We start from the raw sequence: 69,696 nt of genomic DNA on the forward strand, positions 1-69,696 counted from the left end.
GTTTCACACCCTGCAGCTTCACAGGGTATTTCCAATTATCCATGGGAGCAGGAGGCACTGAGACCAGGCTGCTGTGTGGGGAAGCAGGACTGGAGACATTTGTCCCCAAAGCCAGGATGAAAAAATGAGGGACAGATGGGCAGGGTCCCTCCCAATGGTTTCTGACCCAGTGATGGGGAAATGCCAAATGCCATGAGGGTGTTTGGCCTGGTAAAACAACATGCTTGAAACACAGGGCATCACTCAGGGACACACACAGCCTGTGTCCCATCCTGGGGCAGGGCACAGAGAGGACAAGAAACAGCTTCTGCATTTCCACAGCAGCATTTCCCAATCACTGTTTATGCCACCTGGGTCACTCCTCTGATCACCTGGATTGCTGCTTTCCAAACCCCACCTTCTTGGAGCCCTGGTACCTCACTCTGACAACAACTGCACCCACCTACATTTTTTCTAACTCCCTGCTTCCTTTGAAAGACACCTGGGACAGTCCAAGCCTTTGAAAGCCAGGGAGATGTGGCACTATTGCTAGGAGGGAATCAGCAGACACACTCTTGGCTTCCTTCTGCTCTTCCAAGATATAAACTTTTTACTTCTTGATGCTGCAAGATTGGGTAAGAAGGCAAAACAAAGGGATTTACAAACTCTCTCAATATTGCAGAGGTGCAATTAAGAGTAAGACCTGGCCCATGTGGTGTGATCCGTGGCTTTGGTTTGGGACTGGAGTGCCAGAGCTCTCCAGCTGTATGTGGAAAGCAGTGCAATCATGGGTCACATTTCTAGTTCCTTCTCGTGCTGCTGACTGAGGGCAGGAGGCTTGAACACAAGGCTTGAAGCACTGGGAATGCTGGTGCTGCTCCCAGACTGGCTCTGGGATTTTCCACAAGCCATGCACGTGGCCAGAAATGTTTTCCTTAAGCTCAAGAGCTTTGTGTGCCTCACCCATGCATTCCAAATGCCCCTTCCCTCCTGCACCAGAAGCTGCTTCTGAAGTTGACTCTTCTCATTGCAGTCAATTCTTAGGGGACCCTTGCACTCAAGAGTCGATGGAAAATTATTTCCAGTGCATTTGTCCTCCCAATTAGGCATTGGATATATTTATGCCTCTCGAGTCTTCAGTTTTACTTTGCTGCTCAGCAGCAGGACCCGCAAGGTGTGTGCAAGGAGCTCAGGGCCTTGGCTCCTGGCTGGTGGCAGACACTGCTCCCGTGTGGAATTGGGGCTGGATTAACCTTGCGCTGATGCTTTGGGCTTAGTGGAGCCCACAGCCCTGCCAGCCCAGCAGGTCCAGCACAGCTGCTCCCTCAGCCTCAGGGCTGTTTTGCAGCCCCCTCACAGAGAGCAGGGCTGCATCCAAATCACTCCAGCACTGCCCTGGCACACAGCAAGAGGGAGAGAAGCACTCCTGGTGGCTTTGGGAGCATTTTGCCTGAAGGTGTTGGGGAGATTTCTGTGTATATCAGGAGAGGCATGTCCAAGTTGTTATTGGCTGTGCTGGCCACTTGCCTCTCTCTTGCCCAGCTCTCAGCGCTGCTTTTCCCACCAGCAGCTTCCCAGTGTCTCACCCAGCAGCAAAGCTTAGAAGGTTTTGCATTTCTACATGGATAACCAGCAAATCCCTGCATTTGTCAGATGTTTTTCCCCAGTCTTTCCTTCTTTATCAACCTCTTTCTCTACTGAAACTTCAGCCATCTGGAGGCAGGTGAAACCATCAGTTGTTGCTTGGACTCTGTATTTTTACCCTTCTGTAAGCAAACAAAAATTGTGAAACCAGGAAAACTAACTGGGTTTAGATTTCTTTAGTAATCCAGCCACCTTCTCCACTCCATGTGATGGGGTTTGGCAACCTGTTGCAAATGGGGCAAGAGTGTTTTGAGCAGCAGCTTGCAAGACTCTTTTGTGCCCGGGAATATTTGAGAATTCCTACTGCCCAAGGGGCTGGAATTTTGTGCTGGAACTCCAGGGTATCACTGAAGCAGTTTACCACTTTGGGAAGCAGCTTTTCCCTCACGAAGGCTCAGTCCTGGGGAGCATCAGACCCCTGGGCTGCACCCCCAACACATCAGTGTGACATGTGGCTGTCCCCATCGCCTGGGGCTGACAGTGCTCACCTCAGGCACGCTGGATTGCAGTAATCTTATTTTAATGAACATTAGGACATCACATCATCCACTTCTGCCCACTGCTGCTGTTTCACTGCTCCTTTGGCCCAGAGGGATATAAGACAGTGAGAGTGTGGTTGGAAAGAGAGCAACAGCTGAGCGCTGCCTGGCTCTGGACAACCCACTAAAGCTGTTGGGCAGCTCTTTCCTTGTTGTTGGGGTGCTTGGAGTTAGCAGAGATGCTGAAAATAAGTGGTAAAGAGGGAAGACCTTACTCTATACTGTTTAGAGGATGTAGTTCCATGATTGTATACCAAGCTGGAGTGTTATCTGCTTTGCGGGACTTGTCTCCTGACATAATGAAATCTGCACACAGGATCTATGGAGCTTCTTCAGGATCTGTTGTAGCTACAGCTGGATTGTGTGGATGTGATGTGGGTAAGGGCTACAGATTTCTGTTTATTTTGTGTCTAAAGAGATGGAATACCTGGGAATATTGGAGTTCCAAATATTTTTGTTTCATTATCAGTGGTTAAATCCTCAGATTTTTAAACCTTATTGGCTTCTAGAATGTTGAAAAGAACGGGTGAACTAAGCAGCAAAGATAAAAGAGTGTCAATATACTCATTGCATCTTATTAACAGGAATTCATGGCAAGCATATCTAGAAAAAGAAGCAGATATGCACTCCCTGATAAGGCACTGGGGATGGTTGATAGATTCCCAAAGCAACAATGGGATGAAATCACATTAGCAGGGCATAGATGCAGAACTAACAGGAGGAAATGTTCTACAAAGGCTTCCTGTCCATTTTCTACCATATGTCCAAAAAGTTTTAAGGTGTCTTATGCAGAAAATGAGGAGAAATGTGAAAAAAAAAAAAACAGAATACTTCTGTCTTCTACACTATTGAATGTCCTTGGAAAGGTTGGGTCCAAACATGAGACCTTCTGCCCTGTTGAAAAAAACACAATGGCACTAAATAAGCATTTAGCAGCTGGATAAAATAACCCATTCTCATGTGGAAGTGCAGCTCAGAATGCAAATAAATAACATTATAAGGGATGAAGAATGATTGCTTTGTTTTACTTTGCTTCAGATGAGGTGATTGAGTACTTCTTCAGCCGCTTCAAAATCTCTCTCTGGGGGATGGTCCCTGGAGGACGGGTACTTAGAGCCTTAAGGGAGACCCTAGAGAAATTCCTGCCTCCAAATGCCCACGAGCTGGTGTCTGGAAAGCTGCACATTATCCTCACCCGCCTGCACGACTGGAGATGTGTGACAGTGTCCGAGTTTGCCTCGAAGGAGGAGCTGATTCAGGTGGGAGCAGCCGCAGCCGCCCATGAGGGAGGAGCTGGGAGACATTTGCTGCCTGGCCATGTCCCACAGCACAAAAGCACAGAATGGTTTGGGTTGGATGGGACCTTAAAGCTCATCAAGATCCACCCTGTCATGGGCAGGGACACCTTCCACTGTCCCAGGCTGGTCTCAAGCCCCATCCTACCTGGCCTTGCATGCTTCCAGGATGCCCAGCTTCTCTGGGCAACCTGTGCAGGGCCTCAACAACCTCAAGGTAAAAAATATCTTCCCTATATCTCAATCTCCCCCCGTGTAGTTACAAACCATCAGCCCTTGTCTCATCCTAACAAGGCCTGGTCCATTCTAGTCCATGCCATGATTTCTGTCCTTGCCACCCTCTGCATCCTGACAAGCTGAAATAATTTTCAAAAATCAGCCCTTTTGATTACCGCCTCAATTATGCTGAACATGAAGAGAGCAATTTGAGGCATTTCACAGGTTCCCTTCCGTCTTCTCTGCCCTGGCTGTGGGCATCTGACATGGTCTGGTGCCCATTAGTCCGTGGTGCCCAATAACCCAGCTGGGGGACCGTGTTCTGGCACTCACAGATGAGCCACCCCTCCCAAAGGTAACAATTTTTGGGGATCTTCACTCATTTCTGTCCTTCCTGTCTCACCCACAGGCTGTGATGTGCAGTGGCTATGTTCCACTGTATTTTGGGATTTTCCCTCCAACGTTCCGTGGGGTGGTGAGTAGCTTTGTGGTCTGGAGACCCTGTCCCAGCTCAGGCCCAGGGCCCCTCCAGCCTCTCTCCTTTCTCCAGTGGTGGCATTCAGGACCTTTCTATCTGGGTTTGCCACCAACGTAGCTCAAGGCTGGGTTCCCCCAGTGTCTGCAGAGGGAAGAACAGGGCCCCACAATCTGACCTCACTGCAGACAGGACTGAGCTTCCTACAGGATTGTCCATCTACTCCTGCCCCCGGGGTTACCCCACATCTGTTCTGCTGCACTTTCCTCCCAGGTTCATTGCAGATTTCAGGGGGAAGGGAGTAGGGCAGGTTTGGACCTGGAGCATGGGAGCAGCAGGTGGGGCAGTTCCCTGGAAGAGGATCTGTGGAGCCCCAGAACCTTGGTCTGCTGTGGGCCTGGCTGGGGAACAAGGCCCACGTTTGCCCATGTGAGCAGCACTGCTCTCCCTGCGAGGGGAAGGCTCAGGGCTCCCTGTTCTGTCTCCCAGCGCTACGTGGACGGGGAGCTGGCCATGTGGAGAGCCGACTTCGTGTCCCGCACCACCATCACCATCTCTGCCTTCGCCGGAGAATACGACATCTGCCCCAGGGATGGCCCCGCTGCCTTCTTGACCTTCCAGCTCTCTGACTGTACCTTACAGATCTCAAAAAAGAACATCTGCCGCTTACAGCACATTTTTCAGGTTCCCACACATCAGGTGAGCAGCTCCTCCAGGTAGCCAGAGCTGTGAGGCCCCTGCAGCAGCCCAGCTGCACTGACTGCTGCCTCCCCTCACAGGTCATGGACCGCTTTTTTGTCCAGGGCTACCAGGACACGGTCTCCTTCCTAAAAAGACTGAGTAAGTGACTGGAAGTGTGGACACGTAGGTTGGGTGCTTCCCCTACATCCTTGGTTTGCTGACACGGTAAGAGATGCTGCCCCAGAGTGACTGGGGCAGAGAAATGCCTGTATTCCTGGCACTGCCAGGATTCCTTGAGTCCTGGCCTCTCCTGAAGCTGCCTCCAGAGCCACACTCCCCTTTTCTCTGCCACACTGGGCATGACAGAGCTTTCCCCAGGGAACACAGGTCCCAGGACCCCTAGGCACAAGCGCAGGCTCACGTGCCCTGCGTGGTGTTTGATAAGCCCCTGATGCACAGAGCAGCAATGTTTGGTGATTCCCGAGCCCTGGGCTCATCAGTATCCCTGATTTGCCCTCAGCCCAGGTCTCGCCTCACACTGCTGCAGACCTGGCAGTTGAGCAACAAGCACTGAGAGCTGGAATCTCTTCCCACCAGGGGATTTCCAGGTGAATTACTTTGAGGGCTTCACACTTTCCTTGGCCAATGAATCAAATCAGAAAGGTGACGAGACCCTGCACCTGAAGCCACGACTGAGGCTTTTTCACTCCAGAGCCACCAATCATGAGGATGACAACAAAGAGAATCCAGGAATCCTCCAGGCAGCAGATAAGGAAGAATAGGAAGCCCCACAACACCTTCTCCACCCCCAGGAAGGTAAAGAACCAGCTCTTCCTTTACCCCATCCATTTTCAAGTGACACTTGCCCAGGGCTGTCAGTGCCCAAACAGGCTCTGGGGCCGGTGAGAATGGACAGGGATGGGAGAAACTTCCCTCTCACCTCAGGGGTTACAAGTGAGGCCTCACACTGAGCCCTGCTCACTCTGGATTGGGGTGAGCACTGAGGACTTCATTGGTGGCTGGGTCAGAAGGGCTCCATGGACAAGGAGCTCCTTCCATGGAGAAGGCCATGTATTCACTCACCCAGTGAGGTAAGAACAGGTTCTGCCCACACATCCCTTCTTTAGGGGTGTCTCAAGGGTTCCAGCTGCCTTTGCTGTGCCAGCCAAATCCAAACTTCTCCTTAGGAACTCTGGCTGCAGCCACACAAACACAAAGTGCAAGGAAAGCATATTACAGCTGCAGGTAAACTTCTAGCTGCATCATTTTCAAGGAACACAAGGCAGGTTTAAATGCTAAACTTATAGTTTTCTGCAATTCTGTGCAAAATAATGCCTGCTCCCATTTTAGTTTTGCATGGAAAACCAGACAATCCATACAGTATTTCTATTTCCAGTTTGTTGTTAGTAAAAACTAGCAAGAATCATCTGATGAAATGCAATATTTATTTCCATTTTACTCTCTATTTTCTCTTTCCTTCTGAGTCTTTCAACAATTCAGAATTCATCAAATTACTAGAAATCACTCTGCTTTTTCAACATGGTGATTATTTAAAATGCAGCCACATAAATTAGATGAAAACTGAAAAATTATACAATCAGGTATATCTGGAAGGACTAGAAGAAATGAGGAATATAAATGGGAAAGACTAGGACCATTACCATTCCAGATCAAAAAACAAGAGTTTGGAAAACATAAAGTGGAACCAAGAAAGAGATTTCCTTTGAAAACAAGCCAACTCTCAACCCACTAAGCAGTGCAGGACACAGTGTTAGGCTGTAGAAGTTGCTTCCCTGGTTGCTTTTATAAAGGCACCATCAGTCTGACCTATGTGGAGCTTTTGGAAGCAACAGGGTGGGAATGAGGTTTCTTTGGAAGTTGGGCAGCTCTGGGCTGTCAGGAATCGCTGCCTCTGCTTTGCAGCTGGGCTGCAAGGTTTTTAACCAGCCTGAGGTGAAAAATTCCTCCTATGGAAGGAAACAAGACTCATTTGATAGGCCAGAGAGCAATCAAGGAGAGAGTCCAGGCTCTCCACCTCCAGAGCAGAAGCACATCACATTCTCCAGTTCTGGGAAGGAAATGCCCTACTGATCAAGGTCAGGAAAAGGCTCTTTCACTGTTTCTCTGTGCAATGCCAGAACAGCAGTGATGCTACCAAAGCAGCAGGGGGATAAACTTGTGAACAACTTCTACTTGATTCCTTGGACAAGTGTCTGCAGCCTGCAATCCCACGAGGCTCAGGCTGCACTAGCAGGTTATCCAGTAGCCACTTATCTGTGTGCCCAGCAGAACAACTGCACAAGGAATTGCACCCTCCTTCGTGCCCAGACTGGAAACCCAGTCTGGCATAGAGCACCTGCAGCCAACAGCCAGAGCCACAGGCAGGACTGGGCACGTGCTTGGCTTTGTTGGGCTCAGTTTCAAGGATCGGACTCAAGCACTCTTCCCTCTAGAGCTGCAGCGGGCTCCAGCTCCAGAGGGAGCTCTGCTGCCTTGGCTTGTCTCCAGACTCTCATCCCATCCACCTCAGGCTTCACATTCCTGCTGAGTTCAAAGCAGAAGGAGACAAGCAACACGATGGGGGTACAAAGGGTAATATTTTGAGGATACCAAAACGGGCTGCCCTTCAGACATCGGGAGGAAGGGAAGCAGCTCTCACCAGGCACTTTCTCCCACGGCATCCACTTTGTCCCACAGGAACTGCCAGAGGTGTCTGTCAGACCGACCAACGTGGTTTTATTCCCTTTAGGACCAGCTCGGCTACAGAAGAGCATTTCTGAGCCTTCTGCTGCTTTTGGCCCCAGTTTCTGCTTTAAAAACCCAATGAGCAACTTGGAACCCAGCCTGAAGGCTGAGCCTGACCTGCCCTGAGGAGCACATGGGCGCTGCCAGCAATGCCACAGCACAGGCAGGGCCTCAGCCCCGGATGATTCCCATGATCCACCCCCAGAGGAGGCATTCCAGGCTGGTTCTAACCCCACTGGGTGCAGCTGGGCTTCCCACTTTGCTTCCTTGCGGTGAAACAAGCTCCTGCACAAGATGATTCCAATCAATGCCAAACTTTGCCTCTATCCATTGCCTCTGTCAGTCTCCATTGCCATTAGCTCCAAGCTCGTGTCTCCAAGAGGAGACAGCACCAGCTCTGCTTGCTTGAAAAGATGAGAGATTAATAAAGCAAAACCCAAAACCATTTTAGTTTGGGGATTCCTTGTAGATGGATTTTTTTTTTAACTTTACAAAGCTTTTCTCATTGCTTATGATCAAGCACCAGATGGGGCAGGGGAGACATGCTGGGCATTTCAAACTGTGCTCCTGTTTGTGTCTAAGGTTTGCAGATGCATCTAATGGATTTGGAAGTCCAATTCCTAGATGAGAATTTGCTCTGGTAGATTTTAATGCTCATTTCAATAGGGTAGCTGCCTCAGGCTCACTGAATGGTAATATCCTGCCTGGAGGTGGGGATGGTGCTTGCAGCAACCTGGAGAAGGAGCTGTTGGATAAGTGGGAGGGAGCAGAGGTGCAAAAGCAAATGATGGACTGATTGTTCCTGCCTGGGGAGGCCTGGGTGTCTCTGAGCCTTTCACTTTGCCCTGTGGCAGGAACAGCTGGATTGGAGCAGCCTGCCTTTGGCTGCAGTGCTTGAGAAGTGAAATCCATCCAGGATGGATGCAAGACAGGAGCAGACAGGATCCAATGCAAACGGGATGCATCAGAATGGGCCAGAACGTTATAGGGGGACTGGAGCACCTCCCCTATGGAGACAGGCTGAGCGAGTTGGGGCTGTTCAGCCAGGAGAAGAGAAGGTTGTGTGGAGACCTCACAGCCTGTGCAGGGAGCTGAAGGGGCTACAGGGAAGCTGGAGAGGGACCCCTCATCAGGAACTGCCAGCACAGGACAAGGTCACTGGCTACCCGCTTGGAGCATCCTGGGATAGTGAAGGTGTTCCTGCCATAGCAGGGGTTGAGACAGGATGAGCTTTGAGGTCTCTTCCAACCCAAACCATTCTGGGATTCTGTGATCTACTTTTCAAGTGTCTTTCTGGTATCACTGGGTGATCCTAAGGGCTCACAGAGACTAAGGAATCTCTTCTAGGCTGAAATTCAGTTGAGCCAGCCCAAACACCTTCCAGCTGATGATGATCTGCTGAAACATCTCCATGTCCTCACCCTATGGAATGAAGTGAAAGGAGATGAGCTTTGAGGCCCCTTCCCACCTAAACCAGTGTGGGATTCTCAAAATCCTCCTTGATTTGGGAGCACCAGCACACAGTGGGTGTTGGTGACAACAGGCCCAGCTTCATCATCAGTGTCAGACATGGTCTGGGCTGTGCAGAGAGAATGGAACATCTGGCAAAAAAAATATTTATTCATAGCAATCACCACAAATTAACAAGCCTTACCTGCGTTACTAAATACTCCCACGATGTATGCAAAGGGACGAGGCTTGCTGCAGCCGCCAAGTTGTCAAAGGGCAGCAGTGAGGGCAGAAGGATCGGCCGAGCCCTCAGAGCACCAGGGGCAGGAACAGCCGAGCCCTTGGAGCAACGGGAACAGTAATGGGAATGGGAACAGCTGAGCCCTCAGAGCAACGGGAACGGGAACGGCCGAGCCCTCAGAGCAACGGGAACGGGAACGGGAACGTGAACGGCCAAGCCCTTAGAGCAATGGGAACGGGAATGGGAACAGGAACAGCCGAGCCCTTGGAGCAATGGGAACGTGAACGGCCAAGCCCTTAGAGCAATGGGAACGGGAATGGGAACTGGAACAGCCGAGCCCTCAGAGCAGTGGGAACAGGAACAGCCGAGCCCTCAGGGCAATGGGAATGGGAACAGCCGAACCCTCAGAGCAAAGGGAACGGGAATGGCCGAGCCCTTAGAGCAACGGGAACAGGAACATCTGAGCCCTCAGGGCAATGGGAATGGGAACAGCCGAACCCTCAGAGCAAAGGGAACGGGAATGGCCGAGCCCTTAGAGCAACGGGAACGGGAACATCTGAGCCCTCAGGGCAATGGGAATGGGAACAGCCGAACCCTCAGAGCAAAGGGAATGGGAACGGCCGAGCCCTCACAACAATGGAAAGGTGAACAGCCAAGGCATCAGAGCAACGGGAATGGGAACGGCCGAGCCCTCAGAGCAATGGGAACGGGAATGGGAACAGCCGAACCCTCAGAGCGCCAGGGGCGGAAACGGGAACGGCCGAGCCTTCAGACCAAAGGGAACAGCCGAGCTCTCAGGGCCCTTGGAGGAACGGGAATGGGAACAGCCGAGCCCTCAGGGCCCTTGGAGGAACGGGAATGGGAACAGCCGAGCCCTCAGGGCCCTTGGAGGAACGGGAACCACCGAGCCCTCAGAGCACCAGGGGCGGGAGCTGCCGAGCCCTCAGAGCAACGGGAAAAGCAGGCCCGGAGCGGGGGCAACTGAACCCAGGAAAAAAGGGTTAATCCAGGGAATACGGATTCACCGAGGAGCACCTGAAGCAAGGCCAGGCTGGACAGGGCTTGAAGAAATCTGCTCTAATGGAAGTTGTCCCTGCCCGTGCCAGGGGGTGGAATGAGATGAGCATGAAGGTCTCTTCCTGCCCAAACCATTCCATGAGTCAATGATTCCACGGTTCTGTAGGAACATCATCCTCCTGCTGCTGAGCAGCAGCCCCTGCACCAGAGCCTCCCAGGCTGTCATTTGGCCGGAAATCCATCTAGGCTGAGCTTTTCCTTTTACCTTTAAGCCAGCAGTCTAGCTGTGCCTACATCGTGCAGGACTCCCCCTTGGGCTCTGGTGTGTCATTATTTCAAGGCCAGGTTGGACAGGGCTTGGAGCAATCTGGGTTACTGAAGGTGTCCCTGCCATGGCAGAGGTGGAACTGGATATGGTTTAAAGTGTCTTCCAGGCCAAACCATTCTCTTAGTGAATGTCTTAGTGGTAATCCTAAGGCTCAGGCAAGGCTAAGGAATCTCTTCTGGCCTGACATGAAGCTGTGCCTGCCAGAACTCCTTCCAGCTAGAGGTGATCTGCTCCAACATTTCCTGGTGCTCTGTGCCCAGGGTGCAGCTGAGCAGGAAGGTCTGTCCTGCAGAGGCCTGCCCTTGGCTGGGAGCACCAGGCGCTGCTCCAGAGCTGGGTGAAGTCACCGTGCCAAAGTCACCATTTCATCTCTGTCAGCGCAGCTCTCATAACTGCCCTGGGCACTGACATCATCTCCTCGTGTGCCCAGATGAGGTGTTTGTCACAGCAGCAGGGAAAAGGTTCCTCTGCTTAATGCCGAACAGAAGATAGGCTGGAGGTTCCTGTGCCACACTCTCGGTAGAAGGAAAGGTAAGTGTGCTGGGGCACGTTCTGGGAGCTGTCAAAGCCACAGAAATACCAATTAGTGAGGCAAGGACCAGGGTGCATCATTTCCACTCTTTTCTTTCCCACCTCGAAGAAAGGTTGCCTGCGACATCAGTGGCAAAAACATCACTCGTGTTGTCAACTCTGCTAAAATCTGTGTCCTGGTGGGAGGGCAGGGATGGGAATGTGCTCCCTAGGCCAGTGTCAGCCCTGCCTGCTGAGGAGGCAGCCACTGGCATGTGAGGAAACACGGAGCAGCCAAGAGGCAACTGAGGGGCCCAGGTGAGCACACACAGGTGAGCAAGGCCCCAGCATGGCAAAGTTCAGACCCCTGCCAGAGCCACTCCTTTATTCTGCTCCTGTTCCAGTGCACTCAGCTGGGGAGCTGCCGTGGAAATGCCTTGATTCATCACAGACTGTTTAAACACAAATAATAAAATCCAGCTTTCATGAAGGAGAGAAACCCAGACTGGGGTTTGCTAAGATGAGATTCTTACATGGGAAGATTTCAACCCAACACAGAACTGCATTTTTGCCTTTCTGCATTGGTGTCTTTCTGCTCCTCAGTTCTTTCTTCTCGCCCTGCTGTAGCTGTAGAGAATGGTCAGATTCCCTGTTTCAGACCCTGCAGCATCACAGGGTATTTCCAATTATCCATGGGAGCAGGAGGCATTGAGACCAGGCTGCTGTGTGGGGAAGCAGGACTGGAGACATTTGTCCCCAAAGCCAGGATGAAAAAATGAGGGACAGATGGGCAGGGTCCCTCCCAGTGGTTTCTGACCCAGTGATGGGGAAATGCCAAATGCCATGAGGGTGTTTGGCCTGGTAAAACAACATGCTTGAAACACAGGGCATCACTCAGGGACACACACAGCCTGTGTCCCATCCTGGGGCAGGGCAGAGAGAGGACAAGAAACAACTTCTGCATTTCCACAGCAGCATTTCCCAATCACTGTTTATGCCACCTGGGTCACTCCTTCTCTGATCACCTGGATTGCTGCTTTCCAAACCCCACCTATTTGGAGCCCTGGTGCCTCACTCTGACAACAACTGCACCCACCTACATTTTTTCTAACTCCCTGCTCCCTTTGGAAGACACCTGGGACAGTCCAAGCCTTTGAAAGCCAGGGAGACGTGGCACTAATGCTAGGAGGGAATCAGCAGGCACACTCTTGGCTTCCTTCTGCTCTTCCAAGATATACACTTTTTACTTCTTGATGCTGCAAGATTGGGTAAGAAGGCAAAACAAAGGGATTTACAAACTCTCTCAATATTGCAGAGGTGCAATTAAGAGTAAGACCTGGCCCATGTGGTGTGATCCGTGGCTTTGGTTTGGGACTGGAGTGCCAGAGCTCTCCAGCTGTATGTGGAAAGCAGTGCAATCATGGGTCACATTTCTAGTTCCTTCTCGTGCTGCTGACTGAGGGCAGGAGGCTTGAACACAAGGCTTGAAGCACTGGGAATGCTGGTGCTGCTCCCAGACTGGCTCTGGGATTTTCCACAAGCCATGCACGTGGCCAGAAAGTTTTTCCTTAAGCTCAAGAGCTTTGTGTGCCTCACCCATGCATTCCAAATGCCCCTTCCCTCCTGCACCAGAAGCTGCTTCTGAAGTTGACTCTTCTCATTGCAGTCAATTCTTAGGGGACCCTTGCACTCAAGAGTCAATGGAAAATTATTTCCAGTGCATTTGTCCTCCTGATTAGGCATGGGATATATTTATGCCTCTCGAGTCTTCAGTTTTACTTTGCTGCTCAGCAGCAGGACCTGCAAGGTGTGTGCAAGGAGCTCAGGGCCTTGGCTCCTGGCTGGTGGCAGACACTGCTCCCGTGTGGAATTGGGGCTGGATTAACCTTGCGCTGATGCTTTGGGCTTAGTGGAGCCCACAGCCCTGCCAGCCCAGCAGGTCCAGCACAGCTGCTCCCTCAGCCTCAGGGCTGTTTTGCAGCCCCCTCACAGAGAGCAGGGCTGCATCCAAATCACTCCAGCACTGCCCTGGCACACAGCAAGAGGGAGAGAAGCACTCCTGGTGGCCTTGGGAGCATTTTGCCTGAAGGTGTTGGGGAGATTTCTGTGTATATCAGGAGAGGCATGTCCAAGTTGTTATTGGCTGTGCTGGCCACTTGCCTCTCTCTTGCCCAGCTCTCAGCGCTGCTTTTCCCACCAGCAGCTTCCCAGTGTCTCACCCAGCAGCAAAGCTTAGAAGGTTTTGCATTTCTACATGGATAACCAACAAATCCCTGTGTTTGTCAGATGTTTTTCCCCAGTCTTTCCTTCTTTATCAACCTCTTTCTCTACTGAAACTTCAGCCATCTAGGAAGCAGGTGAAACCATCAGTTGTTGCTTGGACTCTGTATTTTTACCCTTCTGTAAGCAAACAAAAATTGTGAAACAAGGAAAACTAACTGGTTTTAGATTTCTTTAGTAATCCAGCCACCTTCTCCATTCCATGTGATGAGGTTTGGCAACCTGTTGCAAATGGGGCAAGAGTGTTTTGAGCAGCAGCTTGCAAGACTCTTTTGTGCCCGGGAATATTTGAGAATTCCTACTGCCCAAGGGGCTGGAATTTTGTGCTGGAACTCCAGGGTATCACTGAAGCAGTTTACCACTTTGGGAAGCAGCTTTTCCCTCATGAAGGCTCAGTCCTGGGGAGCATCAGACCCCTGGGCTGCTCCCCCAACACATCAGTGTGACATGTGGCTGTCCCCATCGCCTGGGGCTGCCAGTGCTCACCTCAGGCACCCTGCAATGCAGTAATCTTATTTTAATGAGCATTAGGACATCACATCATCCACTTCTGCCCACTGCTGCTGTTTCACTGCACCTTTGGCCCAGAGGGATATAAGACAGTGAGAGTGTGGTTGGAAAGAGAGCAACAGCTGAGCGCTGCCTGGCTCTGGACAACCCACTAAAGCTGTTGGGCAGCTCTTTCCTTGTTGTTGGGGTGCTTGGAGTTAGCAGAGATGCTGAAAATAAGTGGTAAAGAGGGAAGACCTTACTCTATCCTGTTTAGAGGATGTGGTTTCATGGGTGTATACCAAGCTGGAGTGTTATCTGCTTTGCGGGACTTGTCTCCTGACATAATGAAATCTGCACACAGGATCTATGGAGCATCTTCAGGATCTGTTGTAGCTACAGCTGGATTGTGTGGATGTGATGTGGGTAAGGGCTACAGATTTCATTTTATTTTGTGTCCAAAGAGATGGAGTACCTGGGAATATTGGAGTTCCAAACATTTTTGTTTCATTATCAATGGTTAATTCCTCAGATTTTTAAACTTTATTTCCTTCTTGAATAGCGGAAAATGTGTAAATTATGCAGCACATGGAAAACAGTCATTGCACTTTCTTAATGGGAATTTATGGCAAGCATATTAATAAAAGAAAGAGAGGTGCTCTCCTTGATAAGGCATTTGAGACTGTTGCTAGATTCCCAAAAAAATGAGGAGAAAGAAGATACATTAGTAGGGCATAGATGCAGAGCTTACAGGAGTAAATATTCTACAAAGGCTTCCTGTCCACTTTCTACCATATGTCCAAAATATTTTACGATGTCATGTGCAGAAAATGGGGAGAAAGTGGGAAAAAAAAACCAAAATACTTCTGCCTCATTCAATATTAAAAGTCCTTGGAAAAGTTGGGTCCACACATGGGACCTTCAGCCATAATGAAAAAGCACAATAGCTCTAAGCAATCATTTAGCAGCTAGATAAAATACCACACTCTCATGTGGAAGTGCAGCTCAAAATGCAAATAAATAACATTATAAGGGATGAAGAATGATTGCTTTGCTTTGCTTTGCTTCAGATGAGGTGAAGGATTATGTCGTAAATCGCTTGAAAATCATTCTCTGGGGCCTGCCCCCTGGCGTAGAGGTACTTAGACTCTTAAGGGAGGCCCTAGAGAAATTCCTGCCTCCAAATGCCCACGAGCTGGTGTCTGGAAAGCTGCACATTATCCTCACCCGCCTGCACGACTGGAGATGTGTGACAGTGTCCGAGTTTGCCTCGAAGGAGGAGCTGATTCAGGTGGGAGCAGCCGCAGCCGCCCGTGAGGGAGGAGCTGGGAGACATTTGCTGCCTGGCCATGTCCCACAGCACAAAAGCACAGAATGGTTTGGGTTGGATGGGACCTTAAAGCTCATCAAGATCCACCCTGTCATGGGCAGGGACACCTTCCACTGTCCCAGGCTGGTCTCAAGCCCCATCCTACCTGGCCTTGCATGCTTCCAGGATGCCCAGCTTCTCTGGGCAACCTGTGCAGGGCCTCAACAACCTCAAGGTAAAAAATATCTTCCCTATATCTCAATCTCCCCCCGTGTAGTTACAAACCATCAGCCCTTGTCTCATCCTAACAGGCCCTGGTCCATTCTAGTCCATGCCATGATTTCTGTCCTTGACACCCTCTGCATCCTGACAAGCTGAAATAATTTTCAAAAATCAGCCCTTTTGATTACCGCCTCAATTATGCTGAACATGAAGAGAGCAATTTGAGGCATTTCACAGGTTCCCTTCCATCTACTCTGCCCTGGCTGTGGGCATATGACATGGCATGGTGCCAATTTGTCCGTGGTGCCCAATAACCCAGCTGTTCTGGCACTCACAGATGAACCACCCCTCCCAAAGGTAACAATTTTTGGGGATCTTCACTCATTTCTGTCCTTCCTATCTCACCCACAGGCTGTGATTTGCAGTTGCTTCCTCCTACCCTATTTTGGGATTATCCCTCCAACGTTCCGTGGGGTGGTGAGTAGCTTTGTGATCTGGAGACCCTGTCCCAGCTCAGGCCCAGGGCCTCTCCAGCCTCTCTCCTTTCTCCAGTGGTGGCATTCAGGACCTTTCTATCTGGGTTTGCCACCAACGTAGCTCAAGGCTGGGTTCCCCCAGTGTCTGCAGAGGGAAGAACAGGGCCCCACAATCTGACCTCACTGCAGACAGGACTGAGCTTCCTACAGGATTGTCCATCTACTCCTGCCCCCGGGGTTACCCCACATCTGTTCTGCTGCACTTTCCTCCCAGGTTCATTGCAGATTTCAGGGGGAAGGGAGTAGGGCAGGTGTGGACCTGGAGCATGGGAGCAGCAGGTGGGGCAGTTCCCTGGAAGAGGATCTGTGGAGCCCCAGAACCTTGGTCTGCTGTGGGCCTGGCTGGGGAACAAGGCCCACGTTTGCCCATGTGAGCAGCACTGCTCTCCCTGCGAGGGGAGGGCTTAGGGCTCCCTGTTCTGTCTCCCAGCGCTACGTGGACGGGGAGCTGGCCATGTGGAGAGCCGACTTTGTGTCCCGCACCACCATCACCATCTCTGCCTTCGCCGGCGAATACGACATCTGCCCCAGGGATGGCCCCGCTGCCTTCCTGACCTTCCAGCTCTCTGACTGTACCTTACAGATCTCAAAAATGAACATCTGCCGCTTACAGCACATTTTTCAGGTTCCCACACATCAGGTGAGCAGCTCCTCCAGGTAGCCAGAGCTGTGAGGCCCCTGCAGCAGCCCAGCTGCACTGACTGCTGCCTCCCCTCACAGGTCATGGACCGCTTTTTTGTCCAGGGCTACCAGGACACGGTCTCCTTCCTAAAAAGACTGAGTAAGTGACTGGAAGTGTGGACACGTAGGTTGGGTGCTTCCCCTACATCCTTGGTTTGCTGACACGGTAAGAGATGCTGCCCCAGAGTGACTGGGGCAGAGAAATGCCTGTATTCCTGGCACTGCCAGGATTCCTTGAGTCCTGGCCTCTCCTGAAGCTGCCTCCAGAGCCACACTCCCCTTTTCTCTGCCACACTGGGCATGACAGAGCTTTCCCCAGGGAACACAGGTCCCAGGACCCCTAGGCACAAGCGCAGGCTCACGTGCCCTGCGTGGTGTTTGATAAGCCCCTGACGCACAGAGCACCAATGTTTGGTGATTCCCGAGCCCTGGGCTCATCAGTATCCCTGATTTGCCCTCAGCCCAGGTCTCGCCTCACACTGCTGCAGACCTGGCAGTTGAGCAACAAGCACTGAGAGCTGGAATCTCTTCCCACCAGGGGATTTCCAGGTGAATTACTTTGAGGGCTTCACACTTTCCTTGGCCAATGAATCAAATCAGAAAGGTGATGAGACCCTGCACCTGAAGCCACGACTGAGGCTTTTTCACTCCAGAGCCACCGATCATGAGGATGACAACAAAGAGAATCCAGGAATCCTCCAAGCAGCATATAAGGAAGAATAGGAAGCCCCACAACACCTTCTCCACCCCCAGGAAGGTAAAGAACCAGCTCTTCCTTTACCCCATCCATTTTCAAGTGACACTTGCCCAGGGCTGTCAGTGCCCAAAGAGGCTCTGGGGCCGGTGAGAATGGACAGGGATGGGAGAAACTTCCCTCTCACCTCAGGGGTTACAAGTGAGGCTTCACACTGAGCCCTGCTCACTCTGGATTGGGGTGAGCACTGAGGACTTCATTGGTGGCTGGGTCAGAAGGGCTCCATGGACAAGGAGCTCCTTCCATGGAGAAGGCCATGTATTCACTCACCCAGTGAGGTAAGAACAGGTTCTGCCCACACATCCCTTCTTTAGGGGTGTCTCAAGGGTTCCAGCTGCCTTTGCTGTGCCAGCCAAATCCAAACTTCTCCTTAGGAACTCTGGCTGCAGCCACACAAACACAAAGTGCAAGGAAAGCATATTACAGCTGCAGGTAAACTTCTAGCTGCATCATTTTCAAGGAACACAAGGCAGGTTTAAATCCTAAACTTATAGTTTTCTGCAGTTCTGTGAAAAATAATGCCTGCTCCCATTTTAGTTTTGCATGGAAAACCAGACAATCCACACAGCATTTCCATTTCCAGTTTGTTGTTAGTAAAATATATCAAGAATCATCTGATGAAATGCAATATTTATTTCCATTTTACTCTCTATTTTCTCTTTCTTTCCTTCTGAGTCTTTCAACAATTCAGAATTCATCAGATTACTAGAAATCACTCTGCTTTTTCAACATGGTGATTATTTAAAATGCAGCCACATAAATTAGATGAAAACTGAAAAATTATACAGTCAGGTATATCTGGAAGGACTAGAAGAAACGAGGAATATAAATGGGAAAGACTAGGACCATTACCATTCCAGATCAAAAAACAAGAGTTTGGAAAACATAAAGTGGAATCAAGAAAGAGATTTCCTTTGAAAACAAGCCAACTCTCAACCCACTAAGCAGTGCAGGACACAGTGTTAGGCTGTAGAAGTTGCTTCCCTGGTTGCTTTTATAAAGGCACCATCAGTCTGACCTATGTGGAGCTTTTGGAAGCAACAGGGTGGGAATGAGGTTTCTTTGGAAGTTGGGCAGCTCTGGGCTGTCAGGAATCACTGCCTCTGCTTTGCAGCTGGGCTGCAAGGTTTTTAACCAGCCTGAGGTGAAAAATTCCTCCTGTGGGAGGAAACAAGACCCATTTGCTAGGCCAGAGAGCAATCAAGGAGAGAGTCCACGCTCTCCACCTCCAGAGCAGAAGCACATCACATTCTCCAGTTCTGGGAAGGAAAAGCCCTACTGATCAAGGTCAGGAAAAGGCTCTTTCACTGTTTCTCTGTGCAATGCCAGAAAAGCAGTGATGCTACCAAAGCAGCAGGGGGATAAACTTGTGAACAACTTCTACTTGATTCCTTGGACAAGTGTCTGCAGCCTGCAATCCCACGAGGCTCAGGCTGCACTAGCAGGTTATCCAGTAGCCACTTATCTGTGTGCCCAGCAGAACAACTGCACAAGGAATTGCACCCTCCTTAGTGCCCAGACTGGAAACCCAGTCTGGCATAGAGCACCTGCAGCCAACAGCCAGAGCCACAGGCAGGACTGGGCACGTGCTTGGCTTTGTTGGGCTCAGTTTCAAGGATCGGACTCAAGCACTCTTCCCTCTAGAGCTGCAGCGGGCTCCAGCTCCAGAGGGAGCTCTGCTGCCTTGGCTTGTCTCCAGACTCTCATCCCATCCACCTCAGGCTTCACATTCCTGCTGAGTTCAAAGCAGAAGGAGACAAGCAACACGATGGGGGTACAAAGGGTAATATTTTGAGGATACCAAAACGGGCTGCCCTTCAGACATCGGGAGGAAGGGAAGCAGCTCTCACCAGGCACTTTCTCCCACGGCATCCACTTTGTCCCACAGGAACTGCCAGAGGTGTCTGTCAGACCGACCAACGTGGTTTTATTCCCTTTAGGACCAGCTCGGCTACAGAAGAGCATTTCTGAGCCTGCTGCTGCTTTTGGCCCCAGTTTCTGCTTTAAAAACCCAATGAGCAACTTGGAACCCAGCCTGAAGGCTGAGCCTGACCTGCCCTGAGGAGCACATGGGCGCTGCCAGCAATGCCACAGCACAGGCAGGGCCTCAGCCCTGGATGATTCCCATGATCCACCCCCAGAGGAGGCATTCCAGGCTGGTTCTAACCCCACTGGGTGCAGCTGGGCTTCCCACTTTGCTTCCTTGCGGTGAAACAAGCTCCTGCACAAGATGATTCCAAACAATGCCAAACTTTGCCTCTATCCATTGCCTCTGTCAAAGTCTCCATTGCCATTAGCTCCAAGCTCGTGTCTCCAAGAGGAGACAGCACCAGCTCTGCTTGCTTGAAAAGATGAGGGATTAATAAAGCAAAACCCAGCTGACTGGAATACAGAATTGTTAAATACTTATTTCTTCCTCATTCCTGCAGATTTGGAGCAGGAGGAGTCTCTGCTGATACCATTTCAGTTTGGGGATTCCTTGTAGATGGATTTTTTTTTTTAACTTCACAAAGCTTTTCTCATTGCTTATGATCAAGCACCAGATGGGGCAGGGGAGACATGCTGGGCATTTCAAACTGTGCTCCTGTTTGTGTCTAAGGTTTGCAGATGCATCTAATGGATTTGGAAGTCCAATTCCTAGATGAGAATTTTCTCTGGTAGATTTTAATGCTCATTTCAATAGGGTAGCTGCCTCAGGCTCACTGAATGGTAATATCCTGCCTGGAGGTGGGGATGGTGCTTGCAGCAACCTGGAGAAGGAGCTGTTGGATAAGTGGGAGGGAGCAGAGGTGCAAAAGCAAATGATGGACTGATTGTTCCTGCCTGGGGAGGCCTGGGTGTCTCTGAGCCTTCCACTTTGCCCTGTGCAGGAACAGCTGGATTGGAGCAGCCTGCCTTTGGCTGCAGTGCTTGAGAAGTGAAATCCATCCAGGATGGATGCAAGACAGGAGCAGACAGGATCCAATGCAAACGGGATGCATCAGAATGGGCCAGAACGTTATAGGGGGACTGGAGCACCTCCCCTATGGAGACAGGCTGAGCGAGTTGGGGCTGTTCAGCCAGGAGAAGAGAAGGTTGTGTGGAGACCTCACAGCCTGTTCAGGGAGCTGAAGGGGCTACAGGGAAGCTGGAGAGGGACCCCTCATCAGGAACTGCCAGCACAGGACAAGGTCACTGGCTACGCGCTTGGAGCATCCTGGGATAGTGAAGGTGTTCCTGCCATAGCAGGGGTTGAGACAGGATGAGCTTTGAGGTCTCTTCCAACCCAAACCATTCTGGGATTCTGTGATCTACTTTTCAAGTGTCTTTCTGGTATCACTGGGTGATCCTAAGGGCTCACAGAGACTAAGGAATCTCTTCTAGGCTGAAATTCAGTTGAGCCAGCCCAAACACCTTCCAGCTGATGATGATCAGCTGAAACATCTCCATGTCCTCAACCTATGGAATGAAGTGAAAGGAGATGAGCTTTGAGGCCCCTTCCCACCTAAACCAGTCTAGGATTCTCAAAATCCTCCTTGATTTGGGAGCACCAGCACACAGTGGGTGTTGGTGACAACAGGCCCAGCTTCATCATCATTGTCGGACATGGTCTGGGCTGTGCAGAGAGAATGGAACATCAGGCAAAAAAAATATCTATTCATAGCAATCACCACAAATTAACAAGCCTTACCTGCGTTTCTAAAGACTCCCACGATGCATGTGAAGGGACGAGGCTTGCTGCAGCCGCCAAGTTGTCAAAGGGCAGCAGTGAGGGCAGAAGGATCGGCCGAGCCCTCAGAGCACCAGGGGCAGGAACGGCCGAGCCCTTGGAGCAACGGGAACAGGAACGGGAACGTGAACGGCCAAGCCCTTAGAGCAATGGGAACGGGAATGGGAACAGGAACAGCCGAGCCCTCGGAGCAACGGGAACGGGAACAGCTGAGCCCTCAGAGCAACGGGAACGGGAACGGCCAAGCCCTCGAAGCAACGAGAAAAGCAGACCGTGTGCAAGGTGTGTGCAAGGAGCTCAGGGCCTTGGCTCCTGGCTGGTGGCAGACACTGCTCCCATGTGGAATTGGGGCTGGATTAACCTTGCGCTGATGCTTTGGGCTTAGTGGAGCCCACAGCCCTGCCAGCCCAGCAGGTCCAGCACAGCTGCTCCCTCAGCCTCAGGGCTGTTTTGCAGCCCCCTCACAGAGAGCAGGGCTGCATCCAAATCACTCCAGCACTGCCCTGGCACACAGCAAGAGGGAGAGAAGCACTCCTGGTGGCCTTGGGAGCATTTTGCCTGAAGGTGTTGGGGAGATTTCTGTGTATATCAGAAGAGGCATGTCCAAGTTGTTATTGGCTGTGCTGGCCACTTGCCTCTGTCTTGCCCAGCTCTCAGCGCTGCTTTTCCCACCAGCAGCTTCCCAATGTCTCACCCAGCAGCAAAGCTTAGAAGGCTTTGCATTTCTACATGGATAACCAACAAATCCCTGTGTTTGTCAGATGTTTCTCCCCAGTCTTTCCTTCTTTATCAACCTCTTTCTCTACTGAAACTTCAGCCATCTAGGAAGCAGGTGAAACCATCAGTTGTTACTTGGACTCTGTATTTTTACCCTTCTGTAAGCAAACGAAAATTGTGAAACCAGGAAAACTAACTGGGTTTAGATTTCTTTAGTAATCCAGCCACCTTCTCCACTCCCCGTGATGGGGTTTGGCAACCTGTTGCAAATGGGGCAAGAGTGTTTTAAGCAGCAGCTTGCAAGACTCTTTTGTGCCAGGGAATATTTGAGAATTCCTACTGCCCAAGGGGCTGGAATTTTGTGCTGGAACTCCAGGGTATCACTGAAGCAGTTTACCACTTTGGGAAGCAGCTTTTCCCTCACGAAGGCTCAGTCCTGGGGAGCATCAGACCCCTGGGCTGCTCCCCCAACACATCAGTGTGACATGTGGCTGTCCCCATCGCCTGGGGCTGCCAGTGCTCACCTCAGGCACCCTGCAATGCAGTAATCTTATTTTAATGAACATTAGGACATCACATCATCCATTTCTGCCCACTGCTGCTGTTTCACTGCACCTTTGGCCCAGAGGGATATAAGACAGTGAGAGTGTGGTTGGAAAGAGAGCCACAGCTGAGCGCTGCCTGGCTCTGGACAACCCACTAAAGCTGTTGGGCAGCTCTTTCCTTGTTGTTGGGGTGCTTGGAGTTAGCAGAGATGCTGAAAATAAGTGGTAAAGAGGGAAGACCTTACTCTATACTGTTTAGAGGATGTAGTTTCATGATTGTATACCAAGCTGGAGTGTTATCTGCTTTGCGGGACTTGTCTCCTGACATAATGAAATCTGCACACAGGATCTATGGAGCATCTTCAGGATCTATTGTAGCTACAGCTGGATTGTGTGGATGTGATGTGGGTAAGGGATACAGATTTCTTTTTATTTTGTATCCATAGAGATGGAATACCTGGGAATATTGGAGTTCCAAATACTTTTGTTTCATTATCAATGGTTAATTCCTCAAATTTTTAAACTTTATTTCCTTCTTGAATAGCAGAAAATGTGTAAATTATGCAGCACATGGAAAACAGTCATTGCATCTTCTTAACGGGAATTCATGGCAAGCTTATTAATAAAAGAAAGAGAGGTGCTCTCCTTGATAAGGCATTTGAGACTGTTGCTAGATTCCCAAAAAAACAAGGAGAAAGAAGATACATTAGTAGGGCATAGATGCAGAACTAACAGGAGGAAATGTTCTACAAAGGCTTCCTGTCCATTTTCTACCATATGTCCAAAAAGTTTTAAGGTGTCTTATGCAGAAAATGGGGAGAAATGCAAAAAGAAAACAGAATACTTCTGCCTCATTCAATATTGAAAGTCCTTGGAAAGGTTGGGTCCACACCTGGGACCTTCAGCCATAATGAAAAAAACAAAATGGCACTAAATAAGCATTTAGCAGCTGGATAAAATACCCCATTCTCATGTGGAAGTGCAGCTCAAAATGGAAATAAATAACATTATAAGGGATGTAGAATGATTGCTTTGCTTTGCTTTGCTTTGCAGATGATGTGACTGAGTACTTCTTCAGCCGCTTCGAAATCTCTCTCTGGGGGCTTGTCCCTGGAGGACGGGTACTTAGAGCCTTAAGGGAGACCCTAGAGAAATTCCTGCCTCCAAATGCCCACGAGCTGGTGTCTGGAAAGCTGCACATTATCCTCACCCGCCTGCACGACTGGAGATGTGTGACAGTGTCCGAGTTTGCCTCGAAGGAGGAGCTGATTCAGGTGGGAGCAGCCGCAGCCACCCGTGAGGGAGGAGCTGGGAGACATTTGCTGCCTGGCCATGTCCCACAGCACAAAAGCACAGAATGGTTTGGGTTGGATGGGACCTTAAAGCTCATCAAGATCCACCCTGTCATGGGCAGGGACACCTTCCACTGTCCCAGGCTGGTCTCAAGCCCCATCCTACCTGGCCTTGCATGCTTCCAGGATGCCCAGCTTCTCTGGGCAACCTGTGCAGGGCCTCAACAACCTCAAGGTAAAAAATATCTTCCCTATATCTCAATCTCCCCCCGTGTAGTTACAAACCATCAGCCCTTGTCTCATCCTAACAGGCCCTGGTCCATTCTAGTCCATGCCATGATTTCTGTCCTTGCCACCCTCTGCATCCTGACAAGCTGAAATAATTTTCAAAAATCAGCCCTTTTGATTACCGCCTCAATTATGCTGAACATGAAGAGAGCAATTTGAGGCATTTCACAGGTTCCCTTCCATCTTCTCTGCCCTGGCTGTGGGCAGCTGACATGGTCTGGTGCCCATTAGTCCGTGGTGCCCAATAACCCAGCTGGGGGACCCTGTTCTGGCACTCACAGATGAACCACCCCTCCCAAAGGTAACAGTTTTTGGGGATCTTCACTCATTTCTGTCCATCCTATCTCACCCACAGGCTGTGATTTGCAGTGTCTTCATTCCACTGTATTTTGGGATTTTCCCTCCAACGTTCCGTGGGGTGGTGAGTAGCTTTGTGATCTGGAGACCCTGTCCCAGCTCAGGCCCAGGGCCCCTCCAGCCTCTCTCCTTTCTCCAGTGGTGGCATTCAGGACCTTTCTATCTGGGTTTGCCACCAATGTAGCTCAAGGCTGGGTTCCCCCAGTGTCTGCAGAGGGAAGAATAGGGCCCCACAATCTGATCTCACTGCAGACAGGACTGAGCTTCCTACAGGATTGTCCATCTACTCCTGCCCCCGGGGTTACCCCACATCTGTTCTGCTGCACTTTCCTCCCAGGTTCATTGCAGATTTCAGGGGGAAGGGAGTAGGGCAGGTTTGGACCTGGAGCATGGGAACAGCAGGTGGGGCAGTTCCCTGGAAGAGGATCTGTGGAGCCCCAGAACCTTGGTCTGCTGTGGGCCTGGCTGGGGAACAAGGCCCACGTTTGCCCATGTGAGCAGCACTGCTCTCCCTGCGAGGGGAAGGCTCAGGGCTCCCTGTTCTGTCTCCCAGCGCTACGTGGACGGGGAGCTGGCCATGTGGAGAGCCGACTTCGTGTCCCGCACCACCATCACCATCTCTGCCTTCGCCGGAGAATACGACATCTGCCCCAGGGATGGCCCCGCTGCCTTCCTGACCTTCCAGCTCTCTGACTGTATCTTACAGATCTCAAAAATGAACATCTGCCGCTTACAGCACATTTTTCAGGTTCCCACACATCAGGTGAGCAGCTCCTCCAGGTAGCCAGAGCTGTGAGGCCCCTGCAGCAGCCCAGCTGCACTGACTGCTGCCTCCCCTCACAGGTCATGGACCGCTTTTTTGTCCAGGGCTACCAGGACACGGTCTCCTTCCTAAAAAGACTGAGTAAGTGACTGGAAGTGTGGACACGTAGGTTGGGTGCTTCCCCTACATCCTTGGTTTGCTGACACGGTAAGAGATGCTGCCCCAGAGTGACTGGGGCAGAGAAATGCCTGTATTCCTGGCACTGCCAGGATTCCTTGAGTCCTGGCCTCTCCTGAAGCTGCCTCCAGAGCCACACTCCCCTTTTCTCTGCCACACTGGGCATGACAGAGCTTTCCCCAGGGAACACAGGTCCCAGGACCCCTAGGCACAAGCGCAGGCTCACGTGCCCTGCGTGGTGTTTGATAAGCCCCTGATGCACAGAGCAGCAATGTTTGGTGATTCCCGAGCCCTGGGCTCATCAGTATCCCTGATTTGCCCTCAGCCCAGGTCTCGCCTCACACTGCTGCAGACCTGGCAGTTGAGCAACAAGCACTGAGAGCTGGAATCTCTTCCCACCAGGGGATTTCCAGGTGAATTACTTTGAGGGCTTCACACTTTCCTTGGCCAATGAATCAAATCAGAAAGGTGACGAGACCCTGCACCTGAAGCCACGACTGAGGCTTTTTCACTCCAGAGCCACCAATCATGAGGATGACAACAAAGAGAATCCAGGAATCGTCCAGGCAGCAGATAAGGAAGAATAGGAAGCCCCAAACCACCTTCTCCACCCCCAGGAAGGTAAAGAACCAGCTCTTCCTTTACCCCATCCATTTTCAAGTGACACTTGCCCAGGGCTGTCAGTGCCCAAAGAGGCTCTGGGGCCGGTGAGAATGGACAGGGATGGGAGAAACTTCCCTCTCACCTCAGGGGTTACAAGTGAGGCCTCACACTGAGCCCTGCTCACTCTGGATTGGGGTGAGCACTGAGGACTTCATTGGTGGCTGGGTCAGAAGGGCTCCATGGACAAGGAGCTCCTTCCATGGAGAAGGCCATGTATTCACTCACCCAGTGAGGTAAGAACAGGTTCTGCCCACACATCCCTTCTTTAGGGGTGTCTCAAGGGTTCAAGCTGCCTTTGCTGTGCCAGCCAAATCCAAACTTCTCCTTAGGAACTCTGGCTGCAGCCACGCAAACACAAAGTGCAAGGAAAGCATATTACAGCTGCAGGTAAACTTCTAGCTGCATCATTTTCAAGGAACACAAGGCAGGTTTAAATGCTAAACTTATAGTTTTCTGCAGTTCTGTGAAAAATAATGCCTGCTCCCATTTTAGTTTTGCATGGAAAACCAGACAATCCACACAGTCTTTCTGTTTCCAGTTTGCTGTTAGTAAAAAACTAGCAAGAATCATCTGATGAAATGCAATATTTATTTCCATTTTACTCTCTATTTTCTCTTTCCTTCTGAGTCTTTCAACAATTCAGAATTCATCAGATTACTAGAAGTCTCTCTGCTTTTTTAACATGGTGATTATCTAAAATGCAGCCACATAAATTAGATGAAAACTGAAAAATTATACAATCAGGTATATCTGGAAGGACTAGAAGAAATGAGGAATATAAATGGGAAGGACTAGGACCATTACCATTCCAGATCAAAAAACAAGAGTTTGGAAAACAAAGTGGAACCAAGAAAGAGATTTCCTTTGAAAACAAGCCAACTCTCAACCCACTAAGCAGTGCAGGACACAGTGTTAGGCTGTAGAAGTTGCTTCCCTGGTTGCTTTTATAAAGGCACCATCAGTCTGACCTATGTGGAGCTTTTGGAAGCAACAGGGTGGGAATGAGGTTTCTTTGGAAGTTGGGCAGCTCTGGGCTGTCAGGAATCACTGCCTCTGCTTTGCAGCTGGGCTGCAAGGTTTTTAACCAGCCTGAGGTGAAAAATTCCTCCTATGGGAGGAAACAAGACTCATTTGCTAGGCCAGAGAGCAATCAAGGAGAGAGTCCAGGCTCTCCACCTCCAGAGCAGAAGCACATCACATTCTCCAGTTCTGGGAAGGAAAAGCCCTACTGATCAAGGTCAGGAAAAGGCTCTTTCACTGTTTCTCTGTGCAATGCCAGAACAGCAGTGATGCTACCAAAGCAGCAGGGGGATAAACTTGTGAACAACTTCTACTTGATTCCTTGGACAAGTGTCTGCAGCCTGCAATCCCACGAGGCTCAGGCTGCACTAGCAGGTTATCCAGTAGCCACTTATCTGTGTGCCCAGCAGAACAACTGCACAAGGAATTGCACCCTCCTTCGTGCCCAGACTGGAAACCCAGTCTGGCATAGAGCACCTGCAGCCAACAGCCAGAGCCACAGGCAGGACTGGGCACGTGCTTGGCTTTGTTGGGCTCAGTTTCAAGGATCGGACTCAAGCACTCTTCCCTCTAGAGCTGCAGCGGGCTCCAGCTCCAGAGGGAGCTCTGCTGCCTTGGCTTGTCTCCAGACTCTCATCCCATCCACCTCAGGCTTCACATTCCTGCTGAGTTCAAAGCAGAAGGAGACAAGCAACACGATGGGGGTACAAAGGGTAATATTTTGAGGATACCAAAACGGGCTGCCCTTCAGACATCGGGAGGAAGGGAAGCAGCTCTCACCAGGCGCTTTGTCCCACGGCATCCACTTTGTCCCACAGGAACTGCCAGAGGTGTCTGTCAGACTGACCAACGTGGTTTTATTCCCTTGAGGACCAGCTCGGCTACAGAAGAGCATTTCTGAGCCTGCTGCTGCTTTTGGCCCCAGTTTCTGCTTTAAAAACCCAATGAGCAACTTGGAACCCAGCCTGAAGGCTGAGCCTGACCTGCCCTGAGGAGCACATGGGCGCTGCCAGCAATGCCACAGCACAGGCAGGGCCTCAGCCCTGGATGATTCCCATGATTCACCCCCAGAGGAGGCATTCCAGGCTGGTTCTAACCCCACTGGGTGCAGCTGGGCTTCCCACTTTGCTTCCTTGCAGTGAAACAAGCTCCTGTACAAGATGATTCCAATCAATGCCAAACTTTGCCTCTATGCCTCTGTCAAAGTCTCCATTGCCATTAGCTCCAAGCTCGTGTCTCCAAGAGGAGACAGCACCAGCTCTGCTTGCTTGAAAAGATGAGGGATTAATAAAGCAAAACCCAGCTGACTGGAATACAGAATTGTTAAATACTTATTTCTTCCTCATTCCTGCAGGTTTGGAGCAGGAGGAGTCTGTGCTGATACCATTTCAGTTTGGGGATTCCTTGTAGATGGATTTTTTTTTTAACTTCACAAAGCTTTTCTCATTGCTTATGATCAAGCACCAGATGGGGCAGGGGAGACATGCTGGGCATTTCAAACTGTGCTCCTGTTTGTGTCTAAGGTTTGCAGATGCATCTAATGGATTTGGAAGTCCAATTCCTAGATGAGAATTTTCTCTGGTAGATTTTAATGCTCATTTCAATAGGGTAGCTGCCTCAGGCTCACTGAATGGTAATATCCTCCCTGGAGGTGGGGATGGTGCTTGCAGCAACCTGGAGAAGGAGCTGTTGGATAAGTGGGAGGGAGCAGAGGTGCAAAAGCAAATGATGGACTGATTGTTCCTGCCTGGGGAGGCCTGGGTGTCTCTGAGCCTTCCACTTTGCCCTGTGCAGGAACAGCTGGATTGGAGCAGCCTGCCTTTGGCTGCAGTGCTTGAGAAGTGAAATCCATCCAGGATGGATGCAAGACAGGAGCAGACAGGATCCAATGCAAACGGGATGCATCAGAATGGGCCAGAACGTTATAGGGGGACTGGAGCACCTCCCCTATGGAGACAGGCTGAGCGAGTTGGGGCTGTTCAGCCAGGAGAAGAGAAGGTTGTGTGGAGACCTCACAGCCTGTTCAGGGAGCTGAAGGGGCTACAGGGAAGCTGGAGAGGGACCCCTCATCAGGAAATACCAGCACAGGACAAGGGTCACTGGCTACCCATGCTAGAGGGCAGGGTTTGGTGGAATACTAGGAAGGAATTTTTCCCTCTGGGGATGGGGAGGTCCTGGCACAGGGTGCCCTGAGGAGCTGTGGCTGCCTATGGATCCCTGGAAGTGTCCAAGACCAGGCTGGATTGCACGTGGAGCAGCCTGGGATAGTGATGATGTCCCTGCCCATAGCAGGGGTTGCAACTGTGTGATCTTTAAGGTCCCTTTTAACCCAAACCATTTCATGAATCTATAAAATAAGCATCCATGTTTCTATATCAAACTCATTCCACAGAATGTATTCCCAGGTCACTGATTTCAAACAAAGATGGCAGAACACAGGTTATTGTTCTTTCACACAGCACTCCTAGTTAACTTTCAGTCTGGTTACATCAGGGCTGCCTTCAGCTACTCCCTGCATTCATCCTGCAGTCTCCACAACCCTTAGGATGAAATTTCCCTCTGTTCCCTTTTCCTTTGTGCAATTAAACAGGCTATTTGCTCTAATAAACAGCTGCTGCTGTTGGGATCCATTTGTTGCCTGTTGGGAACAAACAAACAGGGGAGACACAGATTGGGGCAAAGACAATCCACAGCCTCTGATATGTAGCACGGTTTTGGGAGAATTAACAGTGCTGCTAATTAATTCTGTGTGCTGCCCAGTGACACAGGGTGCGTTTGCCTGGGCCATTCTCTGTGTGACCATGAGTTACAGAAAATTGCAGGAGAAGAACTCGTATATTTGTGAAATGTCAGGAGATTCAGCCTGCGGGACTCCATAGTAGGGGGAAGTTAATCTTTAGGTTACTCCATCCTTCTCCACATCTGAAAGTTCCAGGGGATCCAAATGCATTCCCACTTCCACAGGCAGCAGAAGAAGGGCTATGGGCAGGTGTGAAGCTCAAGAATTGATACTTGGTAAAAAAACTTCAGGGAACTGTAGAAAAATTAGTTCCTGCCCAGTATGATGCTCCCTAAGTCTTCTCTCTCTCTCTGAGGTATGTCTCTTGAAGTTTTTGAGTGGGAAGAAAACACTTAAAACTTGGCATTTCCTGGCAACTGCCCACCCTGTAATCTGTATTAAAGCAGGGAAGGGATGCTGCTGGTGGGGAGGAGATGGAGTGGGCAGGAAAAGGACTGGGCTATGAGGTCTGCAGGTAAAGCTGCCCCGTGGCCCCTGCAGCCAGGGATGGGTCCCAGGAGCAGCACCAGAGCTTTGCCTCAGCCATCATGGAAAAGCAGGTGAGGCCTTAGCAGGGGCACTGCAATGGCAGCACTGCAGACAGAACCAGATAGGGTCTGAAGAAAAAAATACTCCCCAAATATTCCCTCGAGAACCAGCAGCCATGCTGGTGTGTGCTGGTGCTGCCCACCACATTCCAAGGCAGCGCTGGAGACCCCCAGGGCCCCGCTGGGACAATCCTTGTTACCTTGCTACCTGTGGGAACAAAGGGAGAGCTGAGGCAGGGTCGAGGTACTGACAGGGATGAGCAGTCCCAGGAATGCTTGCTTCCAAAGGACTTTCTCACAGCTGAGGAGTTTGCAGCTGCCTCAGGGTGAAGTCAATCCGAGACTCTTGGGCAGCTGCACAGGAGGGAACTTGGAAGCAGATTTTAGGGGGATATGCCTTAAATCCCTGAGAGCTTAGTGCCAGAACATCTTTCAAGGTGTTGGTGAGTGTGCCTGGTGTCCTGCCAGGACAGAGCCCAGCAGATAAATATCTGGAACACAAATGTATTGCACTAGGGAGGTGGCACTAAGATGGACTGTAGCTTGAGATATCAAAATAATATCACAGGGATAAAACAATAGCTACTTTTAATGTGGGCTGCTCCAGATTTGGAGTTTTTAGCCACACTCAGCATCAGTGACCCAGTGGGTGAGGTTCCCAAAGTCTCCCAGCTCTGCACCCTTCTCTCTTTATGCTGAGGGTCTGCAGCCCTCCAGCCCCTCACCTCCTCCTGTCCACGGCTGTCTTAGGCAAACCAGGCACCAAGGTTTGGAGGAGCTTGTGGAGTCGTACCAGGGACCTGACACCTTCCAGCAGCCCCCACACCTTCTTCACCCTGCAAAAGCAAAGTACACAGGCTGAGTTTAATGATGGCAGAAGGCAGCAAAAGGGGTGGATGTTCATGGTAAATGCACACTGTAATAACCTTTTCCATAACCAAGAGGTGCTGTGGCATTCCCACCAGCCATACCTGCTCTCCCTTGGATCTTGCCTTCAGGGAACACCGAATCCCTGCATGTGTCCCTTCAGCTGCCCCACCACTGCTAAAGGGACAGCCCTGGTTTGTGTATCATGCCTTAATGCCTCTGTTGGGATGTTCTTACCCCTTCCTGAATAAGGCTGGGAGCCTGTATGGCTGCAGCAGGACCTTTGCAAGTGGGTCCTGTAGTCCATTCACCTGCTCCTTCTTCCACAAGCCTGCACTCAAGGAATGACAGCAGAGAAGGAAATAAAGACCAGTAATTACAAATAATGAAATAAATTCAATAGCTCCTCTTGCCCAGCTCTGGTAGGTACTGAAGCCCAGGCAGAGTCCACCTGGAGCCACTCTTACAAAGTCTTTTTGCAATAGAAATATTTACTCTAATAAACAACTCAGTAATGTCTGAAATATAACACTGCTGCTCTTGAAGGCTGCAGCAGCCCTAAACCCAAGCTGATCACCCCAAATCCTCTACCTGGCAGGAAGTAAGGGGTCAGGCACTGAGGGACCCTTTTGTGCAGGCCGGGGTGTGTCCCATTGGATTTTCCAGAGTCATTTTTCCCACAGGTGCTGCCAAAGCGGAAATTGCCATCGAAGTAATTAAAGCCAAAGGCATCTGGGAGACACAGAGAGAAAGGGATGATGCTTGTCTGTGTCACACTGAGGTGTCCCTCAGGCACTGGGGCGTCACTTACTGTTCCTGTACAGGAAAAGGGCAGTGTCCTGGTATCCCTGAGAGAAAATGTCATTCAAGACCTGCAAGGAGAAACACTCGAGGTCATTAGAGAGCCCTGACCCCAGTACTACAGGATCTGTCTGTGGAGGGTTGGGATGGCCCATTTGGGAAGGCACTGGTTGGTTTCCAACCACCACAGCACCGGTCAGAGAAACACAGAATGGTTTGGGTCAGAAGGGACCTTAGAGATCACCTGTTTTTTTCTGGTCCTTTGCAGGTTGTGGACCCCATCCCAAGCTAGCACCCATCAGCAGTGTCCCTTCCCCAGAATGTACTGCAAAAATAGTGAGTGCTGCCCCCTCCCTTTGAAATCCCATTAATTAACAGTGGAGATTGAGCTGAACCTTAAATCTTGAGAAGGCAGGAGCAGCATTAATCTTTTCACCAAAACTAAGCTGGGAGAAGTCCTGGTGGGCTCACCATGGTGCTGGGTGGAAAGAGAGCGTAGCTGATCCTGCACAGGTTCTCTATGGAGATCTGGATGCTGCCATTGAAGATCTGGAAGCAGAAGAAGATGGCAGGGCAGTCGCGGGGGCAGATGTCCAGCTCGCCGGTGAACGGGGACACGGTGATCACAGGTTCCTCCAGGCTGGACACAGGCTGCAGGCCCGTGAAACCTCCATCCACGTAGCGCTGGGGGAGGAGCAGAGCAAGGGTTTGCTTTGGGGGTCTTGGCAGTGTCACTGAGTTGGGAGCCAGCAGCTGCACAGATGACATTCCTGTCATGAGTCCATCCCCACTTCCAACAGCGTCTTGTCCCACCTGTGCTCCTTACTCCTTCACCAGCTCCTTCCCCTGCCCTGGCCCTGGCACCCAACCAGCTCCTCAACCTGGTCTGTAATCCACAGCAGTTGTTAAATTGGAAATACAATTCTTTCATTCACAAAGCTTTGTACAACAATTTTTGGCAGTCAAGAGACAATTCAGACATCACCGAATGCACAGTGTTGTGTAACTTTCAAGTCCTGAGCTTGAGCAGTAAGAGCCCCCACGTTTAATAATTGCCTGCAGATTCATGGGGGATTACTCACTGGGCAGGGAAAATGTCAATTGCTCTATTCCAAAAGAAATCTGGATTTTCCACCCACCTCAATGGGATTGGAAGTCGCAGCTGATGAAATTAAATGTTGCTGAAATAACAGTGCAGAGAGGCCTCACAGAGCAATCACACACCTGGGGATGGGTTGGGTTGGAAGGGATCTTAAAGCTCATCGCATTCTACCCCCTGCCATGGGCAGAGAAACCTTCCACTATCCAAGGTTGGTTCAAGTCACATCCAACCTGGCCTTGAACATTTCCAGGGACCTTGGAGACCCTGAAGGGGCTCCAAGAGAGTTGAAGATGGAGTGATAGAGAGTTGAAGGGATAAAGTGACAGGACAAGGGGCAATGGCTTCCCACTGCCATTAGGGTTAGATGGAATACTGGGAAGGAATCCTTCCCTGTGAGGATGGTGAGGCCCTGCACAGATTGCCCAGAAAACACTGCCAGTGGAAAACACTGCCAAGCTCCTCCTTCCCCTCCCTCAGACAAGCAGAGCATGGAAATGCTCAGGGCTGGAGGAGGATCCTCCCACGAACTCTCCATGCCTCAGCTGTGCAAGTCAGCACCTGAGCCGAGGGATGAACCTGCCCAGGATAACTGGATTGTGTCTCCAGGTCCCCACCGTGGGCATCCTCTTATCTCACTCAGAGATCTGCAAGGTCATCCACACTCTGTCCATGGGCAAAGCAGGAGAGGACTCTCCACATGGCAATTCCACCCGGCCGTCATCTTAGGATGTGGTGAAGAATAAGCTGATGGGCTTTATCATCTTCCATCAGCTAAAGGAAAAGCCTGGAAACACCTATCCCTCCCTGGTCTGTACATTCCTCCTTTACAGAGGAATGTAAAGTTCAAACCAAGAACCCCCTGCTGGGAGCGTGTGTTTTAGTGGAAATATCACTCACCACTCCTCGGTAGGATGGAGGGATGAATCCACAGTAAATTGGAAGAAAGCAGCTGCAGAGGAGAGCCTGGGGAGGAGAGGGATTGCAGAAGTCAATGTTCCTGTCAAAGCTGCTGTCTTGGTGCCTGAAAATTCAGCCTTAACAAAGTCTGGAACCAGGCTGTTGGTGCCACCTGGACTTTGCTAGAGACTGTGGCAAGAAAGGCTTCAAGAAAGGGAAAACATCTGATTTCATTGAAGTGGAAACACTTCTCTGAAGGAGGGCACAACACTGAATTTTTTAATTTTATACCTGACAGAATAGTTGTAAATCTACATGTCCGTGTCCAACGCTGTCCTTTGATGGTGGCAAGCTGAAGCTTTGGGGCTAATTTCCATCTTTGCAGGATTTTGGACAAAATCAAGACAGCCTCACAAGGCAACCTCACCCTGCTGGGATTTGTCAGCAATTTGCAACCATTTCCCACCAATCTCATCAGCTGAGAATAAACACCCTGGTCTCCTGGGCTACCTAGAGGAGGCACCATGGGGTGAACTCCAATACCTCCATGGAGTTGCCATCCTCACTGTCTCCCTGAGACAAGGGACCCAGGACTTCACAGTCAGCTCTGTTAGGATTTTACCCTGGGATTCTCCCCCCAGCAGATAATTTACTGGTTAATGAGCTGCTTGTTGTTCAGCAACAGCTTTGTCCAGCTCTTTCCTCCCAGGAAAGTGCTGAGGCAACAAGGAAAAGCATTGCCAGATGCCTGAGGAAAGACCTGTAGGGACAGCTGAGAGGTCACATCAGCACTGACAGGGCTCTTTGAAAAAGTCACTATTAGAGCCCCAACATCAGCTTTATGAAGCTGGAAACAAACCTGCTGCTTTTTCTAGCATGATTTGTTCCATCTGATCCTGGAACTCAGACCTTCCTCCCTGCCACCAAGCTCGTGGAGCCCATTGGTGTAGGACCACAGCTCTGGCAGAGCCTCTTGCCTCTCTCCCCATCTCAAGCAGAAAAAGTGCAGCTGAAGCCACCAGCACTTGCAGTATGTCCATCCCAGGCAGCCAGTGAAGCCCTTCCTAAGGCACCAGAGGAAGGTCTCTACCTGAATGAGCTCCTCCTTGGAGCTGAACTCCGAGGCCATGACGTTCTGGCCGTCCACCACCCGCGTCAGCGAGATGTGCAGCCGCCCCGAGGCCAGCAGGTAGGAATCCTCCGGCAGCATCCGCTGCAGGACAGCCTTGAGATTGGCCAGCAAGCTGCACTTGGGAGAGAGGGGGCCCAGGATGGTTTTCCTGACTTCTGTTGCCAGCGCAAAGAAAAACTCCTTGAGGTCATCTGAAAGAGGTGAGGGAAAGATGGAGAGAAAGTCAATATGCCTGCTGCACTAACAGTTATATTTTAAATCCTATTTTTAACACTCCTCACAAATAAAGCTTCTTGCAGCCCCTCTGTGTTACCCCAGGATGATATTGCTGCTACAGTGGGGGATGTTGAGGCAGGGCAGAAAGGGGGGCATGACCCCCATAATGTCCTCAAAGGACATCATGTCTTTGTGTGACCCCACTGGTGAAATTCCCCACCTGCACCAGAGATGGGGCCTCAAGATGTTCCTGGTCGGGATTAGGGAAAGGCTCCAGAGAGCCCCAGGAAGGGGCACACTGAGTTGTCCATGACAATGAGACTTGCACAACACATTCCTGCCTTCCTCCTCCAGTTTTCCATGTGGGCAGCCCCAGGCTTTACAGGGAGCTGGGCTGGCTCCCGAGTGAGGATGAGGGTACAAGAGGCACCTCTTCTGCTCAGGGTTTTCCTGCAAGCTAGGTGTCCTGGCTCCACATTGCTGAGATTTCTGGCTCACCTGATCTCCCCCTGGACCTCAGACCTCTGAGGAGGTGTTAATAGCCATGACATATGTCTGCAGATCCCAGGAGCTGGGTTAAAGGAGCAGAGCCCTGGAGCCCTGGCCAAGGGTTCAGGAGACTCCAGGCTTTAAAGGTTTCACTGTGATGGGGAGGAAGAGGAGTGAAGCAAACCCTGCAGGCAGCCTGATCCCATATAGAGGGAATTTGGTGCCTTTGCTGACATGGAAAGCTCACCTGGGGAAATATCCCACCTGGGGTTAAATTCTTGCAGTGAAGCTTGTCCAGCACTGAAGCTGCAAAGAGTTGTCCTTGCACCTGGGACCCTGCACCAGCAAGAGGCCACGGGCCTGGCTCAGCACCAAGGCTTTGCAGGGGCACAGGTTTCTGTGCAGTCTCATGGGATTGTGTGGACGGACAGACGGATTAGGTTGCGTGTCCTGAAGGCAACTGGAGCAACACAGGCATTAAGAGGGGTTATGTGTGTCTGAGCAGATGCTGAGGCCACACGGGGCAACAATTAACACTGGGCAGGTTTGCACGGAGGGGATGCTGAAAGAGCCGGACCTCCAGGGGGGTGGTGTGAGAACCCCGGGCTTGGTCTGGGGTCTCGTGTGGTGGTAAAGTCTCTCCTCCAAGCCGTGCTTCCAAAGAAAAACTCCACAGCCCCTTGTTGTTCTGTCTCAAGGCAGTTTATTGTGAGTTATCTAAAAGATTTTCTTCTCAGGCTGCGGCTGCTTGGTCAGCGGCCTGGGCAGAGGCACACACACACCCTGACAACCTCCCTGTCTGCTCTCTTCTTCTTCTCTATCCCCACCCAGGGCTGCTGCTATCTTTTATATGATATATTATCTATTATATGTTTACAGTTTTTCCCCAATACCTACTACCTATATTACAAGGTGCTTTTCTATTCTAAACCAATCTGTGAGTGCCAACATCACCAAGAACATGGAGGTGAGGAAGAAGAAGGAGGAAGAACAGGATCAGCCCACTTTCCTCCATCTTAGAACTTCTGACCCCCATGTACAAAGTAAAAACCCTCCTGTACAAGTGTTAAAACCCCCCTGTACAATACTAAAAAAATTTCCCCTCTGTTTTGTAGCTACTTTTGCTATACCCTTTGTGACTGCTTGTTCCACCTTCAAAGTTGGTAACTCATTCCATGGCTCAAACTCAAAATCACAGCTGTTTTTCAGCTGCCTGCCAGGGTCTAGAATGCTTCTGACCAAGGCCTGGAACCTCTAAAAATGTCTGAGAGACACTTTGAGTTCCAACAGGGTGGGGCACGCCCAGGTCCCTGTCCGGCTGCTCTGGGTCCTGGGAATAGGGGAAAGCATGGGAAAACTGCCCACAAAGTGCCGAGTAAGATGTGAGAGCTGAGCCCAGCTTTGCAGAGCAAGTGAAGGACGAGCCTGGCAGCAATGTGACTGCTCCTGCCTGCACCAGCCTGGTGACAGGGATGTCCCCACGAGGTGACTGGTGGGGTCACAGAGGACAGCCTGGCTCTGGGAGCTCAGAGCTCCTCAGCCAGCCCAGGGCAGGGGACGGGCACCTGACTGCAGCCACCCCGTGGGACACCAAACACACCTTTCACCCTCTTTTTGACCCTATCATCCCCGGTGTGAATATGACAGAACTTGTGCCACATTCATTTTCCTTGTTGGAAACCCGACCAGAGTCATCACTATCCAAAGTGTCTTTTCTTCCTCTGGGGAAGATATTTTGGGCAAAAGATCATCTCAGCCCCCCTAAATGGATGGTGCCTTCCACCTCCAGGGAAGCAGATGCCCAGTTCAGGACTGGTGCCCCCAGCAAGAGCAGTTGTTGAATGTATTTTTACTGCTGGACAGACCCAGCATCCATTAGAGCAGCAGGAGGAATCAGAAATTTTGGGGCCCTTGCTTATTTATGGAGGCATTCATCCCCATGTGGGCAGAAATGTTCCTTTCTGCCTTGTCTAAACGTATTTGCTAATGTTTTGAATTATTTTTAACTGCAGAAGAACAGATCCAGCACCCACCAGAAGTTTCAGGAACCGTTGTGTTCCCTCCAGCTTCCTCCATCATTATTTGGTCCCCAAAACCTTCTGCTCCTCCTATGAGTCCCTATTACTTGAATCAAAACTTGGATCAGGCTTTAGAGCCTTGAGTACACTTGTTTACACATGGGCACTAATTGGAAATATGGGAGGATGTGATGATTAAAAGTGGATTAACTACTCTGAATTAATTCTCCACATGGAGGATCTTGTTGCTAGAGGGACTTGTTTCCACATGGTTGAAAGAGGGTCAGAGGAAAACCCCTTTAGAAATAAGAGAAATCCCGGCCCCAGGTTGGAGCAGACTGCTGTTCCTCCAGGATTATCCTGCTGGAGCAGGGGAAGGTGCACCCGGAGTTGGGAATCACACAACTCCTCCCCTTGTTCTGGGAAGGCTGAGTGGGATAGGCCAAAGTGGCATCAAACAAGGCTGTCAGCTCTATAGATAGCTGTGTGACAACCACTTGTGTCCCTTCATAGCTTCACGTCCCGAGAAACGTGATCCATGGGGAAAAGAGGGCTTTATGTGGGTAAATCCAGCCCCTGAGGCTGCACAGACGGACACCTCAGCACCCCTCAGACCTGAGAGCAGAAGGGAAGGAGATCTGCTCCTCCAGCAGAAGCAGGAAAAGGAGACAGTAGAATATGGAATATGGAATGACTGGTATACATGCAGATTTCCCCCTAATTTCCACCCACTGAGCCAGCGATCACTCGGGCTGTCAGAACTGGCCTTTTCAGCTTCCACCTCCCAAAACTACGCTGCACTGGCTGCCAAGGGTGGCAACACCTTGGGTTTCTGTAAAGCCTGGTGAGCGAGGAGAGTTCCACCAGCCCCACCGCCCCCCAGCACCCCGGGGCATCACCCCTGGGTTTATGGAGCACAGAGCTCCCGGAGGGTTTTCTTACCGAGGCCGACGCCGCACACGACGGCGGCGGCGATGAGCGACCCGGCCGAGGAGCCGTAGACCTTGCAGGCAGACTTGAGGAGCTCAGGAGCCAACTCCAGCAGGGACTGCACCACCCCGACCTGGTACAGGGCCAGGAAGCCACTGCCCGAAAAGGAGAGCGAGAAAGGGGTGCTGGAAGCCTGGAGATCCTCCACAGCCATCTCGAGATCACAGCAGTGGATCTGAATCAAGGTCTTGGGGTTGTCCTTTTTCACCAGGTGAAGCTCAGCCTCTCTTCTACTCTGCTGCCTCCAGGCTCATCTCTAGCTGCAGAGGAGTCCAGAAGACGGATTTTCTGCCGCCTTTTATGACAGCTCCCCGAGGCGTTGAGATTCGCAAGCTATTTTAATTGCTGCCTGTGCTAAAAATGGAAATTTTCCCCTGATCAAAACAGCTCTTATAATCCTCAACCACAGCCAACTCGGATGCTCAGGGCTCAATCAGGGCTCTCCTCTCATGCCAACAGGTCTGCAGTGCCCCAGGAGCCCTCCCAGAGAGGGTCCTGGTGTTATTGTGCCTGTCGCACTTGGAAACGTCCGTGCAAAAATTCCTCTTTGCTTCATGCTTTCTTCATCAAAGGGTGTTTTCCTAAATTGGATTCTCCATCAATCCCAGCTTAGGCACAGCTCAGTACTGAGTGAGTAAAGGCTTGTATAAGACATTTAAAGCCAGAGAGCGTTACACAAGGGGTGGATGCAGGGCGTTACATTGGGATAGGTTTGGAAATATTCTTTAGATTTGCTGCCTGTTGGAAGGGTCTTGCCCTTGCCTGACCCTTGGATATTGTTTGCATCAGACAAAAACCAAAGAATGGTTTTCTCTCCCCTCTCAACAAAGCCCTACAGCAGCACCAGATGACCCAAACCTGTGGTTATTGAACTGGAATCAAACTGCCTTTGAACTGGAATCAAACTGTCTTCATTGTCTGGGGGATAATTATAAAACCAGGGAGAAATGCCACAGATTTCTTGTCTTTTCAGCCTTAATAATCCAATGCTGCTGCCAACATACAGAACAAAAATTGCCATTTAAACAGATGTATTTATTAAGTACTGGTAAATATTGTGTCATTTCTGTTGTCCAAATCCACAGAGCTGCACACTGAGAGGAAACATTCCATGGGTTAGGATTAGGGCTGTGTACACAACACAACGTGGGCATGTGGGTAAGGAACAAGGCTCTCCTTCCCTGTGTCTGTACACAGTACAGGGAACCATGGCATGGTCCCAGCATCCTGATACCACCTTTGTAGTGCTGTTTCACCCCAAATTTTCATACATTTTTCCCTGTATTCTCCAGCCATGACTGGGTCCTCAAGGCAGGAATTGGAGCAGAGTCCCCCACATTGACATGCAAAATGTGCCTGGGTTGAAATGTCACCAGAAGCAGCAGGTGGACATTGCCTGGAACCCCCCAGGTAAATGTCACAGCACAGCCAGGACTGGTCTCTGGGGCTCCCTGGATGTCAGGACACACAGAAGGAGGTTGCCAGCTCCAAGATATATCTAATAAAGAATGGGATTACCCTGGAGCTGAACAACTGCCTGATTTAGGGCTTCTAGATCCACAGCCTTACTGGAGCCCCTAATTTCTTTTCTTTCCAGTGTCTGACATTTCTTATGATCTCCTTGCTGGGTGAGTCTCCCACACGCCCCAGCCTCTCCACCAGCCTCCTGGAAATATTAAAGCTCTGATCTGCATCATTCAGGCCACTGGCTCCTCCAGCCCTTAGGAAAGCAAATCCCTTCATTTAAAGGATTTTCTTCCAGCACTGGCAAGTTCATGAAGGATGAAACTATCACCTGCTGCTGTGACTGGTCCAGACACTCCAGGACACTGGAAGTGCAGAGGGTTTGTATGCTGATGAGTTGTTTCCACATTCTCTGTGCATTAACTGTTCCTATTGTTTGCCTCAGGCCCCCAGGGACTCCAACTATCTCTTCATAAAGAGGTGTAGGATGCTCCTGCTTCACTCAGCCCTTGCACCTCCTCAGCCGTGCCCAGCCCTGACTCCCAAGGTTTGGGAAAGGTATAAATGATCCCATGGAAGCTGTGGGAACACACTCCTCTGTCCACACACAGCTCTGTCCTGCACTCGGTCACGGAGGCTTCTCCTGGAGGGCCAAGGTGCCAAATCTCCCCTGCACCCTCCCCACTGCCAACACCACAGCCCGGGACAGCATCCAGGAGGCATCATCCTGCCTGGCTCAGTTCCACGCTCCCGTGAGATGAAACCTTGTCATCATCCTCTTAGCGACAGCAAATTTTGCATTAATTGGCTCATTAAGTGCCGAGCTGATTTTCTAAGCTGCCCTACCCCCCAGCACTCCAAAGCAGGATTAGAGGGCACTGAGGGCTTTGGAGATGCAGGGTCCCCACAGCAGCTGGGAGGGTCTGGGGTGAAAGCCCCCGGCTCACAGGAGCCCTGGGGGGGCTGGGGGCCGTGCAGGGCTGTGTCCTGCCCGGGCAGGATCATCTGCTGCCCAGATGGCCGGTGCCCATGACCCGGGGATTTTCGTGCGAGGCGATTGTCTCCGCTGAGGGAAGCCACAACGGGGTGTTCGGGGGAGGATGAAGGTAATGCCGAGAGCTGGAAACGGCTCAAACCCCCAGGACTAATAACCTGCCCTTCTTTAAAACCTTCTTAATATCTTCAGTGGTCACAGGCAGCCAGGTCCCAATTTTATAATCAGAAGATTAATCCAGGGAGCTGGAGTTGCTCACGGGAAGGGACCTGGACTCCAAAAGCCACCAGCCCTGGGGTATAGCACTAAGGCAGCTGTGGCTGCTCCCCACCTCATCCCACCATGCCCAGCTGGAGCAGCAGCCCTGCACACTGGGTTGGGATTTTTGAGAGCAGGAACCTCCTGTGCAAGGGGCTGGGCAGGTTTGGTGCCTTGTTCCCCCAGCACAGCTGCCCTGATGAGTGGGAAAAGGTCCAGTGAGCAGAGGAGAGTGTTTGGTTCAGCTGTGGTATTGGGAATAGCACAGGAGAAGGGAATGGGAGTTTTCCTCTCTGATGTTGCACCTGGCAGGTGCATCTCACATGCTGATGGAGGATGATATCTTCCGGGACAAGAGGATATTTGACTTTCCACTGGGAAGTCCATGAAGAGACAGAGCCCTTTTCTGCTCCATGCAAATCCCAGCCCATCCCTGGCCCCACATGAGCTCAGATGCAAAACAGATTGGGGCATCCTGTGACCCTCTGACCACATCCCCAGCACCAGCTCCCCAGCCCTGGTCCCAGCACAGCCCCAGGGTCTGGCAGGGCACGTGAATGTTTGGATTGTTGCAAACAAACGAGGGCAGTTCCAGTCTGTCCACAGTAAAATCTCTTGGGTGGTTCCCAGCCAGAAGGAATCACAGTGCTGATGCTGTTGGCAGGACCCAGGAGTGGGATTTAATGTTTTCCACACTCTAATTACCCCAGGCTGCATTAGATGGAGCCCTGCAAGGTGTCCCCCCTCCCTCGGCAGCTGGTGACTCAATCCTGTGTCTGTCAAACACAGCCCTGAAGGCTCTGGGAAAGTGGATCTGGGTGGGGAAGAGTTGCTTCTGTCCTGTGAGGGCTCTGCCTCCCCATTTTCATTTACTTTGGGGTTTACAAGGACCAAGAAGGTCAGATCCTCAAGAAGAGGAGGTGCTGGGCAGACCTGGACTGGCACCAGTGGCCCATGGGGGATTGCCACCCAAAATGTGGCAGTGACACACACCCACACGTTTGTTTGCCACCACCATCACCCTCAACTCACTAGAGCATCCCTCCTGCACAATGCAAACTCCAAAACTTCATCTCCTTCACCCCAGGCCAGGTCCAGCCTTGCAGAGGAGATTCTGCTGCTGGTGCCACCACACTGAGCCCTGGCAACCCCCCCGACGCAGCCCAGAGCTGCCTTAATCCATGGCCCTGCTTAGGGGTCTGGGCAAAGATTAGCTGGAAACATTCCCAGTGATTAGGGCTTAAATCGCTTTGGCATTTCACATCTTCTTAGAGCTCATAGGTGAGACCCTGGCAGCTGTAAATCCCCTCAGTCCTTGAGGAAGTTACAGCTCCTGCACCGCTTGGGAATGAGCTTTACCCAGTTCTTGGTGTCAGAACAAGCTGCTCTGGGTAGTAAATCTCCTTCTGCTGGAAAGGGGAGGCCTGTAAATTGTAAAAATGGCAGGACAACACTGTGTATCTGCTCTCAGAGTCCCTTGTGCCACTTGGAATTTGGCTGGAAAGGAGCAGCCCACAGCAGCTGGAGCAAAGCAAACATTGTTCCATCTATAACACAAGTCCCAGCAGACAAGCCTGGCTGGCATTTAGGCACCAATTTATTTGAGTTTGAGATTTTTTTCCAAACTGGATTCTTGGCTGGTAGCAGAAACAACAAAAATTATGTTGTACATTCACAAATACATTTAGAAAACCAGGTAAATAAATACATGTGCACAAACAGCAACAACCCCTGAGGTTCAACACAAGCACTTGGCAGGAGCTAAAATACAAATACAGGGTGAAATCTGGGCTCTGTTTGATTTACTGACTTTTTGCCCCCAGCCAGGTGGGGTTCAAGTATTTCACACTGCTGGTTCTCCTGAAAAGATTTCAAATCCACAGCTCAGAAATTCACCCCACATCCAGGTCACCAACAGGGATTGCCCTCCCACCACTAAATGTTCATCCTTGGGTTCCCGGGCACCACGGGCCCCTTGCAGCTGCCGTGTCAGTCCGGGCTGTCACAGTGGTCTGTCCTGAGCTTTTCTCTCTCCTGCCATGACAGAAGGAAACATTCTTAAAATCATGGAATACTTTGGATTGGAAGGGACTGTCACAGCATATGTCACACTTGAGACAGCCACAATACACAGAGTAACACCATACAATATCAGAAAGCTTCAAGCATCTGCACTTCTTGTTCTTCAGCCCAGCCCTTTCTACCCCTCGTGGTTCATGCAGTGCTGGACCCATTGGGATGAGGCTCTGGGCACAGCCCCATCCCAGCTACCACAAACCGTGTGCCTACCAGGGACCTTTAAAGCTCATCCAGTTCCACCCCTGCCACGGGCAGGGACACCTTCCATTACCCCAGGTTTCCACTGCAGGGAATGCTGGGCTCCAGGACAGCTTTGATGGATGGAGATGAGGGATCTCTGAAGCTGCTCTTGGGATATCAGGTTTATTAGGGATGGAGAAAGGTCCTGCTTGGAGCTGCCAGACACAGCACGGGGCAAGGCCTGAGGGGATGAGGGAGGGAAGAGACAGGGGGTGGAGAGGATGCTCTAGGAAAGGGTGGAAGTTCTAAGAGAGGGGAAGTTCCAAGAGGCCGTGTGGCCCCTCAGAGACCCCTTATCAGGGGGCTTCAAGGTGGGCTGGAACAAGACTTGGGCCAATGGGGTCACAGACACTTGATGCTTCAGGGGAGGGTTACGGTGTGGGATGAACAGTACATTTTGGGGGTTGAGATGGAACAGTCCATTTGACTTTTGGACCTATCTGTAGGTAAGGGTATTGTCCAACCAGTAGGGGGGATTGTTTTCATCCTGGCTGTACTATTGTGAATCTTTTGCCAGGCAATTCTATTTATCCATCCTTCCCAACACTCCACCCCATCCAACCTGTCCTGGAACACTTCCACAGATGAGCAGCCTCCACTTCCTGGGGCACTTGCCCAAACTTGCTGCTGGGAGCTCAGCCCCAGGCTCACCCTGCTCCTCACCTGGAGAATTTTGCCGTAGGGTGCAAAGGAATCGTCCAGGTAGCGGGTGCCGAAGCCCATGATCCTGTTCACTGCCTGGCTGCAGATCCCCGCCACCGTGGCGGTGAGATGGACCGTGTAGGCAAACTGGATCTCCTGGGGGTTGACGTTGGGCCTGCTGGCTGTCAGCTCCCTCTGGACGTAGGCATCAGCCAGGTTCTTGAAGGAGCTGTAGGACATGTCCCTGAAGAACTGCTGCAGCCGTGCGTCCTCCCTCACCTGGGTGGGAGACAAGTGAGTGCACATCGTGAGGGAAGGGCTCCACGTGCCACCCTCGTGCTGACACCTTCACACCAGGACTGCAGCTGAGAACAGACAGCCAGGCACCATCACGCCCAGGCAAGGAATTAAAATTTGCCACTTCCTGATTTCCCTCAGTGTTTTCCTGTCCCGGGGAAATCCATAGTGTTGCTGTATTTATTTTACAGCAGTGCAGAGCCTGGCCCAGATTCCCTCAGCCCCATCCAGCTGTCCACAGCTCTCTCACCTGCCTGTCCAGCTCATCTCCTGCACTCCGGAGCAGGGCAACGATTCTCCTGATGGCTTCATCTGTAGAGAGACACCAGGTTACGTCCAGCCCTTTCACCAAGCCTCACTCATCCACATGCTCTGTTTAATCCCCAGGAAAAATTCCTTGAGCAATGTTTATCCACCTCCATCCTTCCAAAACCTATTTCAGCCTATTGCCACGTGCCTTGTTACCTCTGTTACCCTCAGCCAGCATAAATACTCTCTTACCCCTGAATTTTGTCTTTTATGTGGTCTAGTGGAAGGTGTCTCTGCCCGTGGCGGGGGGGCTGACATGAAGGGTTCTTTAAAGTCCTTTCCAACCCAAAACCCATTCTGGGATTCTGTGAATCTCCCTGTCCCCCAATCAAACCCTGAGGCTGAAAATCTCCCGCAAAGTCTTCATCCAGCTCTCGGGGGACAGGGATGTCCCAGGAGCAGGGCTGAAGCGGGGCTGGATCCCAAGTTTTCCCCACGTTTGTTCCCAAGGCCAACACTCACCGACCCCGTCGGTGCCGGGGGGCTGCGGGGGCTCCCCGCATCGTCCTGCTGTGCCCCCCCGGCTCTCGCTGCCCTGCACGATGAGCCCGATCTGCTCGGACACCTGGCTGTAGTATCCATCGGGCGGCTCCGCCTCTGCCGGGACACAAACCCAGAGCCAGCAGTGAGGATGGCCTCGGCTGCGCTGCCTGGACAGCGATGCTCGGCCCGGGTCAGCGCATTCCGAAAGCCAAGGAAGCAGCGGAGCGGCTGGGACCTGCCCCGAACCCGCCAGAGCTCCTCAGAAATGCCCTGGGCAGGGTTTTGGCACGGGAAGGGCTGGGCTGGGGATGGTGTCCTGCGGGCTCTGCCTGCGCCCAGCCCCAAGGCAGATCTCAAGCAGCTTAACGTTGGCCCTAGAGTGGCTTGGGATCTCATCCCAGGGCTCAAATACAGGTTTGAACTAAGCCACTGTGAGCCTTGGTTGCCAGAGGAGGAAAGCTCACGCTTGGGTGACAACTGCCCAAGCTGACTTGGAGTGACTGTGCCCAAAGCAGGGGCACAACGATCCTTCCTGGGGCAGCAGGTTGGGGTTGGAGTCCCCAAAACCTATCCCAGACCCCAGAAAACCCTGGGAGGGGGTTAGAAACCAGCACTAAACGCCACGGCTTTCCCCAGAGAAGCCCAGCAGGGTTCTGCTGGCAGCAGGGGTGGGTCAGGGTTGGGGTGGGGTCCCACCTGGCTGGCCCGGGGCCAGGACGTGCCGCAGGGGAAGGCAGCTGGGCCGCTTGCTCCTCGCCCCGGATCCCGGCTCTCCCCGCTCCTCCTCACCGTGCTTCTTCAGGGAGAAAACCTTCTTGAGGCTGGGTTTCTTCTTCAGGACTCTGCCCAAAGCTGGGGACGTGCTGGAGTCTACTCTGTGTTTTTTGGCTCCTTCTGGTTTGGAGCCCTGAAGAGCTTTGACATCTTTCTCCTTTGCTTTTTGCCCTGTGTTTTCTTTCTGGTCCTCAGGGCTCTTCTTCAAGAAGAGATTTAAGAAACCTTTCAGCCAGGCTGGTTTTGAACCCGAGTGTTGCGTTTTGCCCAGGGAAGAGTTTTTTGTGCTTTTCCTCTTGGCCTTCAGCCCCTCTTTAGGCACCTTGCTGTCATCACCCGAAGTCTCCTCCAGGTCTGGTGCTTTGAGTCTCTCCTCCTGGTCCTTCCTGGGGCTGGGTTTGGCACATGAGTATGTGCAGAAATCACTTTCTGACCGATGTAGCCCATCAATTTTCCTCCCTCGCCCTCTGTCTTTCTCCTGAAGGGATTTTTTGGCCGCCAGTGAGTTTTCACGGCAGCTCAGTGAACGCTTGACATAAATCTCCAACACTTTCTTGGCCTCTCGCCTGTCCAGAGAGAGGATCTTGCCCAGTGGCTGCCTCCCCACATCCCACTGAGGCATCTCCTCAGCCAGAGCCTGAGTGTTGCTGTGGAGAAAAAAACAACATTTTCAGTCTGGTTTTTGCCTTCCCCGGGCCACTGCACATTTGGGTTGGGCCGGATGGAAACCTCCCTCGTGCTGGCACGCAGGGGTGCTGTGGGTGTCTGGGGTTGTTAATGCTCCTGGTTAATGATCAGTCAGTTTTATGGTTGTTATCTGAGTGCTCCTGATGCAGTCGGCCCACGTGGGGTTTTATAAGCACAGACTCGTTGGTAAAGGAACCGAAACTGTGGAGAGGAGGGAGATGGGCTGGGAGAGGAGGAGCCTGGTCATCACCCCGGGGGTTTTATCCAGCAAGGACATCACCCAGACACCATCCCATTATCTCACAGCAACATTCTCCCACACTAACATGAAAAACCACACCCCAGGAGCACCCAGTGAGACACAGAATTTCGAGTATTTCCCCTTAAAGTATTGGCTGCTAAAAATCATTGCAGCCCCTGGAGAGGCCAAGGGATGTGGGCTCCTGCAAATGGCCTTGGTCACCTTGTGATGGCACAGCCCTTGTGAGCTCCCACCAGAGCAGGGCTGGGAACAGAGCTCAGAGCACCAACCCCTGCCTTTCCCACCACAATTTTCTCTACATTTACAAGCAAAATTCAACCAAAGACACTGCTATTGGAAAACCAGAGAGCCGTGATGGTGCCTTGTGCTGGTTTTACCTCCATAACCAATTTTACCTTCAAAGAACACGACCCAAACCACATTTCTCCACCCCTGAACAGCACACGGGGAGCCAGCACTGAAATCTGGTACACTTGGCTGTACAAGGCACCCTGGAGTTGGGAATCAGCCTCTGCTCAGCCCCAGAGATTGTCATCACAACACACAGCACACCCACCCACCCCACCTCAGCATGCTTTTGGGGTCAGAAAGGCAAGTTCCTTTCATCCAAGCCACCACCAAAGCCCACCAAACACTCAATAAAAAATCATCCCACTAAATTTAATCACGGCAAAGAAGACACAACCCCCATCCTACTTTGATTGATTCCAGTACATTGACCGCAACATTGGTTATTTGCTGGTTTGGTTTTTACCTTTCCATCATTATTTCTGCTCCTTTGGAAACAGCTCAAGATGAATTCCTGGGCCACGGGCACTGAGGGATCCCAGGCTCTCCTGGGAGGTGCCTTTTTATACCCAAGCTGGTGGCTGAGTTAAGTCCTATTTTTAGCAGCCATTCAGGTAGGAGAGCAGCCAAAACTTCCGCCTGGGATCCTCGCTATCACCACCCTCGTGGTGGAGATCAATGGGCGTGAGTTTCACTGGAAGGGAAAGCAATTTCCTGATGACAAGTAGCAGCAAAACAACATAAAATCACCTGTCACCTGGTGTAAGCACTGCCCTTTGAGACCAGCTATCTCAGGCAGCTGTTTGCCTTTGGGTTTGGTTTGGTTTCTTGTTTTTTACTGGGTGTGATGCTTGAAATGGGCTCTTCTGAGTTGTGTTTGTGAGGGGAATTAAAACTTTCTCGGGTGAGCAGGGTTTCAGTGCAGGACGCAGAGTGTGAGATGTGGCTCACAGATGTGAGCCCTGCTGACATCCCTGGAGGTCCCTGCTGGCTCCTGGGGGGCCACAGACATTTTGGGACGTGGCACTGCCAGGTTCTTGCACAACCCTGGGCACAGCTGGGCTGGAACATCCCTGAAACCCACCCTGGGTTCAGCCAGCCCGTGCTTCCACCCGAAAACACGAGCCAGCTCTTGTCCCAAATCCTTCCCGCTCCCGTGGCTCCCACTCAGCCTCACCCAAGGATGGAAAATCTCCCACCGGGCAGATCTGCCCAACCCAGCAGCTACAAACTGCACCCGGGCCGAGCAGATCTGACCCCAAAGCTCCGTCTGGCACCCCAGTGTCCCCTCCCGTGGCTGTGGCATCCGGCAGGTGCCTCCCACTATTCCCCATCGCTGCTTTGCCATCTGATGGCAAAATTCCGCACTGCAGCTCGCAGGGATGGGCCGGGCACGCAGGCTTTGGAAAACCCCCTTCTGGAAAACCCCTCGGGAAGATTTCCACCAGAGCAGCGCTGTTTTCAGCTGGAATGATCTTCAGCCAAGGTGTCTCCTGGATAATTTTTTATTTTTTTTCCTGATACAGAGTACAGCTTGCAATCAAGACTGTTTTATTTCTCTTTCTATAAACTCTCTATGCCATAATTTCCTGTGTCTGAGAGGGATCCAGACCATGTCCCTTCATTTTTCCTGAGCCCACACGGCTGAATCAGCGTCTGGTATTGATTAGGAATTACCTGGCTCAGTTTTTCAGTACCCCCATCGACTGATAAATGGGTGAGGAGGAGCTTCCAGGCCACTTCCCACCTCATGTCCACATCCTTCCACAAGCAAGTCGATTCCAGGGGATGAGGAGGAGTTTCACAATCTATTTTGTTCAATAAAACAAAAAGCCACATCCACCTGGGGCCCATTTGGAGATCTTTCTACTGGAGATTCCCCAAGGCTGAGACCAAACACCATCCCTGCTCATGATTCCACTGGGAATCAGAATTGATGTCTGACCTCTTCCAGACACAGCCAGAAGATGGGAGAGCCAAATCCCAGGAGAAATCTTCACCTGAAATGTGTTTCAGGACTGAGACCTTTATCCAAGCTCAGATCACTCCTGGGATTTGGGACATATTCAAACCTAAAGAGAGAGAGGCACAAGAAAAAGATACGGGAGACTGAGATAAACCAAAATCCCGTTACCAGAGTGGGGGCAAGAGATCTGGACCCAAACTTTTCATCCAATTTTCTTATCAGTGCTGGGAGAGAACAAGGGAGCTGGCAGGAAATGCAGTTGTGAGGGGTGAGCACCCAGTGCTGGGGTTGGCACCTTCAGGCCAGTTACACCAGGGGGAAAAGCAGAACTAAACCCATGGGAGCACAGCAGGGGAGAAGCGGCTTCTGCACCAGAAATTGCTTCAGAAGACAGAAAAAAAAACAAGGGAGAGGCTTTCCCCACGTGGAGCTGCAAGGTGCAGAGGGCAACAACAGGTTCAGAAGGCAGGTGTCAAAGCACCTGAATTCCTTGGGAAGACACAGGCTGAGATTGGACATCAGGAAAGCTCTCCTCTGCCTGAGGCTGGGACAAGCTCAGATGGGTGTCTAGAGGGGTTGGGAATCACCTCCTCTGGAGGCCTTCTAGGCTTGGCCACACAAAGCCACAGCCAACCCAACCTGGTGGAGGAGGCCACTGTGTTTTATGTTGACCACAAAGGTCCCTTTGAGCCATCAACCACGGGCACAAAACAGCACAGCCACGAGCCATCAACCTGGGCACAAAACCACAGCAGCTGCAGATCTGATCCATGGTGGGGGTGTGGAGGGAGGAACCTGAGCCATGGTGGAGGTGTGGAGGGAAGGACCTGAGCCATGGTGGGGATGTGGAGGGAAGAACCTGAGCCATGGTAGGGATGTGGAGGGAAGAACCTGAGCCATGGTGGGAGTGTGGAGGGAGGAACCTGAGCCATGGTGGGGATGTGGAGGGAAGAACCTGAGCCATGGTGGGGATGTGGAGGGAAGAACCTGAGCCATGGTAGGGATGTGGAGGGCAGCCACTGCTCCCTGCCCCAGCCAGCACATGGCCTCAGTGGAAACCTCTCAGCCCAGTTCTGCAGTTCCTCTGATCCAAGAGGGTGGTGGGCACCAGCCCCCAAAGCAAATCCTCTTTTCCTCCAGCCCTGGGTGTGGTTTTAGCTGCTTCCCCCCACAGATGAGCAATGTGCAATTCCCTGCACCAAACACCAGCAGATGTGGGGCTGCTGAAGGGTGGCTGATCTTCTCCAGGGAATGAAACACCTGAAAACCTCTGGGAAAGCTCACATGAGGCACCTGTCTGTGTTTCACAGCTTCTGAACTCCAGCCGTGCCAAAAGTCACCAACAACCGTGTGTTGTCCCTCCCCACACCCCCACAGCAAACTCTGGCACAAACAGTGGTTGTTTTGTTGTTTACTGACAGGGATGGGTTCCTGTTCCAGGAAAGGTGCAGGATTACAGCCCTCCTGCCTCTGTTTGTCACAGGCAAAGCCAGGTATTTCTTTCTCCAGGAGGTACACGAAAGCTTCCTAGGAGTGTGGACAAAGCTCATCATTCCAACCCATCCTTGCAAAGGTGCCCTTGGATTGTCACTCCCCAAGACCCCTCTAGAGCTGCTCAGGGAGGCACAAGGGGGGTTGAGGGCTTTTGGCAGCTTCCCAGCCAGGAAAGGAAAGCCCCAGCCAAGCCCAGAGTGATCTTTAGTCATCACGGGAAAAGCAGGTGAAGAGAGGTCACCTCGCACGCTCCCTGCGAGCACAGCACGAGCCAGGGCCACCCACTGTCACCTGCTCCAGCAAAACAAACACAGCTGGGAGAAGCAGTGGGATCCTCAGGAGCCATCAGGGCTGCTTCTGTTGCAAGAAAGTGGAGTGGAAAGAGGAGATCAGGAAGAATGCACCCACTGGTGCATATCCCAGGAGTGGCACAGGGCCTGGATGTTACAGCTCCCAAGGAAGGAGATCTGCTGTCCCACCAAAGCTGAAGCATTTCACCCCGAGAAAGATTTGGTTTGGCTCTTCCCTGGGATAAAAAGCATCCTTTGTGGAGGGAAGGATGAGGTTTGTGTGCTTCACTGCACCTTGCTGCTGTGGAGCATTTCCAGGCTGTGGCTGGGTGGCTGCTGGGTAACCTTTAGCCCCTTCTCTTAGCAGGGACTGTGGCCTCCCTTCCTCATTTACTCCACTCAAACTCCTCATTCCCTTCTCCTCCACCACCCAAATTTTCAAGCACCTCTGTTCTGCCGATGAGCTGGTGATTTTTGCTGGAGGTGAATCTCCTCAGCCAGTTTTCCAGAGATGTTGCACTGCTGAAGCTTTGCCATCCAGCCACCACCCATCCCACCACTGTCTCTCACTGGCTACTGCCCACTTTGCATCTCCAGGCTGCAGATGTGAAGCAGTTTTGCAGGACCAAGACTAGTTTCAGCCAAAGGGGCTGTAGTTTCAGGTCGACAGTTACCAGTTTTGGTGGAAACCTCATGGTGCAACCATGCTGTGCTCACCCATCAGCTGCTGAGCAGCTCAGACTGGTGCCAAAAAATGTTGGGGATGAGATCTGGGTGCCCAGAGGAGCTGATTTTAAATGAGGAAAGCTTGGATTTCCCAGTTTCAGACCTTCAAACAGCAAGAAGTGAGATTTTCAATCTTACAGTCACAGCATTTTATTTCCTCTGTGGAAAGTAAAGTGAAAATAGTAGTGGGTGTTTTCTGTTTTCACACACACACACACACACACACACAGACAGACACTCTGTTCACTTCAGGTATTCCTGCTTCAAACTCAAAACAAATAATCACATATCTGACCATGGGTGGGGTCATATTTGTTACCGGCTTTGTTTCTTTTCACATTATTTAATCACAAAATTAATTACAGAAGTCATTATCTTTTATAAGGAAAGGAGTTAAACCGTGGAGTTTCAGCCAGGCCTGATGCAGGCAGGTATTTCAGCACACTCCTAAGCTAAATCCCAGGAACAGCCTCAGAGGAGCCAGAGATTCCAGCAGGCACCACGTCTGCACTGTGCCCTCGCTCCCAGCTGGGGAAGCTCTCACTGCCCAGCAGAGCTGCAGGTGCTCAGCCCAGAGCTCCTGCTCTGCTCTGCTCATCTCCCTGCAAGAACAGAGGGATCTTTTCCACAGGTTTGGACCTTAAAGACAAGCATCAACATTTCAAAGCAAAATGATTACGTTACCTCCTGAAGGGCACGAGAAGAACCGGCAGAAGACCAGCCCACACATCCCCCTGTGCATTTGGGGCTGGGGGAGAGCTTCTGGGTGTGTTTTGCTAATGAAGCCCCAGAGATGTCCCAGCTTTGGCTCACAGCAGGCTTTGAAATCCAGGCCAGCTCTGTGGCCTTCTGTCCAAGAGAGGCAGGAGACACCAGCACTGCCCAGCAAAGCACAAGTGTCCCTGTGTGCACTGAAGCCTCCAAAGATTTACTATGGTGAAACCTCCACTGGCTCTTCCTTCAAATCCTCATGGTCCTCATTCTCCAGCTGCTCCAGTTTGCTGGATTTCTCATGGACAACCTCCCCCGGAGTCTTCAAAAACCTGAAATACATTTTTGTGATGACTTTAAGGGCATGTCCAAACCCAGCCCCAAAACAAAGGGGAGCCTTTGCATTTGCATAGATGCAAATGCTGGAGCTCATGCCCTCAGCAAGGCCAGGCTCAATGGGGTTTGGAGCAACCTGGGAGAGTAGAAGGTGTCCCTGCCCATGGCAGGGGGTGGAATGAGATGAGCTTTAAGGTCCCTTCCAACACAAACCCTTCCATGAGTCTGTGATCACCTGAGCTCTGGAGCTCAGAGGGGATTTGCCATCCTTGGGCTTTGCTGAGGATCCCAGGAAGTGCTGAGCTCCCAGCTGGCACAGCACAGAGCCTGGGCACAAACCCACTGGGGAATGTGCAGGGCAGGATGTTGCTGGATGAAGCAGCTGCCAGCCTCTGGAGCTCATCACCTTTCCATGCCCCATCTATGCCGTCCCAGGCAGCTCATTTTTCTGTTCTGCTTCATCTCACCTGAACAACAGCTTCTGCCCTGGCTCCTTTTTGATGATGTTGAGTTTGTAGTAGTGTCTGAGCGCTCGTGACATCTTCTCATAGGTCATGTTCATCCGGTTCTGGAAGGAGAAAAGGATTGTGGGGTGTTGAGCAAAAGTGAGCAACAACGCTAGCTCTGGGTCTGTGTGCAGCAGGGCCACACATGGGACACCTGAGGATGTTTGGGGCATTGTGGGTCTGCAGTGTGGCTCCCTAACCCAGACTGGCTTCATGGGTTTGCTTTCCAAGGGATGAGAAAGTCCCACTTGAACCACCAGGCTGGCATCTCCCACTAACCCCGTGTCCCCCTCCCCAACCCCTGGGCCATCAGCTCTAGGGAACAGCTCATGAAAGGGACATGCAGGGATGACAAATTCCTTCTCAGGGATGACAAATTCCCCCTCAGTTGCATTCACCTTGTGGTTGCCCCAGAGCTGGGCAAGCCCGTTGGGGTTGACGACGCGGAAGACCTTGGCCTCCCTGTCCTCCCACCTGATGTAGGGCTCGTAGCGGGGGTCGGCCAGCAGCTGGTACACGTATTCCCACAGCAGCCTGCAGTCTGAGCAGGGGAAATGCTGCTCACTGAGCTGCCCCTGTGCTCCAGCCAGGCTGGCCAGGCAGCAGGACTGCACATTGAGCAGCAATAATGAATATGAGAATCAGCCAGAGCTCAGGCACGGCGCTTTTACTGCGAGATCTCAGAGCAATTATAATTTTTCAGGCGGGGAAACTGAGGTGGAAAAGCATGGAGTGAGGGGAAGGGAGACAGATGGGCAGACAGGACAAAGCACCATCTCATTTCCCCAAGGAACAAGGCTATAAATTCATAATTACCTGCAATTTTCCCATCCACTGGGGCCGACAGGGTAGCAGGAAAAGAGCAGATGGCACCTGGCCTGCAGCTACTCCCTGAGCTGTGGTGGGAGAGGTTCAGTGGCTGCGTGTGGCTGTGGAACAGGGGCTGCTCTGCACAGCCCAGCCACGAAGAAACAACTGGGGCAGCCTCAGCACTGCAATCTGCACCTGCAAAAAAACCACCCTAATAAGCAGCCTGTGGTTCATTAGGGTCCCAGACCTTGCAAAGCCATGAAAGAGGAGGGCAGGGACAGCCTGGGGTGGATATCAGCCTGGGACCAGCCCAGCAGAGGAGGAGGGTGCTGAAGAAAACCTGGGGTTTTCCTACAGCTGGAGCAGCAAAAAGTCCAGGGGGGTTAGAGGAGATACCAGGTAGGGTAAGGGTCAGATGCAGAAGAAAAACTGGCCTAGGAAAATGCCCCAGAGCCCAGGCACCCCTTGGTAAATTGTTGTGGGGACTTAATATGTTAATACCTTGCACATGAACCAGTAGAAGAGCCCAGGAAAGTACTCACAGATCCACCTCCACACATATCCAACCTCTGACACCAATCCAGCCCCACCCTAACTCCTACCTGGGTCCCCCAAGGGCACGAAGAAGCCTCACGGGCCCCCACCAACCTCACCGGGCCCTCTCCCCACCCCACCCACTGACCCAGAAGCTCTGTGTAAGCTCAGCCCCAGCTCCTCAGCCCTTTCCCAGCTATGTTGCAGGACTGGTCTCCAGCAGGGCTCTGCCTCTGCATGGCTTTGACCGCCCCTGATCCAAATCTTAATGTGCAGGCAGACTTCTTAGGGAAGTCACAGCCTTTGCCAGAGACCCCCACAGCACTGGTTCTGACCTGCTGCATCACTACAAACTTCCCAGGTGACCTGGACTTTGCTGAGCTTGGTTGCCACTCTCAGGTGGTGTGGGATGGTTTCAGCAGGCTGAGCTGCAAGCCCCAGGTGTGTGCAAGCAGGCAGTTCTGCCTGCTGGACACTGCCATTCTCCCAGGATATTTTTCTCCCATCATACCTTCCTCTGTGCTCCTGGGTTTCCTGAAGGGTGAGCTCAGCAAGGGGCTGCACACCAGAGCTCTTCTCTGCGTTTTAATGAACTGGAGTATTTCATAAAGCACATCCCCTGCAGGGAAGGAAACTACTCAGATGACTTTGGATAATGATCCCTCTCAGGTAGTGCTGCTGAGATCCTGAACTACACAGTACGGGCTTGGTCAGAATCTGTGGTATTGATGATTCTGAGATTGTAGAAAGTCTCTGTAAGCCCTGGTCTGTGCTGGTTTCCAGGTTGTTTATTCTGTTGATCTCTCACATGTTCTGCTGCCCTGCCCAGCTCTGTCCTGCAGGGCAGCGTGTGGGGCTCTGCCCTCAGTGGGATGTGACAAACATTAAATACCAGAAACTCCCTGGGCTGGATTTACAAGAACGTGCCAATATCTGTCACCTACGTTGGACAGTGTGTCCCCAGCCTGGACCAACAGAAAAATGCCAACACCACAGTGAGACATGGAGGGCATGAAGAAGGAGAAAAAGGACAAGGCACACCCAATTTCCTCCATCTTGTCCCCTTTGGACCCCTCATCTAGAATCCTAAAATTTTACTTTTGCACCTGTGCCACACTTAATTATTACTTATATCAAACACTCAGAGCTGGTAATTCATGCTGTAAGATTGAAAATTCTTTTCCATGGCCAGAGATCACACCCAGTGTCTCTGGGGGCTCTGTCCAGGGGGGTTCCTGACCCCTGCCAGGGTCCCACACCTGCCAGGGCAGCCAGAGGGAAGTTCTGCATTCCCACAGGGGTTATTCCCCATCCCAAAGTATTTGCAGTTCAGAGAAAGGAAGAGCTGTCCTCATCTCCAGCACAAAACCCAGGCTGCTGGGAGCCGTCGAGCCCTCCCAGCAGAGCACACCTTGTGCTGGATTGATGCTCACAAACCCCTGGCTCTAACCTGAGCTGGGAGCTCGGTGTCTGAAGTCATCCTTGGTGAGGATGCACAAGGCTTTGCCGTTCATTTCAAACTTGCTCTCGTCAGAGGGCCGCAGGGAATATTCCTTCTCAGCCCACCGCAGCCAGTGGATCACATCATCCTTGCTCCACAGCGAGGGCTGGATCCCTGAAACCAGGAGCAGCCTCTCAAACAACTCTGCTCTCGAACCTGCTGAGTGGCAGGGCAGAGCTTCTTGTCCATCGCCAAACTTTCCCTCTATATTAAGCTCTCACGAGTCAAAAACACCACAAAGAGAGAAAATGAACCCTGACAAAGCCGTGTCCCCCTTGCCAGCAGGGAATGGTCCCTTGGGGGGACACCATGGCTGTACCCACCCTGTCCCACCCCATGGGAACTCTTTTTTGAGCAACACTGAATTGCTTAACCTCTACTCACTCAGCCTCCCTGGAAGCCTGAAGATGTGCCCAGTGCTGATGGGTGAGGGTCTGGCCTGGGCTGGGGGTGCTGAGGACACTGCCACCACGGGGCTGGAAGAGCTGATGGCCACTTTGCCCTGGGGAAGAGATCAGATGCATCAGTGGGGGAAAATTCTGGTCCTGCCTCTTCTTTGGAGATGCCTCCACCTGCCCCAGTATTTCCTAACTGGGAATTTCTCATAGCAGTGTGGTGTGCTGTGATGTGTGTTGTTTTTGTATTAAGGACGCATGAATGAAGTGACATAAACCCTTAGGTTTTTAGAAGGTAAATGTAAATTTTATTAGATATTATATATTCTTTTATAGATAGCTATGATAAAGTTGGACTTGATTGGTCTTTAATTCTCTTTATCCTATTGGTTAATTAGAGATAACACCCTTGTAAATATAAGTATCATGCCCAGTGATCATTTGGGCATAAGTGGAAATGGCTATCCCATGGTTTAGGGGGAAGCAAGCTCCTCTTGCGCACTCTCCATGGAGCTCTGGCCCCTCAATAATTATTTTTCCCCTTCAGCCAGGGCATGTGAGCCAGAAGGGAGCTCAGATCCTGCTTCCAGCCACATCTAGATCTTGAAATATTACTGGCAGCCAAGCAGATAATGTTTCCCCTTAAAAACCTATTAATGTGAATCCCAGCAATTTCTCAGCTTCACTCACCAGAAAATTAACAATTTTGCTGTCAAATGGTATTTTCTGAAGCAGTTACCAAATCTGAGCACTTCAGGTTCAGGCAGGCTTTTGCAGGTGATTTAGAGCAGCCACCCCTTGAATGTGTGTGTGGGCAGAAGAGCTGAGCCTTCTGAAAATGAGGGGTGAGGAGATGGGAGCTGGACACCTCTTAAGTGCAAAGCTGAAGCTCCCAAAATCAGAACAGGAGACAGGAGCAATACAGTGCATCAGTCCAGGGAAAAATGCTTCCCTTGGAGTTACAGCAGGATGAAGGCATCAGGCTGGCAAGGGGGTTTCTTCAGCAGAAGGACAATTTGGTGGTCACCGGGTTGGACTGAAAAAGCAGGCAGCTACATGACACTGCATGAGGAGAACAGTGAGACTCCAGAATAAACTCTGAGCAGGCTTGGCAGCAATGCAAACTATCTTTCAGATTCACTCTAAGCAATAAGCTTATGGGGAAAATAAAAGTGAAAGAAATTAGCAGTGTATTTTGTCTAGAACTCTCTAAAAGTTACTTTAATTTTCTCCCAACGATGTGACTCTCTTACAAAAGAGATTACAGTAAGACCAGGAAAAAAATTGTATTTTTCTTGTTCCCAAAGATTTCTAGGCCTTGAGATACATTCGGAATTTTTATGTTATACTAATTTTATGTTCTTGCTTTTATCCCTGCTTAGCTACTTTCAGACTTTTCTGAGATGGCTTTTCTTTTCTTCAAGGGGAAATACTGTCCTTGGTGGTGTTTGAGTGGGAAAGTGAGAAAAAGTAGGGTGAAAAGGGAGCCCCAGATGTATGAGGGCAGCTTTTTGCTCAGGACCGAATGGGGGAACAGAGGCTCGCGGCTGCTGCGGGCTTTGTGAGGCCGTTTGGAGGGGGGTAGGGGTCACCCCCAGGGCAGGAACTTCCAGCCCGAACTGAGGAGGAGAAATCCCGAGAGGGGACGGGCAGGAGGGGGGACAAGGGCCCGGCCCGGGCTCCTACCTGCATGGCCGGTGGCCGTGGGCGGCCGCTCGCCGGCCCGGTGCGAGCGCAGCCCGGCGCCGCCGCGGTGTCGGGAGCGCTCCGCGGGCGCGATCCTGGCGAAAAACGAAATCGAAACGAGCCGGGGGCCCGGGCAGCCGGAGAGAGCGCCGGGACAGCGCCCGGGGCCGGGTCCTGCTCCCCCCGCCCCCGCCGGGGCCGTGACCCCGCGGCTCGTCCCGCTCCGCCGGTACCGGCACAGCACCGCGATGCTCCGGCACAGCACCGCGATGCTCCAGCTCCCCTGACCCCGCGGCGGAGAGGGGTACCGGGGTAGCACCGCGATGCTCCCGGAGCCCCGCGGCTCGCTCCGCTCCGCCGGTACCGGCACAGCACCGCGATGCTCCGGCACAGCACCGCGATGCTCCCGGAGCCCCGGGGCTCGCCCCGCTCCGCCGGTACCGGCACCGCACCGCGATGCTCCCGGGGCCCTGGGGCTCGTCCCGCTCCGCCGGTACCGGCACAGCACCGCGATGCTCCAGCTCCCGGAGCTCCGCGGCTCGCCCCCCTCCGCCGGTACCGGCACAGCACCGCGATGCTCCGGCACAGCACCGCGATGCTCCCGGAGCCCCGCGGCTCGCCCCGCTCCGCCGGTACCGGCACAGCACCGCGATGCTCCCGGAGCCCCGCGGGCGGAGGACGAAACGATCCCGGGACGCGCCGGGCGCAGCTCCAGCACCGGGGCTCGTCCTTTCTCTCCGCCAGGCGCGGCTGGGGCCGGGGGAAAGGGGGAAAGGGGGAAAGCTGCGCACCGGTCCCGGAGCAACGGGAGGTGGGAGCACACCTGGACGGAGCCCACCTGCCCCACGCACACCCTGGGATGTGTGGACAGACACGCTGTGGGCTTCTACGGGGAACTGGGAGGGGCTGGGATGGGCTTTGAAGGGACTGGGAGGGAAAAAGGTTCTCTTTTAGGAAAAAGGGGGCACTGGGAGGGGACTGGGAGTGACTGGGGTGGGTAATGGGCTAGACTGGGATGGACTGGAAGTGACTGGAATAGATTTGGAAAGCACTGGGATAGACTGAGATGAGCTGGGAGTGACTGGAGTAGATTTGGAAGGCACTGGGGTAGACTGGGAGTGACTGGGATAGATTTGGAAAGCACTGGGATAGACTGAGATGAGCTGGGAGTGACTGGGATAGATTTGGAAGGCACTGGGATAGACTGGGATGAGCTGGGAGTGACTGGAATAGACATGGAAGGGATTGAATGAGATTTGGGAGGGATTGGACAGGAGTGGGAAGGACTATGGGACACTTTAATAGACAAAAAGGGTGCTGGGAGTGGACCGTTAAAGCACTGGGATAGACTGGGAGGTACAAGACGAGTACTTTTAGGAACAAGCGGGGCACTAGAAGGGCTCTGGGAACCACTGGGAGGCACCGGCATAAACTGAGCTATAGGAGGATGGACTGGGAGGGGACTGGGATGGAGGGGAGAGGAGTGGATGGGACTGGGAGGCGCTTTTAGGGACAAAAAGGGGCTGTGGGAGGGGACTGGGCCGGGCTGGGCCGGGCCGGGCTGGGCGGGCTGGGCGGGCTCCGCCCCCCGCGGGCACGGACCCTTCGCGCCCCGCCCCCTCACGCTCTCTCGGTTCCCATTGGCCAATTGTGGACGCCAATCACGGAGCTGGCCCAATCGCGTGGCGGCGTGGGCGGCGGGCGGGGCTCAGAGGCGGGGCCCCGCCCACCGCCCGCCTGAGGGAGCGGCCGCGGCGGGGACGCGGTGAGTGCGGCCTGGGCGGCCGGGGGGCGGCCGCGGGCCCTGCGGGGCTTTGGGGACCCCTTCCCGCTCTCCTCTGGCCTTCGGGGGGCCTTCTCCGTGCTCTCGGTGCTTTGAGGGCGGTTACGGGCCTGGCGGCGCCCGCAGCGCGCTCTGTGTCCGGAAAAGGGGGTTGGGGGGGGGGGGTTTACCTGGCCCAGCGGGCATAGAGGAGAGTGCGGGGCAGAGAGAGGCCTGGGGGGCACAGGAAAGGTGGGAGTGGGGGCTGAGGGGCTCTCTGGGGGTCACGGGGGCTCCGTTGTTGTGAGTGGGCTTTGGAGGGGGTTGGGGGGTATCTGGGGATCACAGGGGACATGGAAGAGTGTCGGGGGACATGGATGAGGGGGCTGGGGGGGGTCTGGCCGTCAAAGGGGTTGTGGGGCTGAGGGGGTGTCTGGGGGTCACACAGGATGTGCTGGAGTGGGCTGTGGGGCTGAGGGGGTGTCTGGGGGTCACACAGGATGTGCTGGAGTGGGCTGTGGGGCTGAGGGAGTGTTTGGGGGTCACACAGGATGTGCTGGAGTGGGCTGTGGGGTTGAGGGAGTGTTTGGGGGTCACACAGGATGTGTTGGAGTGGGCTGTGGGGCTGAGGGAGTGTTTGGGCGTCACACAGGATGTGCTGGAGTGGGTTGTGGGGTTGAGGGAGTGTTTGGGGGTCACACAGGATGTACTGGAGTGGGCTGTGGGGCTGAGAGGGTGTTTGGGGGTCACACGGGATGTGTTGGAGTGGGCTGTGGGGCTGAGGGAGTGTTTGGGCGTCACACAGGATGTGCTGGAGTGGGTTGTGGGGTTGAGGGAGTGTTTGGGGGTCACACAGGATGTGTTGGAGTGGGCTGTGGGGCTGAGAGGGTGTTTGGGGGTCACACAGGATGTGCTGGAGTGGGCTGTGGGGCTGAGGGAGTGTTTGGGGGTCACACAGGATGTGCTGGAGTGGGCTGTGGGGCTGAGAGGGTGTTTGGGGGTCACACAGGATGTGCTGGAGTGGGCTGTGGGGCTGTGTGGGGGTCACAGCAGACTCTGTCGTTGTGAATGTGCTTTGGAGAGGCTGGGGAGCTTTGGGGGCTGCTCTGAGGGTGTTTGGGGGCAGCACCTTGTGTGAGCTGATGGGGCCATCTGTGGGAGTGGGGATGCTGCCACCTTTGTAGTGTTTGCTTGCCAAGGGGGTCTTTGGAGTGTCTCCTACACTCTGTTTGCTGGGGGGCTGGGACTGTTATCCCTAGGTTAGCACGGCTGCCTCGTGTCCCTGCCTCGTGTCTCTGCCGTGTTCCTGGGCTGTGTGTGAGGCTGGGACTGTGCCCAGTGCCCTGTGCTGTGCCCACCACCCCCAGAATGGAACCAGTCTCCCCTTGGGGTGCTGCTTGGTCACACACCACCCTCCTACACGTGTTGTGGGGCTGTAGGCTGACGCAGTGTTAGTCTTAAACATGTTTTTAGGCTTGAGCTTCCTTTCCTCCTTCCTTTCTGGCCCCACTGTGCTTTGAAAGGAGCAGGAATTTCTAAGGAGTTTTCCCCTAAATGGGTGAGACCTCAGCCCACCTCTGCTCATAGGCACATTTTTGTGTCAGCTGTGATCCTTCCTGTCTCTGTTCTGCCATCTCAGTGATCTGAGGCCCTTCAGGGCAGGGATGATAATAATGCAGTCTTGGGTATGAGGTTTAATAGGACCAAGGTCCAGGTGCTGCCTCAGGGTCAGGTCAACCTCCAGTATCAATCCGGGCTGGGAATGAAGAGCTGGAGAACAGCTCTGGTAGAAGGATTTGGGCAAGAGTTGCTTGGACATTCCCAAATGGCATGGACTGGTCACATGTGTTGGACCCAGAACCCCCAGAGCCCTGGGCTGATCCCCCAGTGTGGGCAGCATTGGAGGGGGGATTCTCCCCCTCTGCCCTGCTCAGGTGAGACCCCACCTGCAGAGCTGCCTCCAGCCCTGGGGTCCAGCACAGGCAGGACATGAAGCTGTTGGAGGAGGCCACTGAGAAGATCAAAGGGTTGGAGCAGCTCTGCTGTGAGGAAAGGCTGAGACTTGGGATTGTTCAGGCTGGAAAAGAGAATGTTTGGGGTGACTGTATTGTGGCCGTCCAGGAAGCTGAAGAGAGCCTGCAGAAAGATGGAGAAAAACTGTTTAAAAGGGCCTGGAGTAACAGGACAAGGGGGAAGGGCTTCACCCTGACAGTAGATTTAGATGGGATATTGGGAAAAAATTCCTCCCTGTGAGGGTGGGGAGGTGCTGGCACAGGTGCCCAGAGAAACTGTGGCTGCCCCTGGATCCCTGGAAGTGTCCAAGGCCAGGCTGGATGGGGCTTGGAACAACCTGGGCTAGTGGAAGGTGTCCCTGCCATGGAAGGGGCTGGAACAGGATGAGCTTTAAGATCTCTTCCCACTCAAACAATTCTGGGATTCTGTAAACCTGGGAGATTGAGAATCTCTGTAGGGAGAGTGTTTAGGGTTGCTGCAACCCAAATCGTGTTGTAGCTGTAGGTGATGGCTTTAAGGCAGAAAGTTCACCTGTGCTCCCTGTGAGAGCCTTATCCTCACGTCAGTCCCAGTCCTTGCTGCTGGCGTTGGCAGCAGTCACACACAGCTCCTTGGAAGGAAGTTGTGTCTGGGAATCAACGGGATCCCTGAGCTTTCCCTGTTCAGGTGTGTCCTTGTTTACCCTGTGCGGGGCCTGAGAGGCTGCACTGCTCACAGTCACCTGGCTGTGAGGGTTATAAATACCTCAGTGCTCAGTTCTCAGAAGTGTTTTCAGTGAGCTGAGCATCAAAACATTGAATTGTTTGGGTCAGGAGCTGTGGGTTAGTGTGTAGGCACAGCTGCTTGTGAGACTTATTATTTTCCAGACTGGATTTCCATGTGCCTTTATTATTATTCTGTTTAGGGAAGCAGTCACCTTTTGCTAAAATAAATACACTGTTTATAGCATAACTCTGTATTTACATCACTAACAAATGCTCTTCTGCAAAGCAGCCTGTACAACGGTTGTCTTTATTTTCCATAATAACATCCATGTTCTGATCTTAGGGCTGAAATGCAGCAGCTTATGTAAACCAGGGGAAGCCTGTGCAGAATCCCATGTCTAGACTTACTTTACCTTATCTTAAAGCAATTAAGGACAGATAAAAGTAAGTTCTGCTGTCATGAAAATAGGCATGTGCTGATTTGTTGGTGTTTGTTTCATGACAGGCTAATTTGCAGCACGTAAAATGCTTTTTGATATCTTTTGATGCTGTCCTGTGCTGCCAGAATTAAAGGGGATGAGTGTTGTGTTTGATTTGGGCTTGAAAGGAATGATCTTTATGGTAGGAGTTCATTACATCATTTTATTTTGGGGGAGCTTTCTGTTTTGTATTTATTCTGTATAAGTGAGTGGAGCTCAGTGAGCTCAGTCAAGCTGCAGGGGCAGCTGGAAGGAGTTGTAGATGAAAGAAGCAAACTGGTTATTTCTATCCTTCTTAACAGTGGTGAGAACCAAGTAGCAGAAGTCATTTGAGCTGTTGGATGTAATGTGCATGTACCTGCAGACAGAGAAAATAGATTTGGGGTTTTCTTGGGGTTGTTAATTTTCTGGAAAGGTTTTGAGACAGTTCTTGGAGTGGCAGATAAGATAGTAATTCCAGAAGCCTCATCACTGGTTGTGCTAACAGAAATGTATTGTCTAAGATCCATCTAGAGTTGTTGGATGTGTCCAATATAAAATCACTCTAAGTTACCCTTTGTTTTCCTGTGCTCTAGAGTGTTCCTTACCTGAGCTCTGCACACCAGTAATCAATATATGCGTCCCCAAAGTATTTTTAATCATCAGGCTTGAGAAACTCTCTTACTTCATCTGATTTGATCATAAATCTGATCTTACCTCAGTCTCTTTGAAATACCTTCATGTTCTGGCATGCTCAGTCCTGCCTTCTCAGAATCCAGGAGGTTTCATAACCACTTGCTTGCAGTTTTCTGTTCAGGATAGTGTAACATTTTTTGTGTGGTGACTCGGTCTGTCTTTACAGGTCACAAGAAGTAAGAATCATCATCTCATTTCATTAGTTGATGCTTTCAGCCCTGAGTTTGGGCCGTGCCAGGATGTGTTTGTCACTCAACCTCATCTTGAACTCATTCCACGTACCCATGACAGACAGCCAAGTGTTTAGTTCACTGTGTAATAGTGCACCCAGGAGAATCAAAGTATAATATTGTTTAAAAGTCTTGCTATTAATTCTACTTAAACACCTGAAAAGCCATAAGCAGAACATTTGGATGTAGAGATAAGTAAATAAGATTTCACCCTGTGTAATGAATTTGCTGTAAGGCTCCAGTGCTGTAGTTAACAACACCTTTGTCCCCCTTTGCCAAAAGCTGTGATCACCAAGGGTCATCAGCCAGGCACTGGGACTGGATTAATAATTGCATCACAGAGCTGCAGAGTCTGTTTGGAAAGTCACTGCACAATGAAAGTCCAACTCAGCAGCCAAATAACTGGGGGAAGGAGCCTTGCAGCACTCCTGAAATAGCACCTGTGAGCTCTCCTTGCTGCCTGTGCTTGCCAAAGCCACTGTTGAGAATTCTTCCTCCTCCTAGAAAGTCAAATCCTGCCCAGTAAATGCAAAGTGAGTCTTCTGAAAGCTTCAGCTTGGGATGGACTCTGGAACTTCTGTATTCTGCTTGGCGATCCTAGAGGAGTATGTGGATAATGAGCTCTTTCTTTACAGGAAAAGTGCTGAGTTGGTGCCTGCTGATAAAGGTCACTTGAGCTGTCTAAAAGATCTCCTGATTTTTAAATTAGTTTCTTAATTAAAAGTGAATTTAGCCAGGGGATTATAGTATTACTGGATAATTTAACCTACATCCAGACAAGCAGCACAATAAACACTTTTTCTGTGGAGGAAAATGCAAAAAGATGGGGAGCTATCAGCATTTTTTTCTTCACTTTATTAATAAATAGCATAACTAGAGCTAATGTAGAGTTTAGAAATTACCAATTTGGTGTCATTTACATTTTTCTAGAAACGGTGTGATTGCAGTATCTGGCTTTTGGAGACCTGGCCTGGCTGCTGATGAAAGCCACTCTGATTTCAGGTTTCTGATCCCAATATCCCCTCCCATTCCAACATGACAGTTGGGTAGCACTGCTGGACCATCTTTGCCAAGGTTGGTACAATTTTGGGTGTCTGGCTTTTGGATGGCCTTGCCACATTAATTGTTCACTGAACAGCCTCCCTGTTCTGAGCCATGACAGTGCAGGAAAGCTGTAATCCAGGTAGTGGGGAGGGGATGTGTTTTGGGTGTTACAGGGCAATAATTACAGGTGCTGAAGTAGCTAAAGTCCTGGGACCTGCCTTCCCTGGGTTATTCCATCTGTTTTCACAACCATTTCTCCTCTTGTGTCTTGCTCCAGTTCTGATTTGCACTCACAATGTGTCCTCCAGCCTCAGCAGAGACTTCACTGGCCCCTGTGGGCTTTGGATCCACTTTTTGGAGCACAAAAGAGCACTAAGGACTTTTGAAGGGCAGCTGGACCATAAGCACAGGCCTAAAATTGAGAAGGAAAATCAATGTGTGTTAGTCTTGGAAGCAGCATTGAACATGGGCTGTAGTTGCTGAAGCTCAACATTCAATAATTCCTTCTGCAATTTGTGATTGGTTTTTTCTTGTTGCCCTCAGAACAACCTCAAGTGTGTTTTGTGCAGCTATTAAAAATTGTGTTAATCCATGGATTGCTCCTGGGAGCAGGAATGTGCAACCATTGCTTTGGTTTTGCTACTGAACACACAAATATAGAAATACCCTTGTGAACTATAAAATGTGACAATGTTATGTATCCCACTGTGAGAGTGCCTGAGAATTGCTCGGCTTTTACTGCGAGAATAGAAAGCTGCCTGAGATTCAATACAGAAGTAGCCAAAAGAACCAATAAAAAAGAGGTGATGGAAATGGACTAAAGACAGAAAAATGAGAGTACAGCTCAGTATCATATCTAACTCTGCAATTTGTGGACAAATAGTCTAGAGTGTATTAGTCAGTCCTGCTTTCAGTGGCAGCAGCATTTCCAAGAACTGGGGAATGAATGCATTTCCCAAGCAGCTCCCATAAAACAGTGCTATGTCCCTGACCTGTGCTGGGTGTCAGAGTTTAGTCCATTGAATCAGGAAGTTTTCAGAAGGAAGCAGAGCTCGGCAGCCATAAAAACAGGAGAAGTGACCCTTGTGACAGCAGTGAGAGGTGGTGTGTAAGTGATTGCTTCTGCCACGTGGTTCATATGCAAAGTTTTGGCTACGAAGCTTTGCAAAACAGATGAGGAAGATGTAAACAACAACAAGGCCATGTTTAATAAAAGAGGGGTTTTCAATAAATGTAATTCCTGGACTAGAAAGCATAGGTGAGTGCCTTGGAGCCCAGCGCTGTGGCTTGCTGTGCTGGGACAGTCACGTTTCCTGAAATAAGCCTGTGAGTCCATGTGATGCCACTGGATGTCCTGTGAACTGCCAGGATTAAGCATCTGCCCCAGCCTGAGCGATATGCTCAGTTTAATAACCATGCACATTATTTTTTTTTCTAAGTGGTGCCTGTTTTATAACTGAATGACTGCAATTCTCAGGTTATTCTGGTAACTTGGATAAATTGGAGTGAGAGGTCCACAAAAGATGTGAGTTTGGAAAAGGAGGAAGAGAACAAGTGATGGCAGCAGCAGCAGAGTTTCTGGATGGACTGGAGATGAGCACAGTGGATTTTCTGAGTCCCTCAGTTCATGTGCTCAGTATCATCTGCTAGTTCAACATGACTGGCACAAATAATGGAGAAAAATAGAATAAGGAAGGTTTAACCTCCGTGAAAGTGAGCTCATTTCTTCTTTCTCTGGGCAAGTGGATTAAAAATCATGGTGTTACATAATCTCTACCCACAGAAGAGCTTCCGTCTGTCTGGAATGTTATCTGCTGTGGCAGTTGGTGGTTATGAATGAGTTCCCTAATCCATTGACGGAAATGTTCCAGCAGGCACTTGCAGACTTCCCTGTAGTCTAATGCTTGCTGAGAAGCCCTTAGTCAGGTGTCAGGGGCTGATACAGCCTCAGGAGATGGACATGTACATAGCAAAGGCCTTTAAACTGATAGGGGTTGTGGAAAAAAAGACTTTACCGCCTGTGCTGGGAAAGGAATCTAGCTAAGGAATAAAAAAAAATAGAGATTATTAAAATCTCAGGTTTTGATTTGATTTGCAGTTAAAAGTTGATCTCTTAAATCCATGGAGTTTCATATATATGAGCACAACCTAGCCTTTTTTCTATAGGATCTAATTTTTCTTTTTCCTTTCCTTACAAAAATGAAAAATCATAAGATTATTCAGTCATGTGCAAATCAGATTATTCAGATATATTTGAGAAATGATTCACCTTTAATATGAAGCACCTAAAGACCATAAGGTTTTGCCCATATCCAGGCTTTGCTGGGATCCATCCTAAGCATGTGTAAATTAGCTAATTAGTTTGAGTCTCTTGGGACAGGCAGGTTTTAGCTTTTATTCTAAATGCTGCTGATCTCTGGAGTCAGCTGTGCTGCCCATTGATTTCAGAGCTCCCTTTGAGCACGGTCGAATGCATCGATTTGGATGCTGCTCTAATGGAGAACGATATTGATCCATGAGCATTTCTTGGCACGTGGCAGAGGAGCTTTCTCATTCCCAGCATTCTCTCCTGTTTCACATCCAGTAATGGGGCTGGAGCGTCTCTGCCCCTGTCCCAGCTCAGGCTCAGGGTGATTCTGTGCTGAGATGTGCTGGGTGGGGTGGGAAAGGCACTGTGACAGCTCTGTCACTGCTCCTGCTGTTCTGGGGTGGAAGTCTCCTCACAGGGCTGAACAAGGTGGCTCTCAGAAAGACCAGAATGAGTTTCTTTGATGCAAGGAGCTGTGTTCACGTGCAGTTTTGCTCTCGGGCCCAAGGAGTGATAAACAACTGGGTTAGATTAGGTCAGCAGGGATGCTCTGCACAAGATACTGAAGTGAAACCAGTCTAATGATTTCTGTTACCTTGTGCTGGCTGAGCAAGGGGGAAGCTGGGCTTGTGTATTGATAATTACAAAGCTGTGGAGAGCTTTGTGCATTAGTGCTGTGCTATATCTATGTGGTGTCCTGTCTGTCAAATGGCCCTATTACAAAATGTTCTTTGCCAAGATCATGGGCTTCTCTTTTTTAAAGTTGGTTTTGAAAATCAATTGTTTTCAGTAAATTGGTTAATACGCCATGGCTGTGGCACCTCTGTGTGTCTTGACTTTGTGCTGTTAAGTCATTCCAAGAGCATTTTAAAGGTGTTATGAACAGCTATGGGAAATGCCACTTCACCACTTGGAGAATAGAATGATTGCATTTCTGAGAGATGAAATAATTCTTAGTGCAAAAAATAGAGTGTTCTCCAGCCTCTCACCCTGTGTTCTGCAGACACTTAGTGCTGTCTTTAATTAGAAGGCTGTCACAGCTGAAGTAAAAATAACAACTCAAAACAAAACCTCCTGTGAACCAGACTGAGAGCTGTGAGCCTTAAAGGCTTTATTTCTGGAGCAGCTGGAGCCCTGACAAGGAGCATTCCAGCCCCTCATGCTGCCCAGGACGTGTCTGGCACACGGGGCTGGAGATGTTCCCCTACTGGGACTTCTGCTTATGGGAGAGGTGCTCCAGGTTCAGCAGGAAGAGGTGATTGATGTCTTGTGTCTTCAGCCAGACTGACAAAAGCCACCTCATTTCATGCAGGCCATGTTAAGAGCTCTAAAATGTCACAGTGTGGTCACCTCTGGCCAGGACTGAATTGAAATCCTTGGGTTGGAGGGATCTGCTTTTGGGACATTTATAGACCCTTTAATTAGCAAGCTCTGCAGGAAATTCTGTCTTCTTGTTAAGGATTTATTAAAATCACACATAAGCTCTACTGCCGAAATATGCTAATTAATTTGAGATTCTCTTGGATTATTCAGCAGGAGAGTGAATATTCCTCACAAGGACAGGCTTTGAAGATCATTTCCTTGAAATAAATAATTTTTTTAAATTCCTGGAATTTCTTTTGCATGTTATCTCTGAGAAAGCCATGAAACCAGCTGCCTAGAATATTGCTGGGTTCTTGCTTGTCAAGGTGAAAACAAGCCAGAGAGGCCTGTTCTGGAATACACTTCAATTTTAGAACTTTACCCTTTCAAGAGTGACCTTATCCAGTACCCAGATGGACACCTTCCACCAGCACAAACACCTCATTATGTGTGTTGAAATAGGCATCTTCTCTGCTTTTTCAGTTTTGTATTTTTTTTTTTTTTTGTGGTATTTCCCTTTTTTTACTCCCTCAAAATATGTCTCCAGTTCCTGGCTAATTTTGCTGTAATGCTGCACTAGCCAAATATTTTTGTGGAAGAATTATTAGTCATAGAAGAAAGAATGTA

At 51.2% G+C, this 69,696-nt stretch overlaps 2 protein-coding genes and 1 long non-coding RNA gene across 4 annotated transcripts; 1 reads left to right on the top strand and 2 right to left on the bottom strand.

The window, feature by feature from the left end:
* Positions 1–2,853: 2,853 nt before the first annotated feature.
* On the bottom strand, positions 2,854–39,389 carry LOC110473035 (patatin like domain 1, omega-hydroxyceramide transacylase). Of its 2 annotated transcripts, none has more exons than XM_077789056.1 (9): positions 38,713–39,389; positions 35,006–35,238; positions 33,916–33,981; positions 32,388–32,600; positions 31,927–31,987; positions 31,707–31,847; positions 31,353–31,446; positions 30,974–31,084; positions 2,854–3,056 (listed from the first exon to the last, which is right to left on the bottom strand). In XM_077789056.1, the coding sequence occupies exons 1-9, from the start codon at positions 38,912–38,914 to the stop codon at positions 3,008–3,010; spliced, it is 1,170 nt and encodes a 389-aa protein (XP_077645182.1). In that variant the 5' UTR covers positions 38,915–39,389; the 3' UTR covers positions 2,854–3,007. The 2 variants fall into 2 exon arrangements, with proteins under 2 accessions (XP_077645182.1, XP_021390938.1); XM_021535263.2 differs by lacking the exon at positions 2,854–3,056 and adding an exon at positions 29,460–30,456.
* Positions 39,390–52,944: 13,555 nt separating this feature from the next.
* ETV7 (ETS variant transcription factor 7) lies at positions 52,945–60,133 on the bottom strand. Its single transcript, XM_077789015.1, has 12 exons — positions 60,117–60,133; positions 59,331–59,346; positions 58,857–59,242; positions 58,493–58,587; positions 57,834–57,868; positions 56,796–56,913; positions 56,361–56,525; positions 55,422–55,529; positions 54,383–54,571; positions 53,965–54,107; positions 53,528–53,628; positions 52,945–53,056 (listed from the first exon to the last, which is right to left on the bottom strand). Exons 1-12 carry the CDS (start codon positions 60,131–60,133, stop codon positions 52,945–52,947), a joined length of 1,485 nt encoding a protein of 494 aa, XP_077645141.1.
* A 65-nt stretch (positions 60,134–60,198) lies between these two features.
* LOC144247679 (uncharacterized) lies at positions 60,199–65,991 on the top strand. Its single transcript, XR_013341265.1, has 3 exons — positions 60,199–60,257; positions 65,286–65,429; positions 65,677–65,991. It is a non-coding gene; the product is annotated as an uncharacterized LOC144247679 (long non-coding RNA).
* The last annotated feature ends 3,705 nt before the right edge of the window (positions 65,992–69,696 follow it).

Source organism: Lonchura striata, chromosome 30 (genome assembly GCF_046129695.1).
Source record: "Lonchura striata isolate bLonStr1 chromosome 30, bLonStr1.mat, whole genome shotgun sequence".
In the NCBI taxonomy this organism is placed as follows: Eukaryota; Metazoa; Chordata; class Aves; order Passeriformes; family Estrildidae; genus Lonchura; species Lonchura striata.

Coding starts and splice junctions, on each gene's coding strand:
- LOC110473035 (XM_077789056.1), bottom strand. CDS start 38,914: ATGGCTGTGGAGGATCTCCAGGCTTCCAGCACCCCTTTCTCGCTCTCC. Junction 32,601..33,915: donor CTCCATCCTACCGAGGAGTG/GTGAGTGATATT, acceptor CTCCTCCCCCAG/CGCTACGTGGATGGAGGTTT. Junction 31,085..31,352: donor CCAGCCTTATTCAGGAAGGG/GTAAGAACATCC, acceptor TTGCTTTTGCAG/GGTGAAGAAGGTGTGGGGGC.
- ETV7 (XM_077789015.1), bottom strand. Junction 55,530..56,360: donor ACACCGAGCTCCCAGCTCAG/GTTAGAGCCAGG, acceptor CCTTCCCTGCAG/GGGATGTGCTTTATGAAATA. Junction 53,057..53,527: donor GGGCAGAAGCTGTTGTTCAG/GTGAGATGAAGC, acceptor AATGTATTTCAG/GTTTTTGAAGACTCCGGGGG.